This window comes from Rissa tridactyla, chromosome 5 (assembly GCF_028500815.1).
Source record: "Rissa tridactyla isolate bRisTri1 chromosome 5, bRisTri1.patW.cur.20221130, whole genome shotgun sequence".
Classification (NCBI taxonomy): domain Eukaryota; kingdom Metazoa; phylum Chordata; class Aves; order Charadriiformes; family Laridae; genus Rissa; species Rissa tridactyla.
The window spans coordinates 64,934,460-65,006,548 of record NC_071470.1 but is presented as its reverse complement, the minus strand read 5'-3'; the positions used below and the strand labels follow the sequence as shown (position 1 = coordinate 65,006,548).

The window sequence follows — 72,089 nt, the reverse complement described above, 5'->3', positions numbered from 1 at the left end:
TGAATTCTGCAGCTCCTGGTAGTGACTCTTTGGCTCTCATCTTGGAGTGTGCTGAAGGCAAATTCAAACCACATAAAGACAAATGTTGACAAGTACAAGATCAAATTATTGTTGATATCATTAGTCTTCTCACTCTAAAGTATCAAAGGAAAAGTTATGGCTTTGTTGATTATTTTTAAATGCAAGACTGAATAATGAGAAAAATAATCACAACTTACAAAATTCTGTTCATTTGTATTCTAAAGGACAAAAGCCTCTTTAGATGTTTTTTCCAAGGTCAGGCTGAAGGATTTGCTTTGTATGGAACAGAGAAATAGCAACCCAAGTTGTGCAGTCTCCAGTACTTGAATTAAATCAAGATTCCACTGGAGATCTTCCAATCTTCTGTCTGGAAAATATGTAGCTTTAAGATCTTTTTCATTCTGTGTGTGTTTTGTTTTGTTTTCCTTTGACTTGCATTTGCTAATGTAGAACAAAATCCTCTTACTGCTATAAATTGCTTTAAGAAGTAATGATCTATGGATGTCATGAACTGGGGAATCACGCTAAGAATTATTTAAAACCTTATGTAGGTATAATGCTTTGCTGGGTCTCGTAGAAAAGATCCGAGAGTCAGAGTTGAATGTTATCATTTGTTCATCTGAATAAACCATAAGACATGATAAAAGAATTTGAGAGATAAAATATCTGGATTGTGAATGCAGATGGTTGATTAGTACAAAGAGAAAAACATGCAGAAACTGTATTGCAAATATTGTTCTCTTTCAAGATGTTCCTAACACAAAACAGTATCAATGGGACATCACCAGGAACACTTTCTGAAAAAGAGCCATGGAAATTTGGAAATTAAAATATTTTGTGGGTTTTAAAGCCAAGTATTAAACCTGGAACTCATAAAATTTCGGGATGTTGTTTCTCTAAATAGTGGATGAACCCTTTCATGTAGTGGAGCTGACTCAGTGTTGTATACGTGTAAGGGATGTGTGATCAGAAAGAGCTTTGGAGCCTTGATAGCTATGCTGCATATTTACTGCTGCAGCCGTCCTGTTGCTGTATATTCTGCATTTTTTGAGATGTTACACCTACGTAACATCTAACTGTCTTTGAAATGTTTGTCCTGTTGAAAGTAGACAAATGGAAAGTAGCTGTCAGACATCAGGGACCTGTTGGAGCGGATCCAGAGGAGGCCATGAAGATGCTCAGAAGGCTGGAGCCCCTCTGCTGTGAGGACAGGCTGAGACAATTGGGGTTCTCTCAGCCTGTAGAAGAGAAGGCTCTGTGGAGACCTTAGAGCCCCTCCCAGTATCTAAACAGAGCCTACAGGAAAGTTGGGGAGGGACTCTTGATCAGGGACTGGAGTGATAGGATGGGGGGTAAGGGTTTTAGACTGAAAGAGGGGGAGATTTAGATTAGATATCAGGAAGAAATTATTTCCTGTGAGGGTGGTGAGATACTGGCCCAGGTTGCTCAGAGAAGCTGTGGCTGCCCCATCCCTGGAGGTGTTCAAGGCCAGGCTGGATGGGGCTTTGAGCAGCCTGGTCTAGTGGGAGGTGTCCCTGCCCAGGGCAGGGGGGTTGGAATTAGATGGTCTTTAAGGTCCCTTCCAACCCAAACCATTCTGTGATTCTATGAATCACGTCAGATGGACTAAAAGGTATATGGGGGATGCTCGATACCTACAACAGGATTTTGAAAGCTACTGTGTTCATTGCTGTAAATGGTAAAGCATGATGCCAAATGATTATTTATCATTGACCTGAATTTTCCAGTATGTGGAAGGGCAAAATAGTGCATTCCTGCCACAGCACTTTAATCATGGCTTGGCCCTTTCCTCATTCATTAGGAGGCTAACCAGTGGATGCCACTTTTATTCGCTTTCTTGTACACCCATACCTGTGGTAAATCATTGTATTTCAATAGACGGTAAAGCTACATGATAACATCTGTAATGAGCGTCTCCCTCTGCATTCCTCAGGGGAAAATATCTGAGCTTGTTTAGGTTGCGTGGCTCTAGGAAGCAAAGGCTGCCAAATAAAGTAAAAAGTGCTTGGACTGGAGAGTGCTGAGGTTTGAAACAGGCTTTAATTCTTCTGTAAATGAATTCCCTGCTCTTTGGACTACCTTCCAAGGAGACTGCAGCCTGAGATCAATGCCTTCAGCTGGCTGCAGTTCTGATGAAAGCCTGCAAGGAGTGGGAGGAATAGCCCATATTACTTCATTCCTCACATGTTTTGAATAGTACGATTGCACTTTGTCTTTGCCACTGGTCCTTCCCCTGGAAGATCTCGCTCCCTGCCTGGTATGCCAGCATATGGAAAGCTGCTCCTAATTTCAATTTGAGGTAACCGAATCAAAGGCAGCTGGAAGCCAGCAGAGCAGTGGCTGGTGACTCCTGTGATGTAGGCGCAGGTAAAGAGCCAGCCGTGCCTCCCACCAGCACCCAGCCACCCGAACGCTGCCACCCCTCTGCAGCAGGTCTGGAAAGGCACCAGCCATTCCATCACCAAAAAAAATGCTGCAAGGCAGCTGGCACAGGGGGAAGCCTCGGACTGGGGGAGGCTACAGCAAGGAGAGTGTGGAATAAACACCGAGATGCCTATCTCGGCTATCTGAACCTGGAGGACCTACCAGACCAGCCTGTCTTCAGCTAAATGTATCCCTCCCTGCCTAGAATATTTCTATTAGTAAAGAGATGACCTTGATGCTTTTGGTGACTGACAGGGATGGGCTGACTTTTATGCATACAGAGCTACAGAAACACAAGGACTCGTCCTTCCCACGATCTGAGTGCACACAAGAGGTTTAAGGGAGTGCTTTGCCTCCTGCTTGTGTACTCCCCTCCCTTCTGCTACAGCCCTGCAAGTAGAAGGAGCACATCATGCCTCCTGCCGTCCTCTGAAATGCAATTAAAGTAATTCTTGCTAATTTTCAGGCAGCCAAAGAATCAGAAGCAATGCCGCATGACACATAGCCCATCCTCTTTGACCTGCCAGATAGGACTTTTTCAAAAGTAATGTGATTGTTCTTCATGTGGTGGGTTTTTTGAGAATCAAAAGGTAGTAATTTCACAGTGAGTAATAACTCCTGCCTGAATACAGTAATCTTGCTAAAGAGCAAATGTTCACTTAAAAAGAGCCTAATCATAGAAATTTCAGCCAGGCATTTCTGACAATGAAAGACCACTTTGCAAGAGCACTTGGGAACCTAGAAGTATAAACAAGTGTCTAATGGGATTCACAGAAACTTCTGAGCAAGCAGGTAACTAACAAGCAAAAGAAATTTTACCAGTGGATTCACTTCTACCTTAAATTCTACATAATTTGGAAAACTTTAGATAGTACGAAAAACCCGGTTCTTTTGAAATAAGTCAGTAATACACCTGCATCTGGTTTACATCATGTACAGGATACGACTTTCATGAATTAACCCTTCTTGTGGTTATTTGAAAACAGATCGAGAATGTGATTTGTCATGCAGCTTCTCAATAGGGTGCAGAAATGCAAACCATTTAGATCTTTCTAGAAATGTTTTAATTTACATTTTGTAACTTGCCTTTCTACTGTTGTTTAAGAGGAAACATTCAGGTGTCTTCATTGCTTTTAATGTGCTTCTGCGAATTACCGTAGCGCTGCTTGAAACAGTTCATGGCTCTTAATCTATTACTCATGGCAAAATTCCAACTTGTAATGCAAGTACTTCTTTTTTAAAAATTCCAGGCTTAGAAACCTGAACAATATTTTGTTTGACGTATTGACTGACCGAAGATGAGAAGTATATTGTAAATAGATGTTTAATTTGGTCCTTTCACATGAGCCGCTCAGTATAATCTCTGAAGCTGGAAAGCATTCAGGAGGGTGCATCATCTGAAAATCTGTTATACTAATTACTTATTTATGCTGTTAGTGAAAAAGCCAAACTGATCAACTTCCATTCAGTTGTGACTCTTTAGCCTTCCTTTGAATAAATGTACTCATATTTAATATCCTCTCTCTGAAGTTACTCTAAATTTGACGTAGGGGGAAGGCCTAACAGCCTGTTCTCTTAGGACTAAGTATATAATATTCACTCCCCTTCAGTGGAACCATCTGTAGAATATAACGCAATTTATTGCCAGAAAGATTATTAAAATCAAACTTTAAGTGCCTTAATCATGGTCAAGACTTGCCTGGGTAGCTAGAGAACAAAAACCATTTGCTGATATGAGGGGGTGGGTTTTTTTTTTTTTAGATTCTCAAAAGACTTTCTTTTCTAGATTACTTTTCCAGGGGGCTTTTCCGTGTGCCCCAGGAAGATATAAAAGAGCTCAAGTACTGGAAATACATAATTGCTAAAGCATATATGAGCATGTAATCTTCATTCATTTCTTATGTGATCATAGCATAGGTATTCTCGGTTGTACTTTTGAAAAGTGAAACTTTATATTGCTGCAGGAACAAGACAGGACAAATAAAGAAGGAAGGGAATTTTCCTTTATTCCCTGGGGATTCTTTTCATCCTGGAAAAGGGACTTACACCATATAATGACATTAAATCACCTGTCCCTGCAAGTAAACTCAAAACCCAGGCTATTAGCAATGGAGATTGTAGACGTTAAAGTAAATGGAAATAAAAGATCTCTCTTTAAATTATTCAGTTAAATGTAACAAAATTGCAGTAAAATATTCGGTCTGAAATACTTTGCCCCATGTTATGCAAAGGGTCAAGGCAGAAAAGTGTAATTATTTCTATGAATTCCTGCTTATTTGGCTGTACTGGGCTTTTCCTTAGGAAGAAAAGGCTTTTCCTTGGCAGAAAGTAGTCTTTACCCATCCTTTGCCCCTTAAAACCACTGGTATAACTGTACTAGTAAAGCCTGACTTATGACAGCTAACATATTTGAAATGATTTAGCAAGCTCCATTTCACTATTGCACTTCACATAATGTCATTATATGATACACTTATTAGAATTAAAGTTTGGCTACTATTCCAAAAAAAAAAAAAGCTGGCATGTCTAATGATGGTGTTAGAAACCTAATAGTTATAATAGAGGATTAATTCACAAGCTACACAATAACAAGTGGATTCATTTCTTCAGGGGAAAAAGTAATCAAAAGATTTAAATATGATTTTCAGATCCTGGACGTGTAAAGATCTAAGGATATTTGTCTTAGGAACCCTTGACAAGCCAGTAAATCACATTAAAAAATTATTTCAGAGCAAATGAGTTATCTTACACGTTAATTTTAAAATGGAGAAAATGAAGCAATTCTTAAACTAACGTTCTTTTAAATGCTTCTGTCACTCTTCTCTCCATGGCTGTAGATTAGGTATCTCTGGATGGTTGTTTGATATTGTGTAATTATATGTTCCTTTAGCCTTATCTTTAGATACTTTATTTACATTGGAACTGGGAAGTATGTTTTGCTGCTTGCCTTGAAAAGAGGAGCTATATTTCTGAAGGTATGTACCTTCTTCCTAACGAGGCTTCCTAAGGCAAATGTCTCATGCAATCAGGCAGTCTTAATGTCTGTCTCCAATTCATTATTTGTGAGTCCATTTGCCACTTTGTATCAGATCTGATGGAAGATCAGTAGCCCTAGAAATGCAAAGTTTCTGCAGGTTCTGGGGAACTAGCAAAATGAGGTGTTAGTGTCTGCGCTGAAGGAAGGGCTAGAATGTAAACTGAACCCCAGATAGTCAACATGGGAGAAACAGGAACGTCTAGCTGTTGGGGAAACCTTTAATAGATTATTGCATTTTATTAGAAAGCAAAGCCATAGGAAACCATGTTTTCACCTTCCGTTGCTTTAATATATGTGCAGTTAGCTACTTGATTAAAGTATGAAACTCCATATTTCCTAAAGCATGTAGGTCTCTGCCACTTCAGAGTGATCCAGTGTATACTAGCTATCGCTCTGACCGGAGGGGATAGCTTTGCATTCCAGCTCTCTCCTCTACGGTGAAGAAAGGTTTGGAGGAAAGTACTTTTTCAAAGAGAATGGAAAATGTTTGTGGAAGATAGCAGGTACAAGAACATCCGTGCCACCAAATGCGTTGAAATAGAGATCTGAAAGATACACACCATTGTAATTGAGATGTGGCATAATATCTATGGTTATCTGTAGTGGTCAGTTGTGGGTGATTCCTCAGTGTGGCTTACTCTCACTGGTTGAGCAGACCAGCATGACTGGGACAAATTAAATGGATAAGTTTCTGATGACTGGAAGAGGGTAACTCATCCTCTGAGGTTTCATTTTTCTCTCCCGCCTTCCACTCTGACTATGTGTTTTGCTTCAAAGGCTGCAGGAATGTTGTGACTGATTTCCTTCCAGATGTTTGATTCAAAGCCTTTCCCCCCATAACTACTAATACCTAACAAGGCTTAACAGAAGACTTTAGCATGTCCTAGAAGTACTTGACTGGCTTCCCGATTACTTTTTTTTTTTCCTACAGTTAAATGGGTTACAGAATGCTTTCTTGGAAAATGTGGAGTCTTCTAACCCTAAATCTATGTCTAGTCAAATGACTCTTTCTTTACAAGAATTAACCATACACATCAACTCTGAGCAGCCAACCAGACATGAGAGTCAACAAAGGAAGTGTGAGTAAATATTGGCATACCACTATCTGATGCTAGATGCTACATATAAAACCTTAACTATAGAAGTTACCTTCTAACCGACAGCTATATAAATGGTGTGGGGTTTTTTCCTGGACACAACTACTTGCATGGGACAGGGCTCATGTCAGTGAGAAACAAAGGTTAATTTTACTACAGATGGTTGAATTTTTAAGAATGTGACTGAGCACTTTACATGCTTAAAATACTTCCTATTCATGAATGACCATAAATTTGTGCAGAGCTACTGAGCTTTTAAATGTACACATTTTTATAACCTTTCCAGACTGATGTGTGTGGGGGGGTAAATAATAGTTTTATTCCTCTGACCCCCTATAATCTACTCAAAGTGACAAACAATTTCCATTGCATCCTAGAGGTGCAAAGGCAACTGTCTGAGAACTGATGCTGGATGTGGTCAGAGGTGGAACTCTCCTTTCACAAGTATTTTTGTCACAACCAGGTGTGCCACTGACACCATACAAGGGTGGTTTAGCTCCAGAGCAGACCTAGAAAGAGGTATAAAGATTATGGTGTTCCAGTCACAGTGGACATGAGGAAATCTTGTGCATATTTTTGTCCCAGTTGAGTTGCATTCACTGATGGTCAGTGGTTTTTTTCTCCTTCCTACAGCCTTAACTATGCAACTCTGATAGATTTAGGATCCGTGTATCTCACAGCATCTGTCCAGTCTCCTGCTGTTCTCATCAGAACTATTTTGTCTTGTCTTAGTCTCATCTGCTTTCCCATCCAAAGTCTGTTCCTGTCACAGTTGGTGTCCTCAAGTCATGGACCACTGGCTACTTCTGACTGTTGTTGTCACATTATATTAGGACAAGGTTCGTGAAAAATACGCAGTAGAAATATTACTCCCAGAAACAGTGGGATGCAAAGGAATAAACCTTCACCATGTTCCCTTTCCTGCCATTTCAACCATAGGCATTTTCAATTGTCATCACCAAGAACCTGTTGTTTCATGGCTTTAAAAATAAATGCTTTTGTCAATTCTCCTGAAAAAGACTCAGTGACCGTTTATAACCGAGAAATCTGTTCAGATAGGATTTCGGAATGAAGATAGTGAGCAAATTTTCTGATCTTCTGCCAGGCTGCCGTTTCAGACCACTTACCACAGAAGGCAAGCGGACTAAGATCCTTGGCCAAAGGTAAGTAAGCATGTTCCTGTTCATGTTTATGGATGTAGAAACGTTTAAACTGCATGAAGAAGCCGGATCAATGCTTTAATCGTGATTATGTATGTAACAAGAGCAGAAAAATTAGTCTTTGCGTGGGAAGAAAACTGTCCTGAATTGCCAGAAGTAGTGTCTGAGTTTTATCTGAATCAGGCCATTAGACTGTTTTCCTTCCAATACATCACTCCAGACCTAGGGAAAAAATAAACTGAGCCTTACACATCAAGATTTCTTTTAGATTTTTCTTGGATACCATGAAGTAATTTTAATTTTTTTTTTTGTTGCCTTTGGGTTCAACATAAGGAGAAGTAGTCCCACTTGGCATCTGTCTAAGTGTTTTCCTCGGAGAAATCTGCAGGGCTGTTACCCAAAATTCTGTTCACACATTTGCACAGCTCTGCATTTGTCCTTGCTTCCTAGAAATAATGATTGATTTAGAGGGCCAGTTCCATGTTCTGTGTTTAATTAAAGCCCAAACTGTTCTCCTTTTCGCTCTCCTGTCTTCCATGTCCCAGAACTCTTTACAGAGTGTATAACTGGTGTTGTAATTAAATTTCCCCATTCCGGGATCTTGTTTCTTACTATTATTGACCTTGTTTTTTCACCTTTAGAACAAAGCTTTGCAAATCCAATCATGGTTTTTATAGGCTTCACATTTCCCTATCAAGACTTCCTAATTTTTCTCCCCTCTCAATTTTCCTTGGTACATCAACAGCCTTGGCACACTGCTCTTGCCAGACACCCTTGTAGCAGACCTGCTTGCCATTTTATGACCATAAAAACCACCTTTCCACATATTCCTGTGTTTGCCTTCTCTCTAACTCATCAAAATGCTTGCATAGACCCCTCACAGTAGTCACAGCATTTCTAGTCCCATGGTTTTTTAAAGATGTCCTTGCTCTTGGTGCTGCACTGCTGTATCACGCCTTACTGCAGTGCATACCCTTACTGTTTTCTGCTGGGATACACTTGTGCATCTACTGCATCAATAGCTGCAATATTTTGTTTTAAAGGGCTCCAAATTGCAATGAAGATTCATAGTATTTCACGTATGAATAGATTTAATGTGTACAAATCTGAATAGATGCATATTGCATCAACAGATGCAATACCAGCATCCATTTAAGAAATGTGTTGGTGTTCACTGAGTGCTGGCTCAGAAACATTTTTCAATTTCCCAGCGCTGACGTGGGTATGTTAAGGGGCACTCACTCTTAAGCAAAGATTTGCTGGTTAATAATCTTTTTTTTTTCTTGACCAAGCAGTCTGTAAAGTGTTCCTATTTGTATTGTTAATAGACCGTGACAGAACAAATTTGATATTTAGTGAAGTTTCAAAGGGCTCCAAATTTCCATGAAGATTCACAGTATCTTATGTATGAATATATTTAATATGTATAAATCTGAGCAGATGCATATACTAAATAAAAGAAAAACAGTTCAGCTTTAAGGATCTAATTTTTAATAAGTCATCCATTGTATCTTCAGTAGAGGTATCCTTTCATGAGTAACCTGGGTCCTCATAGGCAGACAGAGGTTTTTGTGTGGTAGATAAACACGCATCAAATGTCTAGCTGCATGTAGCTTCCTCTGACATAAACATATATATACACAAATGCCAGATATGACTCCACAGGCAAACAGGAACGGAGTTATTTAGGGTCCATGGCCAGATCCAAATCAGCTTTAAAGACACTGATAGTCCCACAGGACTCTGGGAGATGATGCGTTCATACAGTTAGACATGTGAGTAAGGGTTAAAGCAGAGATTTCACTTTAATTAGGATTAAAGTTTTAGATAGAGCCACTGAAACATGGCTCTATCTAAAACACATAAATGGAAGTTTGAAAGTTAGCTGAGGCTTACCTCAGGTGAACACTGCCATTCTTCAAAATTAACTCCACAAAGAGGTCTTAAAATGCTATTTTTAATGTGAAACCTTTGTAAGAAAAAATAGAATTTATGGTTATTTATATATTTTCAGACCACCACACTGAGTACAATTAGTGTAGCTTAATCCATTTTTCAACCACTTTTATCTTTGTCTTTGGTAATCTTGCTCATTACTTCAGTATGGGAAAAATACTTGGAGTTACACCACCCCCTCTGCTTCAACTTCTATTCTAAATACATCATCTGTTTAATGCACCAAAGAGGGGAAAAAAACCAAACCAATAATGGATGCAAATATTGACAAGTTTGAAAAGCATCAGAAACCCTTCTTCCTTTCAACCTGTAATCTCAAAAAACTAACTATAAAAAAATATACTGTGTGGTTGTCAATTTCAATTTTTCTTCTTCAACTTGCTAAAAAGGCATTTTTTTCTAATTGCAATAAGCACAGCTCAAATGATCTGAAACTGATTAAAATAAAAAAAATAGTTTTATTTCACTAATTTAAATGAAATATTTGAAGTACCAAAAGCTTGAATAGGAGACAGCATGTTTAAATTAGCATAGATTCTATTAGTAATAGAATATAATTTTGTAACTCACTGACAATGAGAATCATCCTAACTTATTAACTCGGAGGGATCTAGTACAATGCTTAACAATATTATTTGATGTGTACGTTCAATATATTGACACTTCAGGGTGTAATGTGAATAAACTGAATTGTCAGAACAATTTTAAAAAGAAATGTTATTTATAATTCTTTTACTTAATCCTGATGTAGAAGAATCTTCAGTGACTGTGGCAGAATTCCTATATTCCTGATTGTTTCTCAAAAATAATAGTGAAATGATTTTTTTGTTTTCTGGGTAAAGTAATCCAAAAGTACCTGGCAACTGTGAAGAATGATATGAGTGAGAGTCTAGCTTCCCTGGGATTTTGCTTCTGTAGCTACTGTAATTAATAATTATGCAGTCATTAGGATTAAATGAAAATGTCACATTGATGTTATTCTTAATGAGGTAGATTTTCATAAAGGTGACAATGTGCCTTGCTTGCAAACCAGTGTGATTACAGTCATTATATATATTTTATTTTTTTTCGCGGCGACTGGTGTGGCCCAAATTTTCTATGCTCCTAGGAATGGCAGCAACATGTGTTTGAGTCATCTGGCTACATAATCAGAACATGAATATAATTATATACACACACACTCTCCTCTCTCTCCATACCCACGAGGGCTGCTGCTGCTCTGCCTGCTCTGGCTCCAAGCTGCTTCCAGGGCAGGGGCTGCTTTTGTACTGGGGTCTCACCCCATTGTGGAACTGGAAACAGTTCCAGTTCAGACATGAGCTAAGGAAAATCTGGGTCTAGGTTCCGAAAATACTTGTGTTGTGTTGCCCTAACTCTGCCTGCGCTCATTATCGCTTCTCCCTCCCAGATACTGTGTATAAAAACAGGCATTGGCTTCAGTGTATTCAGGAATCCGATTTCCTGAGTTGATTGCAATTGTAATACAGTTAATAATGTTCCTCAGAAAGCTGAATTCTCCATCTAATTATTATACATTTATAATGTGATAATATTGAAAGTGTCAGTCAGCATCCAGTGATGCTGTATTGAAAATTTACACTGTTTTTGCACTCTTCAGCTTGGCTTAAAAAGGCGATTGCTTTAGTTTTGTTTTGTTTTAACTGCACAGCTTCTACTAATCTACTTCTCATCAAAAGCACCAATGCAAATCCTTCCTTTCTCATTTGGCTGGCAATTTCAGAATTGTCTGTACATACAGTGCAAACAGATTTTGCCTTTTCAATATCAACCGCCTACCTCCTGAGCATCTGATTAATCCATCTAATCTATGGCATTTGAAAAATACCTATTGCCATGGCATAATTAAATTTCCCGATTAAATATAATTTGATTTCACTTGGAGGGAATTACTCTTCATGGTGTGGGTGGATCTCCAGGAGTGTTTAGAAAAATGAAGCTAGCTACTTAACGTGCTAGTAGGGGATTTAGTGGTTGTAACCCTCTGTTGAGAATGCACGCGAAGCGCTAAAAAAACATGACCAGCCCATGCACACGGTTAGGGTGTGTGGCTTAAATGAGAAGAAAATGTAAGTATGAAATGACTGGAAAAAATATTTATAGTAAGTGAGAGCAAAGGGTCTTGCTGGATGACAAAGCTGGGACAACTGCTGTGGTCACCACTGCACTTGTACACTGGTCACATCTGACTTTAGTTTATGTCAATAGGATTGTAAAGCAGCTGATACACATAAATGCCGTTACCTCCGGTAATAATGCTCTGAATTAGAAGTAAAACATTTAATCCTCTTCCACTGAATTTAATGCTGTGAATATAGTGCAAGAGGAAACACGGATGAGTCTAAAACTCCTTGAGAACAGCCGCTTCATTTTTCACTTTCCCTAAAAGCTGTTGTTGCAAAGTGAGAAGTGTCTACTTGGCCTTCTATTGGTGATTCCTGAAAGGTGGAACACTTGTCAAAGGAGGGAAGCAATTATTGGTTTTCTATTATGGCAGTGATGCTAATTAGTGTCTTAATATGTGGAGTTAATACAGTGGCTTACTGTAGGGCCATAATTTATCATTCTTAATTAGAAAGTCATTGAATTTATTTTCTATTTTTCTGACAAAAACCTGACAGAACTTCTGATAAACCTGGCTTTAATCTGTTCATTTTGATTTACTGTAAGGGTGACAGTGATTACCCTCTTGATTAGCTGTCAAAGAGAAAGAAAATAAATACATGCTAAAAGCTGTAGCAAAACAGGGTAGATAGGATAATGGAGTCACAGCCACCAAACAGCTTCTTACCACTTGAGAAATACAGATCAGTCTGAAAATAGTTGCAAAAAGTATTTTAAAATGAGACTCTCGGCAATGATATTGAAAACCTGTTGGTGTCATGAATATCTAATTGATTTCTTCCAACATTTGCAGCATTTCTCTGCTGTACTGGCAGCTTCCTCAGTTTTTGCTGGACTGCTTTCAGTCCTCTCCATTATATTAAGATTGCCTTTGCCTTGGTGACTACTGAGTTTTTCCTATGCGTGTCAAGGTTGAAGTTTCTGCTGCCCTTCTGCTTCACTCCACTGAGCCCCTAGTGAGACGCTACAGGTTCCTCCTCTTCTCACACTGAGAATTATTCCCCAGTCTTTAGATAATATGCATATGGGTAGACACAGCTCCAAGCACTTCCACCGCTGTGACCGTGTCACAGGAATGGGAACTTATCTTACACCAGCAAATACAAAAATCCCTTTAGTCCCTGCACTTCCTCAGTAATTCACACCTGCCTCCCACCCAGATAATTTAATCTGTGGAGGCTTCAGGCCTCCATTTATCATCTCTCCCTCTTCTCACTTACCAGATAGCTAAAGTTATCTCCACCTCCTTCTGCTTGAGTCCCATCATCCACTTAATCCATTTAAATCCTTTTTTTTTTTTTTTCCTCCTGCTAAATCCTCAGCTTCAAGGCCCTATGTGCCACCCCTTGATGTGGCTAAGTATATCCAGCTTTAAGGTACTGGAGTGTTCGTGCTAAGACTTAGTAGAGCCAGCAAAAACAATTTATCTTTTGCCCTTTGCTGCTTATGACTATGCAAAAAAAAATGGATTTTGTGCTTTTTTCCCACTCTTCCTGCAGCTTCAGGATGGCAGGAATTCGCCTGTAAGGAGGTAAATAGGTCAGACTGGCAATCTGTTTAGTTTAATATGCTGTTTTCAATAGAGATTAGTACTAATATTTTTTTGTATCACCAAATTAATGCTTTTTTCTCTTTTAACCTCAACTCTGTATGTATTACCTTTAGACTTTTTTATGACACTTGCTTTCAAGAGAAAGCTTAAAATAAAACAATGAGTCTTGCTCCACATCGAAATATCCTTTAATGCTTTTGGGCAATGTAATCCATAGTCATAAACCATCATCATAAACCATCTGCTGCATAAGCCAGATCTTCATCTCTCCTCACAGGTTTCAATTTCAGCGTCCCCTTCATAAAAGTGTTAACAGGATTTTATGAAGATGAGGCACTCATGGAAACAACTTGCACCTAAACCCTTTGAGCTCCAAAGATGCAGCCTGGATTTTGACTTTGGAGTTTGGAATGTGTGTGTGCTAACACAATGTAGCAAAGACAGGGTATTTGGTAATGCAAGCTGAACAGCAGGACATAGTTAATAGAGAACAGTAGGAGATAGTAAATATTGAACAGTAAGATATTCAGTAATGTATCATCACACTCAGTGCTGCTGAAAAGCTCTTTCAAAGCCATCATTGTATTTGTTTTCCAGGTTCCTGGGACACTGGTCCAAAACAAACACCACTGAAATCGAAACTAGTTTGGAAAATCATAGAATCATAGAATGGTTTGGGTTGGAAGGGACCTTAAAGATCATCTAGTTCCAACCCCCCTGCCCTGGGCAGGGACACCTCCCACTAGACCAGGTTGCTCAAAGCCCCATCCAGCCTGGCCTTGAACACCTCCAGGAATGGGGCAGACACAGCTTCTCTGGGCAACCTGGGCCAGTGTCTCACCACCCGCAGAGTGAAAAATTTCTTCTTTCAGTTCGAAGCCATTATCCTTCATCCTACCACTACATGTCCTTGTAAAATGTCCCTCTCCAGCTTTCTTGTAGGCCTCTCTCAGATACTGGAAGACTGCTCTGAGGTCTCCCTCAAGCCTTTTCTTCTCCAGGCTGAACAACCCCAACTCTCTCAGCCTGTCCTCATAGCAGAGGTGCTCCAGCCCTCTGATCATCTTCATGGCCCTCCTCTGGACCTGCAAAAAAAGTCTGTCTGTCAGTTTAGGAGAACTTTTTCCAATTACTGTAAAAGGGTATTTGTAGAAGCTGTTGCTCTTATTACTACTATTTAGGTTGCAGTGGCTTTCTGCACACTTCACAGGCACAGAAAAGAATATTCTCCTCTGATTGCTGCTTCTGCGGAGGAAAGCTACCTGTATTTTCTATTTCATTTCTTTTTTTGCAGTGTTTAATGCAGCTCTATGTGCATCTTCACTGATGCTACCTACATATCTGCAGGCATTGCACTTTGGAGAGCAGTGTTTTTTGTGAATTTCTACAAATACCATTTAATATCCAAAGTTAGTATCTGCCCTGAATCAACTTTATGTACTTTCTGAATCTCTCTTGAGTTACCTTCACCTTGTAAAGTGTAAGTTAACTATGTGACTTCTGTAGTGCAGAAAAATCTCATTTTACTATTATGTACCAAACTAAATTTTAGCTCATAAAACACCAATTTTGTCGTGTTGGAAAAAAAGCAAGTGGAAAAGTTAGTTGCTTTGATAGGAGTCTTCTCTTCCAGTATGCATCTAAAGTTTTGAGTTATTGTACTGTGTTGTATAAGGAAACATAATTTGATTCTTTCTTTTTTATTCCCTTTATAAAAGGAATTATTTTGGATTTTTAAAACCCGTTAGAATAGACAGTCTGGAAGATGGAAAATAGAGCGATTTCTTTTTTTAGGGAAGTGAATAAAATTCTGCTTATCAAAGGACATTAACGATCAAACTAAATTAACTTCTACACAAAATGCAAATTTTTTTCAATCAGCATTAATTTGTCTCATTTTATTTTCAAAGCCTAACAGTACATTTCTAGGAATATATTTTAGCCTCCTCTTCTAGATTCAGAAGACCTGCAATTAATTCGAGCAAACTTACCCCAAATATGCTCTAAAATATTCATCATTTCACTGTGCATTTTCTCTGTGCGAAGAAATGTGTTAGAAAAGGACTAACCAAGTGATGTCATAGATGCAGTCAGATAAAAAAAATCTCTTGTATCTTTATCCCTGTTGATTGCAGTTTGTCGTGAATAATTTCATTTTCTGAGTGTCTGTAACATTGTAGTGGCCCCAGCCTGTAAAAAAATATATTTTATATTACAATTTTTTTAGAATTATGTTATTTGTATTTATAAGCATAAACATAATTCTAGAAGCAATGGATATGACTTTTCAAATAGAGCTGAGTGCAGTGATGGAAGATGCTGAAGTAGTTTTACCCTCCTCTTCCCTGCCTTAGCCTGGGCAAAGCGAAGGCCAGAGCTGTCCCATGACCCTACGAGCCATGTTGCCACCAAGGGCCACCAAGACAGCTCTGAGCCTGCTCCAGTGCTGTTGTATGTGCTTTGTGTTCCTTGAGTCTCCTTGTAAGAACGGAATGCCTGCATTTCCTATTTCAAGCATGCCTCACATCAAGGAATAAAGCCAGCATGATTGCATTGCATATTATTTTCCAAAACGCTGATAATTCTGGAAGCTTAGCTTACAGATAAAACCAAATTTGCATTTGATAGCTGCAGCAGTCTTGCAGCTAATGCAGCAAATGGTGGAATGCCTGCCCAGCTTCAGGTGGAGCAGGCTGCTCCCTGTCTGGGTGAAGGCTGTTCAAAAGGACAGGCAACATTAAATCCTGCGATTTTTCTCACTTCTAACATGACTTGCAGAGCACCCACAAATTCAGAAGAACAGCAGAGGTGCAACAGCAAGTGCTTACTGACCCTGGGGGGATTCTGTCAAATGGGCGACTTGCCAGCATAAGGATTGCAGAATAGCATTTAAAATGCATGAATTCACAAACAACAAGAAATGGTCTTGAGACAGGGTAAACCACGCAGAGAGAAAATGAGATAAATTGACTCTTTATTGTAAATCAGCACGGCTTCTCGCACAAAAGCCTGTGAGCTACCGTAGGCTTAGGGTAGAGGTTTGTAAGAGCACATACAGCAAAAACTATTTTGTTTATTATTTATGGTTTAGACTGGATAGTTTATGCTGAGTCAATGACACATCAGTCAAACTTCGCAGGTTAGAGCAAGTCTATGGCTACCTTGCGTTACTGAAGGGGTACAAAATACTTTGGCAGATCTTGCTTTAGCTTGCCGTGTGACCCAGCATAAGAAAGGAGATAGGAAAGATTTACCATTTGTATTGTACTGATGGGGAAATAGAAGCAGTTTAAGGTGACATGAGTTGCTCAAGCTCACAGAGCAGGTCAGGGCAAGCATTCAGACACTGCCTGTAACACAAACTCATGAAAACAGTGAGATTACACGAGGAATATATAGTATGTACTTAAGGTATCTATATACAAAATTGCCCAAAGTCTACAGCTTATTAATTTCTCACATAAATCAAAAATATTTTGTTAGAGTTCAACAAGTTTTTACAAAGTCTTGTGCCAGCATAAAGTCTTCTGTTACTGTAGTAACTCTGATTATTAATATAAGGATTATATTCTTAGGCAACTGGTTAGCTTTTTCATACCCAGTCTGAGAACGATACTGAATACATTCTTGATCCCACTCGCGTAAAAGATCAAAAAGAGTTAGTTTTCTCTTATGGCTTACTGCTGTGGATTTTCTTCATCCCACTCCATAGACATTTTCTTGCCATCATTTTAATGACATTTAAATTCATCCCAGTTCCTCAGACATCTTCATCCAATAGAACTAGTTATCAACTGCAGCACCTGTTGTCCAGAATATTATACCTTATAATTAATTTTGACTGGCTTCATGCATTGTCAACTGTTATTAAACAGAGTGGTAAGTTATACTGTAATTCATATTGCACAAATACTGGATAACATGTTACTCTCTGGTAGGAGGGACCCGAAGTATATTCGTGTTCTTATATGCAGAGCAATATTCCAGGTTAGAATGACACAAGCTTGGAGAGACTTATAGCACTCACTCCAGAGCACTACATCAACACTTATTTCTTCGCTGCTAAAAGCAGGTGTTTTGGAATTTATTTTTGTTTAGCTGCCTAAAAATTGCAATGCATTTTCCAGGCACCCAGCTAAACCCGTGCCCTACAAGTATCAGAGGTTGAGTATCAATTATTAAATGGATTCATCTCTTCCTAGTTCTGTGCAGATGCATGTTTTTGTATATATATATATTAAAAAAAAAAAAAAGATGCTGCAGCAAATCTTGAAAGCCAGTGCCTGGGGTTTTGCCCAAGAAGCCTAAATGTCTCCTAGGCCATTGGCTAAATTTAGTGTGCAATCCCAGTGCCCACACTGGGAGGATGGTGCTCTCATCTCAAAAGAGAGGAAGAAAAAGGCTACTCCAGAAGCAAATTTGAGCTTTTAAACTAGGCTCCCATTTTGACTAGCCATCTACAGAAGCTTCTTCTTGACAGTGTAGCGGTGATAAGCAATTGTACCTCTAGGATGATAGCATCACATAATAGTAGATACCATCACCATTATAACTCCATGTGATGTTCTTCCAGGCATGCACAGCAGGTCTTTTTGAGTTTGTCTCAATTCTGTTTTTAAGCTACAGAATGACCATCCACTATTGCACCTATGTATTTGCACTAAGGATGAGGACATGTGGATGCAAACCTCCTCCCTTCCCTTTTCTGCAGCTACAGGACAGATGAGATGCTGTATCTGAAAGAGGGCACAGATCCTGGCCCTTGTTTATCAAGGAGCAGTTAATTGCCTTTTCTAATCCAAAGCACAGTAGCCATTTTTCTACCAAAGTACAACTAGAATATGTTGTGATGGCAGCTCCTGTAATGACCTAGAAATGAATGCTGTCAGCCTGGAAATGGGAACAATTTCCTCTTCAGGGGGAACGAGAGAATACAGCTCCCTCCTCTCCTGGCCGAGTGTTCCAGCCACCGCATTATCCTATCCAGAATCTTTTGTTTAATTTTGTTTCAGCTCAATCATTCTTGTGTCCTTTGTTCACAGAGATCCAGTTTCAATAGATGGGATAGATAGTACTCCTACCAAATTACTGGGTAATGAGGAAGGCTTGAGGAAGGAGCTGAAAGGAACTATTATACTTCCTAGCTATATTCTTATGTAAAAGAACACTATTGCCTTCATCTATTGAAAATCAGGGCGATGAGGTGAAGTCCCTGATAACTACAAAAAAAAAAGGAGGGGGGGGGGCGCAAAAACCCCACAGTGTTATGTTCCTGTTTAAAAAAGGCAAGACGGATGATGCAGGGAACTAGATGGTCAGCCTCACCCTAGTTTCTGAGGAGCTCATGAAGCACATCCTCTTGGGAGTCCATTCCCAAGTAATGTGCCACAGTCATCAAGCAAGCTGTGCTTTACCAGCACAACTGGCCATGAGTAACCCCGTGGCTGGTGAATGTGAGCTCACCAGACCCTAGCAAAGCTTCTGACATCCCCTGTAGCATTTTCATTTTGGAGCTGAGGAATTATGGCCTGCAGGAATGCATGATCAGGTGGGCTGGAAACTGGCTGTGCCACTTGGTTCGGAGAATCATGACTGGTAGTGTAAGGTCCATGTGGCAAACGGTGACTAGCAGGGGCTCCAAGATCAATACTTGGGGCTGATATTTTCCAGCCTATTTATTGCTAGCCTGGATGATGACAGAGAGTGCAACTTGTGAAGAACTTTGCACTACGTGGGAGAAGTCACTGGCGTCGCAAACAGCAAGCTTCAGTACAGATGGAGCTTGCTGAATTTCAAAACTGGACCAGCAGCAACCTTGTGAAACCCAAGGAGAGGTGCAGAGCTCTGTGCGTGGGACAGAGCAACCCCAGGCATCTCTTCAGGCTGAGAAGCAACCAGTGGAGCAGCAACCACGCCGAAAGGGATGCCAGGCTGAACACGAGCCCCCCATGTACAGGGCTTCCAAGATTATTTTGCAGAGGCATCTTATACTGAGAGGCCCGAGATGAAAGCTCATCTCACCCTAGGTAGACTTTGGAACAGAGACCTGAAACATCAGTATTGGAGAAATGCCTTGCCATAAGACTTCACAGAATGGTTTAGCTTGGAAGGCACCTTAAAGATCACCTAGTTCCAACCCCCCTGCCCTGGGCAGGGACATCTCCCACTAGACCAGGTTGCTCAAAACCCCATCCAGCCTGGCCTTGAACACCTCCAGGGAAGGAGGCAGCCACAACTTCTCTGGGCAACCTGTTCCAGCGTCTCACCACCCTCATAGTGAAAAACTTCTTCCAAATATCTAATCTAAATCTATCCCCTTCCAGTTTGAAGCCATCACCCCTCATCCTATTGCTACATGCCCTTGTATAAAAAGCCCCTTTTCAGCTTTCTTGCAGGCCCCCTTCAGATACTGGAAAGCTGCTATAAGGTCTCCCTCGAGCCTTCTCTTCTCTAGGCTGAACAACCCCAACTTCCGCTATTTGCTTGGGAAATTATAAATTTTTTATGATAATGTTCTTATACTAAGTCTACACTATCTTGATTTAACATCAACTTCACTAATTTTACCTGTCAGAGAATGAAAGTATCTGAATTAATATGTAATTATGCATGAAAATCAGTAACTAACAGTTAGAAAAGCAGTCAAAATGACTACTGCATGTTTAAGTAGATAATCATGCCTCAGGCCCACCCTTGCAAAACACTTATTTTGGGATGTGAATCACTCCCTACCAAAAGCTTTATTGCATGGATCTGCAGCTCCGTTCCCTTGGCATGCAGAGCCGGCTCCGAACTGGCTGGATGGTGGGTGCAGCCCGGACCACAGGACCCACAGCGGCTCTGAGTCACGCATGCAAGACAAAAGAGACAAACTCATAGTAACGCTTCAAACTACCAAGTAAACAAAAGTTTACAAATGATAGCTTGGATTTTGATGGACTTTCAGTATCAGCTTTGTGCCGCCTTTCTCATTATAATAAATTATGTTCTCTTGCCCTTCAGGACTGACTGCTTTCGTATCCAAATAACATCATAATGAAACTGTTAAAATAATTGAAAAAACACATAATAGTCTTTCCTAATATTCTCAAAAAGATGCTGCAAGTCATTTAGAAAGCATAACAGCGCTCTGTTTTTCAGTGTCACCACAGACTTCAAAATGTTACAACTTTTTGTGCAGTCTTTTTACGAAAATTTTCTTCTCATTTTCTTAGCCTAAACTAGTATTTCATTAGCGTACATACAGAAAGTGTACCTAAAACCAGGCATGACAGAAACCTCCCATCGTATTTTAAAACCAGGTGCTGCAACATGGCTCGGGTTAAGCAGGGAGGTTGCTACAGCTTCAGACCACTGAAGCTAGAAAAAAAGACAGTGTTTTTTGGGGTTTTTTTTTGGATAGGATATTTTGATCTGTTTCACTGTGTCTCTTTTAGCTCTTATCTGTCAGTCTTGTAGCCTGCAAGGTTGCATCCAATTAGATCACGGATGGTTTGCTATCTATGTCAAACTAAGTTATACAAAACCACAAAATAAGGTTTGGTTCTTATCCTGATACCGTCTCATTAACTACAACATTGCACAATTGTATCAGTAATATCTGACTCTTAGCTATAATAATTCACTAGGATGATGTCATCTAAGCTGTCACGTTATATATAGGAGGTACTATGCAAATAGACTTGATAACAAAATGCCTTCCTTGCTTTTGAAGGTTGACTTCAGGGTCTTAGCTTTTTGTGTACAGATGAAAGATCCCAGCCTAAGCAGCTGTGCCTCTTGCTCCATGACAATCTCATTTTTTTTAACCCTTTGAACTTTTTTAGGGTTTTTTTGTGGTTTGGTTTTTTGGTTTTTTTTTAAAAAAAAGGATTTATCATTGAAAGTGCCTATATGCTTTTGCTTCCTAATAGTAATTCAGGGGGGCCAATGCAAGGCCACCCCCAACCTTCACCTTTAGATCACACATAGGTCCTTGCGGAAAGAAGCGTGCAGGTCATACTTTGGCTCTTGCAATATTTTGCCTTCTTTTGAAAGAAAGACTAAAAATCCTACCAGCGATAAGGGCATAATTATATTGTAAGCCTGTTGCATTTTTTTGCAACTTCTATTCCCCACTCCCTTCCGCTCTCCTCCTTCCCCTTGTCATTCCCACAACTCATTTTAGCTGTAGAAGTGATATCCTGAAGGGAAGCTTTGCTCAGGTGATGTACCCACAAGTTATTTTTTGGGGGGTAGTTATTTCGTGTCCCCTGTCCCATGCTAAACTCAAATTATTGTCATCTGTTCGGTTGTAGGATTTATACATTAGCATGGGAACGTTTGTGTTTTTACACTTACTGTCTAGAACTCTGTCGTGATTACATTTAAATATCTCTGATTTTAGCAAGCCATGCTATTATTCCTCCTGCTGCGGTATATTCCTATTGGATGTTGTGAAATGCGACAGCACCTTTTCATGTAAACTGGGTTTTCATTTGTGTCTTGGCTATCAGAAAGGCAGAAGCCACACTTTCCCCTAGGTCTCACTATTGTCCAATTTATCCTTTTTTTAATTTTTTTTTTCCCCCTGCATCATCTACCAGTCTAATGTTTATGCCTAAGATCTGTCTCTTAAGGTGTTGAATCTGCAATTGTTTCTTGCAGGTTTTTTACAATTTCTTTCCCTCTGTCAACCTCTGTTTTGTCTCTAGTCAACTCAGCTGACCAGACCTGCAATCCCATCACTCCAAATGTTATCTGTCTCTATTCCGTTACTGATAAAAGAAAAAAAAAAAAGAAAAAAACCTAAAAGATTTTACAGTTCAAAGTCTCGTGGAACTTGTATTAGCATCAGTTTTGGAAGTCTTTTGAGTTTCCACAACATTTCAAAATGGAAGGGTGGTGCAGCTGGGAGGAAAACCAAAAAGCCTAGAGAAGCCTATTTGCCTAAAGTGTATGGTTAAAAAAAAAACAACCTAGGAAGAAAGCTTAAAAAAAACCCCCTCAAAATAAAACAACCACACAACTTTTTCTTACTACTAATCTTATTTCTGCTTCTCCCCCACTCCCTCCCAATTGCTTTGCAAATTTGTAATTCACTGCTTCCAAAGGTTCTTCAAACTTGTTCTACTGGTTTTCAGAAGCAGGCAGACTTGTTTTTCTAAGCCCTTCAGTGTACCAACTGAATTTATTTAATTTTTCATTTCGCTCCCACAAAGAATCTCGGGACGCTCCTTGAAGGGCCCTAAATCACTCTGTTGTGTCATATGGATATATTCAGTGTGTACTCCACAATACTTTAATTACCTGGTATATGAAACCATACAGAGCTGTGCTAAAACGAAGGCACTATTTAGTAATCATAAAGACCTTGATCCAACGGCTAATGGGAAAAGTGCCTTATCATAAATAATGCAGGGGGCTCCGAGGGGAGCACGTTTTCATGAAAATCCTTCCCTTCCTTGCTTCTTGCGCTGCCAAAATGAAGCAGAACTTTCTCCTCCTTCTCATGGGTGGAACCAAAGGTGTGCGGGAGCAAATTCTACCCTATTTTCTTCCATGTTAAGGGCAATGTTTTCAATAGTTTGTGGTGATCCGCAAACTGTAAAGCTCCAGGGTCGCTATATTTAGGTGTTTTAAGATGCAGGTGCTGCTCCTCATCCCTCTGGTTGGGCCCTGGCTGTGGCAAAGCCACTCAGAAAAATGATTTTTGGCTTTGTATCACCAGAAACAAAGTGGAGGGGGAAAAAACACTTTAAAAATTGCTGCACGTATCCTGTGAGGCTGCGTGTCCACCGTCAGAGCGATGAAATTCTGTCTGAAACAGGCCAGTTGAGGGCAAAATGAGAAAAGGCAATAGTGCAGTAAAAAGGGGGGGAAAAAAAAAGCTATTAGGCCCTCGCTTGGTTAAAAAAAGAGTAACATCACGTCTCGCATTAGAGGGCCAGCGGACGCCGTTTTACACCAGGGTTGGACTCAGCAGTGAGGCATCGAGAGGCTGAAAGAACGTCTGGTCCGTCTCCAGCCAAAAACCCTTTTATTTCTCTAACTTTTGCTGCTCTCCAGCGGGGCTGTGGCTGGTTGGGTAACGCCGGGCCTGGGGGGACGGGTCTCAGGCACTGCGATTGGGCCGCCGCCCGCCCCGCCGGGCTCCCCACAGCCCCGTCCCGCCGCCTCGGGGTGGAGGGAGCCGCGCTGCCGCCCCCTGCGGGGCCGGGCCGGGAGAGCGGGGCCGAGAGGGCCCCGCCGCCGCCGCCGGCGCTGAGAGGGAAGAGGCGAGCGGGGGTGCGGCGGAGGAGTGCGTGTGAAGGGTACTCATCGCCCGTCTCCCTCCGCCTCAGCACTACTTCGGCCCCCCCGCGATGCCGGGCGGGAAGGAGGCGTGGCCGCGGAGGGGGGCGTGCCGGGGCGTGGCCGAGGGGCGTGGTCGGGCGGAGGGAGGTGGGAGGGGGGGTGAAGGAGGCGGTGAGGAGAGCGCTCCAGAGGGGCTGAGGCGGCGGAGTAGGGCAGCCGCGGCCCTGGAACGGCGGCGCTGGGCGACGAGAGCCTCAAGGGCCCGGAGGAGGAAAAAGAAGAAGGAGGAGGAAGAGGGACGCGCCGCTGCGGGGAGAGTCTGGAGGAGCAGCCGCGGAGGTGAGCGAGCGGCGGCGGGGAGGCCCCTCGCCCGGCGGCAGTTGGCGGCCGTTGGGGCGGTTGGTGGTGGGGCGGGCCGTTACCGGCCGTACCTGAGGCGGGCGGGCGTTGCGAGGGGACTGACAGGGGCTGTTGTCCGGCGCCGGGCCGGCAGCGGGAACCGGGGTGTGTGTGCGGTGCCCGGGATCTTTGTGTGTGTGCTGGGGGAGGGGAGTGGGGGACATGGCGGGGGTGCTCCGCGCCGGGGGGGTGTGAGGCAGATGAAGGGCGGGCGGGGAGGTGGCGGCGCGCCGGGGGGGGTAACTGCCCAGCTGCTCGCTACGCTCAGGGTGGGCTTTTATTTTTCTCCAGAGGGATCGGAGTGACTTTTGGAGCCGTGTGTGTCTCGGCTGAAAGAAACCGGAGCGTGGGGTTAAAGCCCAGCCCGGGATAAAAGGGTTTTGTTCGCGGTGGGGAAGGAGCGGTGACAAGGGCGGCGGCGGCGGGGGGGGGGGGGGCTGTGTTGTGTGGAACCGTGACCCGGGGGGCGGCCGGGCGCCCCGCCGCCGGCCAGCCGGGAACAAAGAAGTGTGCAGAGAGCCATCGGCAGCTCTCCCCTCTACAATAAACTTCAAAAACAAAACCACCAAAAAAAACCCACCCCAAAAAACCCTGTAGCCAGCAGTAGAAAAATGGGGTGTAGAGAGAATTGGATGATGGAGCCTTGTTAGGAAGAATGTTTCTCAGATAAAGGGGTGTATTCACTTCTCAGGAGAAAATGCAAGGCTTATTTCTCCTATGGTTTGAGGCCACTGTCATATCTGTTTATTGGCTTTTGTTATTTTTTTTTTTTACATGTGGCTAATCCTACCTTGTAACAACAACTTACTATTTTTTAAAACAGCTTTTTAGATTAATTTGGTTGAATAGTATAAGCAAAAATAAAGAATAAAAGCCATTGACTTTACTCTTTTGTTGTCTGCATTTGCAATTGACTGAATTATGACTTGCATGTAGGGTTAAAAGTGCTGTCTTCTTTATTTCAGAGCTCTAGGGGAAGATGTTGTCTCTTCTGACATCTTGCGATTAAGATACCTGAGAACAGGTTCAGTAAGAATCCAAGTTCCTGAAGAAGACACTTACAAATGTATTGAAATAAGAAGCTGTAAACATATTTTTTTTTTCCTGTCATCTGTACTGCATAAGAAACCATAATCTGAAGCACTTCTCAGACACTCGCCCAGATGTATGAAGTCTGCAAAGCTCGCTGTCCAAACTGCCCGTTTCTTAGTAAGTGGTACTTATCCACATCTGTGGTATGTATATAGGACTCTGAAGAAAAATCACTTTCTCTATAAAATTCCCAGAAGGAACATTTTATTATGGACAGCTTTTTCTGGATGTATATCCAGAGAGATTAATGCCTAGAGTTGAAAAGCATTTAGTATACACTGAAAAGTTGGCTTTCTCTCAGTTTTTCCAGATGTATTGTCTCCCCTGTATACTGGGAACACACACAACTGTGTAAACTACAGATGCAGCCATGGAGCTGTATGAACTTTTGAGCCAGATGAGAAGTATTGTTGAGCATTGGTATCAGACACCACTTCATGATGTCAGCTGAACTGTGATTGTGTTATGCAAATCGTAATAAAGCCCACAAATGGAGTGACGCCCTTCCTGAGAAAAGGCTGTGAAGTTCTACAAGAAAGGTTAACCGATTACCATAACCTCTGTCAAGTTCTGTGCAGAAGATTTTTCTGTGCAAGATGAATGTGTGTCTCCCTACCCTGAGATGTTGAAGGTGTACTGCTGCTTATGACAAATCCAAGAGAAGAAGCTTTATAAAATGGCTCAAACCAGCTTGCTGCAGGGAAAGCAGTTTTACTGTAGGGAGTGGGTTTTCCACAAGCTTCAGCACTGCCTCCAGGAGAAAGCTAACTGCAGCAGTAGTGCTGCCAACAAACCATCTCTTGTAGCGAATTCTGGGAATAATACCGGTGTTGTCTCTGGGAAAGGAGCTGCCTGGGGTGTATTGTTGGTAGGAGGGCCCGGTAGTGGGAAGACGGCCCTCTGTACTGAGTTACTGTGGCCAAGCTCACCTGCAAACCTACAAAGAGGCTTACATCATCAGGCTCTAGCCTTCCATTTCTGCAGGGCCCAAGACTCTGACACTCTGTGTGTTGGAGGGTTTATTAGAGGTTTAGTTACACAAATCTGCCGCAGTGGACTGATCCAGGGATATGAGGACAAACTAAGAGATCCTGCTATTCAAAGTCTCTTGCAACCCGGGGAATGTGAGAGGAACCCTGCTGAAGCATTTAAAAGGTAAAAACAAATTTAAAAAAAAATATCGAAAATAAACCCAAATAAAAAAAATGCTGGCTTCTATTTAGGTCTTCCTTCCAAAGAGTCTGACTGTTGAAAACATGTTTGTTTCATGGCTGTTATCTCTGTCAGAGCTTGCAGACCTACCATGGAAAAATCTAAGTTTGTCCTTATAGCTGACATAAATAAATATTTACTTTGTAAACAAAATTTATTATTAATAGTGAATTTATTTACATTTGTATATTAATACACCTCAGTTGTAACCAGTGTTTTGAAAAGACTTTAATTTACTTCAGAGTGGAGATGCCTAGTCAGTGGCTTTCATGTGCCATAAACGTAGGGCAGTTGTCCTCCATAGACCTGAAACAGACCTTACAGGACCCTTGCAAAATCTTCCAATATTGTGCTCTGTCTGAGAGGAAACTGGACTAATGGATCTCTGGGTCTGATCCAGCACATCGGTTTTATGTTTGTCTAAAAGTATGGTAGGAAAATGTCAATTAACTCCTTATGTTACTTCTCACAATGTGTACAGGTTATGTCAAATCTGTATTGCTACTTAAAAAATAAGTACTCCAAAGTGTTGAGTGGGTCAGAAATTTATCGAGAGGGCTCACTCAGCCCCTTAGAAGGTTTGTCAGCTGTCTAAGCTGAATGAAAATATAAATAATTTTTTTAACTTAGTGTTCCTTAACAAACCAAAGTCTCTTCAGTATGTCACTGAGAATTTTGTTTCTGTAAGGATACTAATGTTTATGTGAGAGTGTATATCCATAGATCATTTAGAACAACGTGCTGTCTTGAGCACAGCCTTCACAAGCATGTGTATATTGGTCTTTATGCCTTTGGGTCACAGTGAAGGAAAATCCAGAAAGGATAAGGCGTGTCTCTAGCAACAGATCTTCAGTGGATTGTGTTGCTAGTGTAAAAGTTTCCTGAAATATTAGTTAAACTGAAGTTCTTTAGTATAGTCTAGTGACATAACTTTGTGTGGTACTTAAGGGTTTATTGGATGATGTTTGCAGTATAAAAAAAAAAAATCCTGTCTCTTTTTTTCTTTGTTTTCCCTGCCAACTAAGAGTGGGTAAACAAGTACTGAGGTTGAACTGTAGTGCATGCTTATATTGTCATGGTCGTGTAAAAGAGCCTTCTGATGGCTGTTACGTCCTTGCCTGCTGAATAAACAGGATGCACATCTACATTGTTCTCAGTGTAGTGTCTTAAAACAAATAGTCTAAACCAATACTAATTCTGGATTTTTTTTGTTTGTTGCTAAGTGAAGATGCAACTTCTAGCAGCTGTTAAGGTCCTAATTTCAGACGTATTAAGTCCTCTCAAGTTCTAATGACTAGGAACTGGGTGAAATTAAGTGTCTATAAATGGAATAGCAGACTGGCCATCTCGCTTTGGGCAGTCTTTTAAAATCCTGGAAGTGGATTAATCTGGTAAGAGCCCGTTTATGTTTAAAAGTCTATTACAAGGAAATCATACTAATTTAGTACAGGCAAGCTATCTCCAAGAACTGGAATCCTTCCTCTGTTCTAACCACGATTGCCTTACTCAAAAGAACAGGAGTTAGGTAAACTTCTTTAGACAAAAATGCAATATAGGAATATAAAAGATACTCGTGAGTCAGACTTAGCTTTTTAAGTAAGACTTTTATGAATGCAGGGTTTAATGATGGGCTGTCTGAATATTTAGGTCAATATACAGGGTTCTTGGTTTTGTTCTGGAAAAATAAAATATGACACAACATCTGGTACTAGTCTTTCCCTTCTCAATTTTTGCAGTGGTGATGTGAACTCCTATTATTACGCTAAAAATACTTTTGTTGTAGTACAAGAGTTTCAGTCAAGGAGTTTTTTTTTTTTTTTTTTTTTTGGAGCCTTCATGTATTCCCTTGCTGCCCACCTACCTTGATCTGCTCTCAAAAGCAGCTGTGGTAGATAGTCTTCCTTCCCATATTTCAGATTTAAGGGAGATGAGGTGTTAGAGACAAGGTGCTGTACTGGGAATATAAGTTTTCAGCACTGTGGCAGGGGACCAGGAGATGGCTGTTGACAGCAGTGCTGTGAGCTTGTGCTGCTGCCTGTATGGTACAATCACTGTCCACAAACAAGAGGAACTTGACAATCAGTCCCCTTCCCACCATCAAATACTTTGATCATTTGTTAATTGAACTTTAGTTAATACATAAAGCATGCAAAAAATGTGTAACAAAAATATAAGTTAGTATCTTTCATGGTTTCTAAGACATCACTGAGCACCTCAGTATTCTGGTCTGGTGTGTTTATATATGCTTTTTGTTAAATGAATGTTGTAATGTGAAATGAGTTCTCGGAAGATTTAACAGTCAGCTGATCGCCTCTTGCATTGTGTAAAGGCACGGAAACAGCATAAAGCTCTCACTTAAATGCTCCACTGATTATTTTTTTTTACCTTATTTTAATTTTCTTTATTCAGTTGAAGAGGGGAAAGATCTTTCTTTAAAGACTGTCAAATTTTTGCTCTGCTTTGAACGGCTGCTCCAGCTGTGTACTCATGGCCTAAAATGGAAAGACTTCTCTTCATAAGTGCTAAAACAAGATTACACCATTCTATTTTTGTGCTAATTGTCCTAGAACTAGTAAGAAAAACTTTCTAATGCCTTGTAGTGTGCCAGTTTATAAACAATATAAAGTTCACTAGTTAAAATAGTTAATCTTTTTCTGAAGAAGGCTTTTTAAATAGGTTTTCAGCAACCCTGGTGGCCATAATGATACATGTGCAAGTGATGACCCAGAGACTTAAGACTTTTCTCCTCCTGTCTGAATGTCTTCTCTTAAAAATTGTTCCTATATTTATAATTTTAACATGCCCTAAAAATTCTTTCAGGGGCAGATCTTGCAGATTTGAAGAGCTGGAAGGGCTAATCTATACAAATATGCATTTGTTGCTGCACTGACAGCTGCTTACAGCATCACTTCTGAGGCACTTTTCTCCTCGTGCACGTAGTACTGGAGCAGAAGGCAGTCTTAAACGTAAGGGAGAGTGCTGAAGCCTCATATTCAAATTTTAGGTGAAAGTGAAGGAGAAAGTGTAAAGGAAATATCAGGAGTGTTACAGACTCTAAAAGTAAGAAGAAATGTTGTGTTAAACTGAAAGAATTTAATTGAAAAGGTCTATTAGGCTATTCTTCCCTATTTGAACAGAAAAGTCAAAATGAGAACAAACCAAATTCTGCAATGCTTTCTCTAGGGTTATGAATGGGGGTTGGTTTTGTTTTTGCTGTAGCAAGTTTATACCTCCAGCAATTGGTGGGAATACAGGTGGCTATCAGTTACCCAAGGCCATGAGGACATAGCGGACTATGATATAAACCGTGGATAATACTGAAATTTGTGCAAACTAGTCTGCGAAAAGACATTTACCCTTATGATTCTGATTTATGTTTTTCAGACAACGGAGATGACATGAAACACCTTCAGACAGTAGGGGAAGGCACATAATTCACATATGTTGTGCTACAGTTAGGATTGGTGGTGGTGGAAAGCAGAGCTTGATTAATTCACAGCCCAGAAAGTGGACATTACTAGAAGTGTAGCCCTAGTCTACCTGCAGAGTTGATTTCTTTTGCAGCCATTGCTCAGTTCGAAAGACGTCTGTGACCAGAGCTCCTGAGTCAATTTCAGAGAATTTAGATGGAATACGTCTGTTTAAATAACATGATGTTTTTAAGCTTGCACTAAACTCACCTTTAGTGTGTGTTAGTTGATTTTTGCTTGGGTGAATTGCTGAAATTAACAAAGCACAAAAGACTTGTGAATTTCCACATCTCCCAGCAGGTTGGTGCAGATGGAGCTATTTTGTTGTCATTCACAGATGAAGTTTCTTGCTGTCTTCTGCACGTCTTTTCAAGAAACTTCAAATCTTGTGACTTTTTTTCATGTACTGATTTCTCACATATTGGATTATGGTCAAGTGATTTTTACTTGTGAAGTGTCCTAAAACTTAATTACTAAAGTATTTCTAACACAATGACTTTAATGTAAGGTGGTCTGATCAAACAGATTTTTACTGGGGGGGAAATGAAGCTATGAATTCAGATTTCCACATATTTGCATTGCTGAAATTGCATTCGCATGCAAGTAGCTGTACCTCATCACTAGGGACCCAAGAAAAGAACAGTTTAAAAGGGGGAAGAAAAAAAAAAGCTGCTGAACAAATTTGTGATTGCTTAAGAACTTCATAGAAGTTTTCTCAAGCTGGTGTTACATCTTCTTTACCAAAAATGAACATAGTGGAAACTGTGCCCCAGAACTTAGGTATCCTTTTTTTTTTTTTTTTTTTTTAAGAAAGGACACCAGATTTATTTCTTATTCTATGCACGCTGGTGCTAAATTCAGTGTCATGGCTCCTTCTGCAGGTTCCCAGACAATCACAGCTTTTCTTCTGTTTCTAACTCCTGATCTCTGCTACTCATATTTGAAAAGGGAAACCTCATAGTTAACTAAGCTGAACAGGTAACAAGAGGCATCCACACCCGAAACTTTACAATAATGGCAACAAAAAATTGTTGGATGTTTATAGTTCTCTAGAATATGCAAATTCTGTAGAAAAATCTGTTGGCTTGATTGTAAGAAGTGTGAGAGGTCATGTAAGGTTTTTTGCTGACTGTAAGTTTGAAGCAGGGTTTTATGTTGATTAAAATTGAAAGCCGCCTCGCATGAGTCATTCATTTGGACAGCATTAAAGTACAACAAATCTTGTGCCAATAGCTGTTATCTATGTAAAGTTATTCTTACCTGTTTGGAGGAGAACTCCAAAGGATTGAGCCTCTGGTATTTGGCAATATGATGGAAATCTCATAAACAGCAGAATTCAGAGTAAAAAGACTATGATTTTCAAGCAATGCTAACAAGCATTTCCTCCCGCCTCCCCCGCTCCCCCACCCCCCCCCCCCCCACCCCGGCCCTTCACCTGTATTGGCTTTCCGTGGTTTTTTCTTTTTTTCTTCGCTGGTTCCCTTAAGAGTAGTGTATCATCAGAAAGCTCCAAATTGTAGGTGATTGAGAGCGCTTTTACCTTTATCTAAATGATAAGGGGAAATGAGTTTTATTTCACGTTCTGGATTGTTTATCTGACAATGTAGGAAAGTACAGGTTTGTTCAGCAAATGTTCTGTGATGGTTGTCTGGGGACTCGAAATCTGCAGCACCAAAATGCCATTTTTTTAGTATAGATGAAGGAACAGGTTTAGAATTCAAGTTGTATGCAATAACAGATGATGTGTGAAGAAGCTGTTCTTTTTAGAACTTCTTGTATGATCTTTGAAGCCAGTAATATAATTAAAATTATCATGGGTTGTGTAGGCTTTATTGAACAATTAATTAGTGAGCTTTCCACTATGTTGGAGTAGCTTATTCTTAACTGCAAAAACTTAAGTGGTTTTTGGAGTAAATCTGAGAAGTTGAAGGCCAGCTCCTCTTCAGTTCTTTACTTTTCTTTCTCTCTCTTTTTTGTTTTGTTGTTCCTGTTTTAACTGTTTACCTTCACATTGTCTTTAGCTAACAGAAAATTTCAAATCCACTTTAATGGCTGAGACCAGAGATTAATTAGAGTATCCTGACTTTCATGGGGTTAGTTTTTGGTACCTCACCGTACAAACTTTGAGTTTTCCTTGCTAGTGAATTAACCACATGCTTCTGCTGCTGTTTGCATCACCCAAAGTTCTGTGAAAACTGATGTGAAAATAAGCAGTATTAATTTTTGCTCTGGAGGGGATGAGGTGGTAGCATGTGATACTACTTTTGCTTCTATATATATATTTTTTTTTTAATGAAATGCATTTGGTAAAAGTTTGGTTTTACCATGAGCTTAGGAGTGATTGAAATAAAAGATACACTGAGAGGCAGCACGTTGGGGACAGTTATAGATGCCTGAGTTTGGGCTACTGGAAACTTGAAAGCTGCTGGGATTTCTATCCATTTATTCTATATAAAACATTAGTAATTCCGTACTAATCTTTCTATAGAAAAGAAATGCCTTGACTCTCCTCACTGAAGTCTCGAAAAGACTGTCTGGAAGTGATCTATATCTTTTTCTCTAATCTTCTCCTTTCTTCTGGAAAGGGCTGCTACACAGCCTTTCCCTCTGCTTCTGCAGCTCCAGTACAATCTTGGTAGCTGTAGCTTTGCAATGGTTACAAGGAGGGTGTGAACATAGATCTTTCAAGACTCTCTAATTTCGTAGAGCTATAAATGGTAGAAACAAAGCCAAGGACTAACTGTATCCTGCTTCATGTGAAGAAAGGTCTGAATGCACAATGAAATAATTTACGAGACCCTTTAAAGATGGTTGTTAAGTTTCCAGTGTATTTATTCATTTGCTACATGTAAAGTTCAAATGTGTGAGTGACTGATTTCAACCTCGAGAGAGAAGGTTGGAAGGGCACCTCAGAAAATCCAAGTCCACTATCTCCTTCCCCAGGCAGAAGAAACCAAGCCTGTTTCCCAGAGATGAGAACAGCTTCATCTGCTGTGACGCTTCACAATTCTTATCAGAAAAAAATTTCCCTGTGTCTAACCTGAGGTTTTTTTGTAGCTATAATTTAAGTTTGTTACTACTTACGTTGTTCTCCAGACACACGGAGAATAGATTCTTTCTTTCCTTTCTGGGACAGCCTTTTATGTATTTGAATACCACTTTCTTCTCTTTCATCTTGTCTTTAAATTAAATAAGTCCAACTTGTTAGTCTTTCCTCAGAGGTCACACCTAAGAATGTGACATTAAAAAAATCCCTTAGCTAAAGAAAGTTTTTAGTATCTAAAGAGAATTTTTCTTAGGAACATTTTAGATGTGTAAATATGTAACATTCTACTTCTGTACTTTCCCAGAATTTTGTCCATTCCTACATCTTTCACTTAGGCTTGACTAGAATCCTGAAGCTAGTTGGATTCTAGCCCAGACGAGCTTGCTCTGTTACAAGATTGAATTCTGCTTTTAGTAGGAGCCACAGCCATTTTCAGTTAAAAGCAAGCTCATTTCAGTTAAAAGCAAGTTGTTTTGAGTTAGGTACCTTTTTGTAGACTTCCTGTGGTGCATTGATGGGTTCTCCAATATCTACAGCATGCCAAAGGAGAAGTGTAAGTAGTGCTCTAGCAAGGGTTGTTCTCAGTGGTCTCTCCCGTGTAGTCTTATGCCTGTTTCTAGTCTCAGTTTGAGATTCCACTGAAGTTGGAGTGACAGGCTCTCAATTCTGTGTGATTTAAAGGTAGATTCATGAAAGGATTGAAGTCTCTGCTTTTTGAAAAACTTAAGGCTGTCAAACATAGTCACGCCAAAACATAAGGAGCACATACATGTCTCTCTCTCTCTCACTGACAGTACTATGTACTCAATAATAATGGAATAATTACAGTTTGCTTTTACTGTCTTCTTTGTGGTGAAGAAAGTTTGCGTCAAAAATATGTACCTTCAACATGAGGTGGCTGAGGTGCTTTTTAATTTGAAAAAGTTTACTCCTATAGATTTCATCAGAAAGGCTGGACAGTTTTACAGTCTTCAGCTCCCTAGGAGATTGATCTTCATACTGTGGAGGCTTACACTTAGTGATTGTGTAGGGAGAGACATAAAATATTAAAAATAGCAGACAGACTTCACAGCACAAAGCCTTTTATGACTCTTTATAGGAAGCAGCTACATGTAAGCTGATATCTTCAAGATCAAAAGATCTTTTGAGATCTAATGAAGAAAAATGGTGAACAAGACACTGTATGAAAGAAGTAAGGAACAGTACAAAAAATGTATCTCACTGAACCTTAATACCATCTCCTGTGTGGTGGTGCACCATGAAGATGTGAGCAACTACAGTGTATTAATGCTAAATGTGTGGTAAAATGCTACTAGTCTTCAATGTAGCTTACTAGTTACAACAGTTCAAGTAATTACGAATACAGTTTCTGTGCTGCCTTTCATTTTTGTGTGGTATGAGTCTGTTAGTTTATAAGTATTTACGTATTTGTCATGTGTATTATAGTGACTTCTAGTAAATACCACACTTGTCTACATTTTAATTATTCAGTAATGTCATTTATTTTATACTCAAAAATGATAGAGGCAGGACACTGACTGAAAATCATACCAATTCATGGGTGAGATGAGAAACTATTTTTGTAAGAGCTTAAAAAGAATCTACCAACTTAGTTTGTATTTCCAGCTCGGTGAAAGTGAAGTTGCAGAAGGTAAATTGGTATTTCATAAACTCACTGGTGTGAGAGCATCTTGACTCTGATGGAGCTTCTGATTCCTAGTATGTACCCGTAACATGGAACTGATGCTTTAGACTTTTAACTGACTCTAGGTTTCATAGAAGATGGTGTGTTCTGGGGCTCTGTAGACTATTAGAAAGTTGAGCATTGCCTGAAGCTTAAGTACTTTGTGGTATGTTTCTCTTTAGGCTTTTCCCTTAAATCTGTGGAGTTAACAGGTCACATAGCAACAGTTAGTGTTTCTGCAAGAGCAAGTTGTGTGTTCTTTTTTCATTGTATGGAAGCACTGCATACAGGCTGAACATAATACCATTTAAGGTTTTAACCTTTTCAGTTTAAATTACCATAAGAAAGTTTCCCTAAGGCATTTTAATAATGACAACTTACATAGACCTTTTTGTCTTCTACTTCTATAGGCATTAACATTTTGCCTTTAATCTATGTGGCTCAGTCTTAAACCTTACAGGTTTTCCTATAAGCTGTTTAGTTAGATGGACCTTCATAGCAATTCTCGCTTGTTAATTATTCCCTTTCCCTCCAGTTTTCTATGCACATGTTCATAGCTTGTGCAAGGTTTTAAGTTTCTTTTCTTTTCTTCCTTTTTAATGAAAAAATGAAAAGGATTTGGCGGATTGTGAAGTAGAAAGGACTTAGTGTGTCTAATATACTGGGAAAAGATAGTATTGAAATATCGCCTCCTGAAAGTGTTAGTGAAGCAATGTATTCAAGAGGTTTCAGTTTCTTCTGCGTGGTGATGTCTACAATACACTAGGAATGGTGAGAAATCTTCTGTCTTTGTCTAGGAGTAGGAATGTTTTGAATAGTTAATGCAGAAATACTTTGTGATTGAAGAATTACTGCTCAAAAAGAAATAACTAAGAAAAAAGGCAAGAGTGATGGAAAAAGTTTAAGAAAATAATTATGTTGAAAGAAGAGTTGAGTTGTATATAGGTGTTCCAAGGTATTGCAGAGGAGGTGCTGCAAAGAATGTAGGCGGGTAGGTTTCTGGTACACTTGATGATAGCGAAATGTGATGGGATAGCATGAAAGAAGAACTGAAAATGAGATCAAGAAAAGAAAGCAAACAGAGAAATTTACATAGCTGATGAAGTGAAAGGGGCAAAACAATTGCAATCAAAGTCCTCTCTATGTTGCATGTTTGGAGATACCTTCATGCAAAGCAAGGACCAAAAAGTCTTTGCTGTTAATAGAAGGTGATCAGACTTCTTGGCTGGGTGTTGGATGCTGTTGTTTAAATTGATGGGAGTAGGAGGAAGAATGGGAATAAAGGATCATACATGAGCGGACTTTCAGTCCACAGCCCATCAACAGTGTCTTTTCCTTGTTTTTTTTCTCTGCCGCATACTAATAAGGGTTGGTAATAGTGCTGCATGTGCGAAGACAGGGGGATGAGCATCTGACTGCACAGATGCAAGCTTGTGTGCTAAAGATTCATGATATTTTAGTAGGTGAGAGAGATTAAGAGGAAGGGGGCGTGGCAGCATCTTATTTAAGGTGGTTTGAAAATTCATGGAGTTGTCCTGGAAGAAACAGGAAACTGTTCAGAAGCTCTGAGTTGGTTAAGGAAAATACCAGCAGTATAGAGAAGCCAGTAACAGGCAGATATGAATGAACCTCATGAGGAAAAACTGTTGAGAATGGGATTACAGCATGACTTCCATCCTAAAGCAGTTAATTAACAAATCTTGGTTTAACTACATTAGCTCTCCTGCAGTGATGGTGAGCATGATACAATCACTATGCTGTCTATCCTCCTTCTACACTTTCATGAAATAGAGTTCAGCAGGACATTGGAAAAAAAAGCTCTGTTTGTAGGGAAACTGCAGTTGATTTGCAATAAGAGAAATTGTGTCCTATATGATTTTAAGTTACCCTAAATTAGCAAAGGAATATCAACTCTGCCTTCTCTAACAGATGGAAACTTAGTCAGCAATGCGAAGAGTTTAAGTAAGACAAATGTTATGAAGTCTTATGCTAGGTTGCCTTCCTGTTGCAGTGTTGAACATGATGGCAGTGGTACCAACACACATTAGTTTTGACTAGTCTAGAAACACTTTGGTAAACTTTCCAAACTTTCACTGCATTCCATTGACAACTGTATGCATCAGTTTGGTTTCAATTGCTTTATTTTGTATTGGAGAGTGTTGCCACTTCCTTTGCTTCAGTTTCACTCCACTGACTTTCTCTTAAAAAAATACAAAAAAATACTATTTTTTCCCCCAGAAGATTTGTAGCAGGTACTGCACATTCACATTAAGTTTGCTTTTTTTGATTTGAGGTATACTTTTTTCCGCAGCGCCTCCTTCTACTTCAAATCATGATAAAGTTGCCATCCACAGTAAACATTTTGTGTATAAACTGTTGGGGGAGGGGGGAAGAGGAGAATGTAGTTTCTGTCACTTGCTCTATTGTTGTTAAGGATAAAAATAGATCTTACTAAATATAAAGCTATGGAATCAGTTCCAAAGCTAAATGCATTACTGCTGTAAGATAATAGAATCAGGTTCACATGGTGCTAACCTAACAATGTTTTTTTAAAGTAAATTACAGAGAAGTTACAGAAAGGATCAATAGGAAACGTATAGTCAAATTAAGAGAAACTCTGTCTGCTTGGCGCTGGGGGAGGAAAAAAAAAACCCAAACCACAAAGTAACTAATGTGGATCCAGAGTGATGCACGAGGAACATATGCTGTGGATTCTACTTTGGGGAGTATGGGAGAATAATTTTGAATGGGACACGTGAAAGCTGCTCCATCTGTTGCCTCTTCAACTAAGACTGTGCAATTAAAGGTTAGGATAGTCCCTTTTACTTGAGAAAATAAGGTGGAAAAAGATACGTTGTAGTGCAAACATAGGAGAAAAGCTGTCTTAAGTGCTTGACTACTAAGGTAAAATCTTAACAGCTTTTCATCTGGTATTTGTGCAGAGGATTTTCTGAAAATGAGGTTGGGCAGTATAATCCTGCAATCAGTTCAACAGTTGAAGTGTGGGGTGCTTTGTGATGATGTGCAAGAAATGAGAAAGGCAGGTATACAGCAACTTGACGAGGGAATGATCAAGATTTCAAAATGTATATTGTTGTTTATCCTGGTTCCTCCAGGCAGGCAATTCAGGAACTCCCCGTTCTGAAGAAACAGCTTACTGCAGCACCTCTTCTGTGTGCTTCCCAATCAGTAATGTTTGTTTGTTTGTTTGTTTTCTGTTGGAATCAAATGCATAGGAAAAATCTAATCGATTTGGGGATTGTCAGACTGAACTGTGCTAATGACAGTGCCTGTTTTTGTACCATGTGCATTATGCTGTTGTCTTTTGTTAGGCTGTCATGGAATAATAGAATGTAGGGCTGGCTGAACAGTAAACTAGAATATAGCCTGACAAAAGCCACACAACTGAATGTATTCAGTGCAGTTTTCTACCTGTCTCATCTGGGTTGAGTTTTTTTGGTTTTTTTTGTGGCTAGCATTTCTCTCATGTCAACAAATACAATTATATACATGGAAAGCAATATCTGTGTCTTCAGTTGTGTTTATGCTCTGCATAAATTGAGACAGAAGAAAGAAAGGGATTTTGTCTCTCTCCAAAACGTAGAATAATACCAACAAATTCAAATGCCTGTAAAGCTACAAGAATTTTGATTCAGTGGTACGCTAATGTGTTCAGATAACACTGCTCATAGAAGATATATTTTTGTTTAACAAATAAATATTAATTTTTATATGACTAAGGAGTGAGGTAGTTAAGGAAAGCTGAAAAGACTATATATTTCACTTTTCTGTACCTTTGGTTTCATAAATGATTCAAAACAAAACTTTGTGATTTTAATGCATTCTGTTGCATATATATAAAAACTTGTTAGTTTTCTTGTGGTTCTCCACTCCTACATGTTGCATTTCAGCCACAGACTTCTGAATATTTACAAAGTAAGCTATTATACTAACTGTAAAGATATAGAAAATAAGGTGCAGTATAGGTAATTCTGTCATTTCAACTAGTAATAGTTTTCAGTTAGTCTGATTTGGTGCTTTCATCTCATGCATTTGATGTAAAGTGTACTTTCTTTGATGCCTCCTACCTTTTTTTTTTTTTTTTTAAAGAAAGATTGAATTGTGGAAACAAACAATGAGAATTTCATTGATGTTTAATACAAGGAAAAGTAGTGATTTTTTTTTTTAACCCTAGTAAGTAAGAGCTTTTAAACAACACCTGGTGGATGACAAATACCGGGGGTAAATATAAATAACAGCAACCTAGACAAGAGCTCGAAAACTGGGGGTGGAGGAAGAGAGGAAATAGGGTTATTCATATAGGGTCATGGGATGGACAAAGAGGAAGATAAGTGAGGTTGTAATCAAATGCCTTAGATGTCTTTCTACTAATGGAAAAAAGGTATGGGGTAAACAAGCAGAACTGGAAATATTAGTACTCAGTCAAGATTGATTTAAATGCTCTAAAAGATCTGTCAGGATAACTTGTATAACTGGTATGTTTAAGAAAAAAAAAAAGTAGCTTGTTTTGGAGTTGCTTTGTGTAACCTGTGCTTGCTTGTAGTTCTAGAATAAACTAAAGAAGTCAAAGCCACTGAAAAATCTGTAAGTTAAAGATACGCACTACACATGGTGATAGTTATACATGTGTGATATCTACTCAAAGATTTGTTCGTAAAAGTGTTATCTTTTATGGACTGTAAACAAAACTACCTACTAACTACCTTGTTAGACCATCATGTTTACCTGCTTTGGCAAAGTATAGTAATTTTCAGTAACTAAGAGAGACTCCCACACCTCTAAACCGTGTCTTTCCTAAAATACATATGTTTTGCTCTACCAAACCAGCAAGATCAAGTAAGCTAAGCTTCTTTAAGATACCAGATGGAATTATCCAAGGAATAGAATTTGGACGATAATGTCTACATAGTTGAAAAATTTGAATAACAAAACATGTAGGAGATGAACATCAGCTGTGAAAGCATGATGTTAGCAGGAGTCTGTCAGTGACCGTATTTCTACTGTCGAAGAGGAGAAAATAGCTAGTGGGATGACATAGATTTGCTTCAGTCAGATTGGAAAGAACCAGCTGAGAAAATGAAAGGCAACTTTTGGAGATAGTGACTATGAAATTATCTTAAATACATGATGTTTAGAAGAGGAGGAGAAAGAAGGACAAACTAAAAGCAGTGGACTTGGAGATATTGGTGACCTAAGATAATTTGTGGGTAAGATCTCATGAGGGCAAGTATAATGAAAAAAAGGAATTAGCTGGAAAGAACACTGAAGTCTCAAAGCAGTATATTAAATGTCCAGTTTTGCTAAACCGAGCTTCTCATCTTTCATGTGTTAAACGCAAGGAGGAGGACTGCAGAAAAAAACCCAAGTCAACTAGTAAATATGAAAGTAAGAGTAATGTGAAAATGAGGGCAAAACGGAAAGTTCAAGGTGTGTTGTTTGTTTCCTGCGATGTGCGTTTTGTTTGGTAATAAAAAATAATTCTATGGTAATAAGAAATAATTCTATTTGTACATTAGCAGAAGGAAGACAATATCCACCAAGTGGGGGGGGAGGAAAAACTCATAGCACTGGGAAAACTAAAATGTTCAATGCTTGCGTATATTGCCCTTTCTTAAAAACAGTCATTTTGCCGTCAGCTAACATAATTAAAACTAGCCACAAAGAAGTAAGATCACAGAAAAATATAGGGGCAAAACCCCTCAACATAGAATAGGTGAGAGATTTTCGAACTGTTACTGATTATCTTCAAAGGACGTGTTATCTTTATCAGGATGAATGAAAATTCAGACTTTAAAGAGAAAGGTGTATATTTAGTCCCTCTAAAAAGGGACAAAAGGTGTTGGGGAATTAGAAATGTGTCAATTGAAATAAAAAAAAAAAAAAAAGCTGGAACTATTTGCAAGCAGCTGGAACAAAGAGTTGAAAAACAGCTAACATGGTATGACATGGTTTGGTTTTGACAAATCTAATGTAAAGTCTTTTTGTAAGAGACAGAGTAATAGAACTTGTGGATAAGAGATAACCGTAAATGTCACTTTGATTCCAGGAAGGCTTTGATGCTTACATGAGACTCATGCAAACAGGCCCATGTGCAAGGTATTTGGCTAGGTGCAAAAAGAGCTGAGTAAGTGTACTTAGAGAGTGATTATCAGTAGTTCATTTTGAAACTGACACAGCACATCATGTTGGGTTTCACGGAGGTCTGTCCTGCATCTGTCTTTTTTCAGTGTGTCCCTTAATGATCTGGCTGAGTAGAGGGAAACGGATATAAATTTTGGATACTACTGGCTTCCTTGTAATGGCCCTTGTGTTATCCATGGGACACAAGTAATAGGGCAAGAAGTGCAAGGTTTAAATTGCAAGTTAAGGTTAGACATGTGGGGAGAAGGGGAAAACTTCCCAGTTATAAGAATATTGTATAGATTTGGAATAGATTGCTGGGGAGACAAAGTCAGTGGAAGTCTTCAGGAATGCCTTGACTAGTATCTCTCAGGGATGACAGATGTAGAGCTGATCAGGCTGTAGGCAGGGAACTGGACAAGATGACCTCTCTGTCACTAAAAAACAGAACTGGGAGAGTTGCTGTAAAATTACTATTTTATAGTATGTGCTCAGGAAAATGTTTGCATTGTTTCCTGTACTCTCCTCCTCTTTGCCTTTGGTAGGGACACAGATTTTTGTATGTCAGACTCGGAGTAGTTTAGAACATATTGTATATGTTAGCACATATGGCAAATATATTCCATTTAAAAATATACAGAGAGAGTCAACCTGCTCATGGTAGCAGGTGTAAGTGGTTTTCAGCTACAGTTGTCTGTCCTTTATAATAGCTGAGTTGTTTGCAAACTGTTCTAGGCAGTCCAACTATTACACCAAAATATTTGCTCTTAAGGTTTCTATTTTCTGAGATTTCAAGTAAATCCACCACTAGATCTGCTGGGAATGCTTTATAGACAAAAATCGCCTATATATTTGTATACAGTAGGAGGTCTCTAATCAATACACAGGGGTCCAAATTGCTCTGCTTATGCGTGACCTATGGCACTGGTTCTACGATAAACTACACTTTTGTCTGGCCTGATGCCCTGGAGCTAGCTTTTGTGCCCTCCTTGTGGGACTGCAAGTCTGCTTTACAATTACAGATAAAATTCAGGTTGCTACAAGACATTGCAAAACCAGGTAGTGAATTGCACAAGATTTGCCTGCTGTTTCTGATTCACCGCTTCAGAAAAGACCAGACCCTAGATTTACATCCATGTACTGAACCTAGAGCTTTCCCACCAGGTGATTCTTGGGGCATTTTTTTCTTTTCTGGTTTCTGCCTCTTCCTTCATAAGGCTATCTGTAGTTGGGTAGAACTGCTAGAGCCAGTTTGTCTTTCTGTGCAGCCTGTAAATAATTTACTAGACACAATAATCTATATTATGCTGTAGTCCATGCATATGCATAATTCCAGTATTGCACTTCATCAGAAAGTCATAATCACTTACAGTACACTTTATCATGTTGAAAAATGACAGAACGGGTACCTCAATAACCCCATCAAATCTGTTGGTGTGTACACAGGTGTGCACACATCAAACTTCACTTCGCCATACTTAGCCATAAGTTTTATTTTGCAGCTTTTTAAGTGTAGAAGTGCACTGTGCTTCGCAGCCCTTGTATTTCTCAAATATTTCCACTGTTAGTTAAGAGTCCTGTGTGTGTGTTTTTCAGGATGTTATAACCAGTATGAGCAGCTGGGCGATTACTAAGAAGCAAAGGCCTGTATTAGGCTTGTACATAGTGCCAAGAATTGGGGTGATGTTATACAGAAAGCAGCTGTATAATACTTTCGCTTTTAATCATTAGCCAGAATGCATTACGAGGCAGGTAAATAAACTGTTTACTGTCAGTCATCCCTAAGACGTAAATGCCTTGTCACAGGACAAAGTAAAACTCACTAATCTACAAACAGTACTGCAAGTAATTTGTAAAGATGCTTTTTTTTTCTTTCAGTGTGAATACAGCTGCTGCAAGTCGTCTTGGAAAGAGCTTAATATTTCACCAGCTGAGCAGCGGGAACAGTCAATTTTATTAGAAGTGAAATTTACCTTTTCTTCTTTTATTTTGACCTATGCCCCATATGCAGTATGGAAAACAAAAGAGGAAAATTCAGCTACTGGCATACATCTGTCTTTGCTGAAGCTTCTAACAGTCTTCAACAGCTTTATCTTCACTGGCTTCATTCTTTTAAATGCAAATTGGAAACTGGGAGGGGGTACAGCCTTAATAGATTATACTCTGCTAAACAACCCCTGTCTTATTGTAATATACAAATGAAGGTGTGTCTGCAAGCTCATGAGGCAGTGGGGAGTGAGGTGGGGTATTTGCTGTCACTTGTGAAAATCTTTTAAGTACAGATGATTAAAAAAATGTGGAGTTTTGCATTTTGTTTTCTATTCTTACACATTTTAAAGCTTTTATGTTTATTCCGTGAGCAGTGAAAGTAGCGAAAACCCTATTGTGCATTAGATTTGTGTCTTTAGGTATCTTGCAGTGGCTGGGGCTCCCTTCTGTAATGCCTGTATCACAGAATTCCTTCCCCTTTTGCTGTCCTGCAGCATCTCCAGCTCCTAACTGCCCTAGAGGGCCTTCTCCTTCCCTGCATGTCCCTCGGCGGCGGGCTGGGAAAGATGGAGCTTCTGCCATACCTGGTTCAGAGCTGGCAGAGACAGCATCAGGTTTCCACTCACTGGTTAGGATTTTTGCTAGGTCTCTGTGTGTGAGAGACAATTGCTCTCTGCAATTGTTTGCAATTTCTCTATATACTTCATTTTCTGATACAATATAAATGGAAATGAGTGTCTTAAAAACTACATGTTAAACTGTTGTGATGTGTCATGTTGTAAAACACGCATAAGAAGGAAGATGCTTGTTTGCTTTTCCAAAGATTGAGTATAGCATTTGAAGAGTTGTCTATTTTGTTATACGCTAGGTACTGTTAAACTCTTTATATAGAAATATATAAAGATATCCATCCAATGTATATATATAGAGAGGCATATTCCTTCATTACCTTAATCTTCAATAATTCTTTAGATCAAATGTGCAAATGAGCAATTCCCTTGTAAACTCTAAGAGGCATTCAGATCTCACACAGAGGACAGCACTGCCTTGTCACTCATGGAAAGTGAATGTTTTTTGAGGTTCTCTTGGCAAATTTTTGCTAATAGAATAATAAATTCAGGTAAAACTTGATGTAACCTCAGTTGCTGATATTGTTTGATCAGCTACACTGTGTTGCTAGTAATTGCCAAACCTATTCATCCATGGTATTATGAATACATTTTTCAGCATATTATTCTGTGTGATTGCCTATTGGCACAACCATTTCTTGTGACTCAGAATAGTGGCATTAATATTAACTTACTTTTCAATATCACATATGAACTGTCTTACTGACAATGAATATTGCTCTCCTTTTTGAAATGCGAATAGTCTTTAGGAAGGAAGGTGTTCAGGCAGGGAGGTGCTGGGGAACTCGAGCAGGAGACAGTCAATGTCCTAACATTTCAGAACTCCCACAAACGGTCGGGGAGACAGATGAGCTGAAGTAGAGTGTAAGGGCAACCCTACCTGACAGCAACAAACATCACTCGGAGCACTTAGCACTTTTTTTAAAAATCAGTTTGGCATGTTAGCCTTGTTTTTTTGTGCTCATGTCCTATAGTGGCGTTTTTTAACTTGCAGCACAGCCAGAGAGGTTGCTCTTTCCAACCTGACAAAATACAACAGTAAAAAACACAACCCAAACTGTGGATCCAGCTGTGTTCAGAGCGATAACGTTGCAGATGGTCCAGACCAGAACAAGCGCACAGCACAGTGCCGTTCTCTTGATACACAAGGAAAACTTAGGCAGAGCAGGAGAGGAGGACAACATGTGCAAAGTCTGGGCATAAATCAGCCGCAGTTGAAATGTACGGCCTGCGTGCTGGGGGTAATCCAGCTCCTGAAGCAGTTTGGGGGCAGAAGTATATCCCTGACCTGTTCCGTAGTGTTGCCTGGTGTACAAAAGAGTGTTCACCATGGCCTGGGGTCTGCTTCGAGGCCTGGGGCCTGTTGGGCTGTTGGGGGGGACTGCTCCGGGGCCTGAGGGGCTGCAGGGGGGCCTGCTCTGTAGGCTGAGGCCTGTCAGGCTGTGGCGGAGCTCTGATGGCATTTACACCATTTCGGAGGCTCACCACAGGCTTGGTGAAGGTAGCAGCAAAGCTTGAAAGAAAACAGTACGCTTCACTCCATAACAGTGGTGAAAACGCTATGGTTTTGGTCTGCGGGTGCAAAAACAGTTTTGCATTCCACCTTGCGAGAGGGCAGGGTGAGTGCACAGCTGGTTCTCTAGCTGTATCTTAACAGAGATTGTTTCCTCTGAGTAAAAATGTTTGGAGGCATCTAGTAGTTTAAAATGAGGAGGAAAAGTTAACTACTCAGTAATTAAGGAAGGAATAGAGAGGGAAGAGACTAATTTAATATGGAGGGATTAGCAATATGACAAATAGCTGGTGAATTTCCTCAAGGAATCTGGTGTGGAAGCTTTTGCAAAAAAGCAGGAGGAGAAAGCAAAGAAAGCTACGTGTGGGGTAATGATAGTGTCTGCTTTTTTACAAACTTCCTTTGAAAAAAGCAGAGTTTGTAAATTCCCAATGCAGACCTCTGGGATGATTCTTTTTGGCATCGTTGGCTGTAACTGAAATGCAAGTGTTAAACTATAACCATTTGGCGTGTAGGTGATTCAAAAGGCAGTTTGTTAAAGAATTGTCGTACTGGTGTAGAAAAAGAAACGTAAATGCTGTAGTAGTAGTAAAGCAGATTTTCAAAACAGCCATTTCTGTCGTGAAATTTGAAGTATTTTGTGTTTTGCTAAAAGTAGCAGCACTTGAACTCTAACAAAGTGTGTGTGGGGGGGCATCTTTTTTTCCTTGCTTCTTCTGGCTTGCTTAGGAGTTTTAGGTGTTTGTCAGTGGTGAATGCTAGCAGCTGGACAGAAAAGAGGGAGCCCTTTTAGGGATAAACTACTTTTATGCTGTAACAGACATCGAACATTTTAAGTGGGGACATAACTGAATTTCTTATACGCTAGAGACAATCAAATATGAGGAACACATTCATAAGAAACTAGGATTTATAACTGCTTTTACTTCTAGAACCACTCATTAATTGTTATTTGGCACATGCACATGTGTTTTGCCTTTTTTTTTTTTTAAGCAAGTATGCGCATTACACTGTGACTCTTTTCAGTCACTCTGGACAATACCACTATCTTTCTACTTTGTTCTGTTGTGTCTTGGTATTTTTGTGGATCCAATCTAAAAATCTCAAGGATAATCATAAGCAGAACTTCAGCATAGTCTGTATATATTCCTTCCATATGTGGAAAATCATGTTTGTGTGGGTTCAGTCAACTCAGTAGCAATCCTGAAGAATTCTGTGGGATGGTTCATTGTTCTGAGGACTTCTTATTTGCTAGAGAGCATGTAAAACATCTTTACTGTGCCTAAATAAGTAATTACATTACATTGCCATTAAAATGAATTCTGTAATTTAAAATACCTAATTGTGCTGTTTTCTCTAGAGATTTTGTATTTTTACTGAGTAATTAATTTAGTTGTTTTAAATCACGATTTCTGTTTCAGAAATTTTCTGTAATGATAACTGCTTTTATATCTGTATTGAATATAAAAGTTACAAAGATAAAGCTGTTATCCCTTCAGAAGGTAAAGAAAATCAACTTCTAATCTTTTGAGAGGCACTCTGCAAATTAAGCAATCTGTTACAACAATCTGTAGATGAATCAGCATTTACGGAAGTACTTTTAAGACATTGTTAATTTCATGTTGATTTATGTAAGTTTCCTATGCAGGCAAGGAATTTTAGGGGAGTGGAATTACTAAGTCACATTATGGAGGTAAACATGACGTGACTTCTGGCAAGTTAGCAAAGCACTTACTGTCTCTGAAAAGTTTCACTATTATGTTACTTGGCATGTACTCTGAACTTAAGCAACATAAAATGGCTAGGAGGAACAGAATTTTATCAAGTGGCTTCTAAGCACGCTTTAAGAGAAAGATTTATCAATGTCTTGTCAATGACACACCTTTAATAATATTAATTAATAATAGTATTAAAAGTAAGCTGGGAGAAGTCATTGTGCCTTATTTCTTATATGCATGTATATGTGTGTATACATGCGTATATTCACAAGTATTCTACTTGTGAATATTTTCTACTTCACAAGTATTGTGAAGTAGAAAAAGGCAGAGCACAGGGAGACAAAGGTCTGTGGAATAGCTTTTTATGAAGCACCATCAATATGCTAGGGCTCTTCTGTCTGGAAAGAAATGTCTCAGAGAGGCTGTGGTACAGGTCAGAAGATTATCCATGGCATGGAGAAGGTGCATATGGCATAATTGCTCATTTTCCGTTCCAGCACAGAAGCAAAAGGGTATCAAATCAAACCAAACCAGGATGTTTTGGATTTTAAACTACAAAAGGAAGTTATTTTTTTTCACGTAGTGTGTAACTAAGCTGCAGAAGACCTTCCATGGGATATTGTGGATGCCGGAGGCTTAAATGGGTTCATAGACTTGGATAGACCTGTGGAAGCGGAGTCAGTTAAGGGGTGTTAAATGTAAAGGCTGAATCTCTGGTTCAAAAAGTCCCTGGAAGCGCTGTTTGCTGTGGTCCCTGAGAGTTCTGGGAAAATATGGTTTAGTGCTTGCCCGGTATTTACATTATTCCTTAGACATCTGCTTTTACCCCTGTTTGGAGGCAGGGTGAACCTCTTGATTTGACCTACTACAGCCAACTGCTACTTACTGCAGGAATTAAGCAGAATGATTTGGGACTCTTTCCCAGACATGATGATTAGCTTTTCTTGGGGGTATTCCCAATAGGTAAACACTGACACAAGAACGTTGTTGGATGCTCCTCAGATATTTTGTAGGCATTTTGTTAGGGTCACAGAGATTTTAAGTTGAGATTTTAATTTGATACCATTAGCATTTCTTCATCTCTCATAGTAATATTCATACTGGAGAAGTAATTTCATATAGAGAACTATGTGAAAAGAAAATTAGTTTCGATAGAAAAAGAAATGTTGCAGGGGAAATGCCTTGACATAAATAGCTGAGGGGGCAAGGCAGCATTCTTGTGGGGGAAGGGGTGGAAAATGTGGTCATTTCCAACTGCCTCCTTTCATTGTGGGATTGGCATCACTCAGGAAAGTAATTTTAACCTTATGGCTACTTTAATTTCCTGTTCTGTAAATCGGTAGCTGCTTAACTTCCCAGCTTAGTGAACAGAGATTTTAGTTGTACTTCAGGCATCTTCTGAAAGAGTAACTAGCTGTGGAAGTACCAAAGAGTTTTCAGTAGTCTTGTGCATCTCAAAAAAATAATAAAAAAAAAAAAGCGGGGGGGGGGGGAGGGGGGCAATATTAGAGATTTAAAATCCATCTAATACTGAATACTTTCAAAACACAAGTATTTTGTACTTCCTTTTTATACTTTTGGGGAATTTCTCCAGGTGTAATAGCTCACCTGGTCTGCCGTGCTAGATTCTATTACTGCCGTCAGACATGAAAGGTACACCACTCTCTTTCCATTTTGCATTTTTCTCAGTCAGAAAACCAGAATATAACAAACCTTCCACTAACAGGGCTTAAAAATAATTTCTGAAGTGGGTTGCATTCTTCCATTAACAGGCAGGATTTGCCTATATTCCAGTTTGAATGCTTGATAGGTAATAACGTGTTGACCAAAGTCTTCTGAAAGCAAATTTGTCCTGTAAAACAAATGAAAAAAGATTATTATGGTCTTGAGTAAAACAAAAAATACTTAATGATATGCATGCCTTCTGGACATGTGCAAATAACATGTTAGATACATATTTTTCTCGCCTCGTTTCATTTTCTGAATCTTTCTTCTATAAAGTCAAAGTTTACTTGCCAAATATATTTAAAGATCATTTACTCAGTGAAACTCATTATGTAGTTTCCCAAAAACCAGTAGTGTAGCATAACGTAGCATGGAAATACTGGATATATATATGGCAGTTACGTAGTAGCTATTTAAAGACACTGTAAGTGCAGAGTTAAATATATTTTTAAGGAGTTTTAAGGAGTACCATTAAGGTTGGCAACAATACATGCAAATTTGAGATTTTTAACTGCACAATCAGATGCATTGGTATAGATGCTAGCATCCTGAGGACGCAGATAATCCTTTTCCCGTAATAGGAAGTTGGCAACTTCAGTATAAATAAAAACTAATACATCAAAGTCACTACCAAATGAATCAGTCAGCTACTAAATTAATTTGCATTTCATTTGTGAAGGTGTGTCAGAAATTCTGTTCTTTGTAAAACTGTTATTCATTCAGACTTAAACTCTTTGAGTGTTGATATTTCATGTGTCTTTTATTTAAACTTTTGTTTCACTACCAACTATTGCTCACTACTAGTTTCTGATAAGCAGTAATAACAGCTTTGGCAGAAACAACAGTAATGAAGTTCTTAAACTTTAGGCCAAATAGCTTCTTTCTTGGTGAAGCAACGTTATCCCAAGTCTTCTAATCAGCTTTGAACAACATTACATTGTTTTGAAGTATTGTTATAAATAAGTTCATTAAAAAGTAATACTGCCTAAGCAAGAATTACCTCACTGACTGTTCGAACTATCTCTATTTCTATTAGTTCAGTCTATGTCAGTATTTTCTGTGGTAACTATTTAAAAAAAATTCCTTAGACTGTTTTAAAAATAACTTTGCATTTTAAGTTGATTATAGCTTCAACTTGAACGACTATATGATAGTCAATGTATTGTTAAATGTATTTAAAATACTGATTTTGTTTCATGTTCCTTACAGGTGCATTCTGCTCCCTCTCTTGGGAATGAAGCCCCCTCAGCAGAGCCTCTTCCTGCTCGTAGATTCGGTTGACGAGGGCTGTAACGTTGCCGAGGGTGAACAGACTTCTACAAGTTTATCTGGAACAATAGCAGAGCTTTTAGCTGGCCACTTTGAGTTCTTCCCTCCCTGGCTGCTCCTTCTGTGTTCTGCCCGCAAGCAGAGTAAAGCTGTTACAAAAATGTTTACAGGTGAGTACAGAGCATAGAAGTGTCTGTTACCTGCGCCTGGAACTAGGTCGTAGTATTTATAAGACCCTTGGTGATGGTTGAAAGTGATGATACATGCTTAGTTCTAAAAAATCACAAAAATGGTAATTCTAAAAAACACACATTCCAGTTTACTGAGGACTATAGAAAGCTTAAATCAGCCAAGTATTTTGGAGGTAAATTGTGTCTTTGCAATACATCTGCAAAGAATATGGCTGTTCTGAGTTTGCCTCTCGCTTTACTAGTTTTAAAAAGTTTTGAAACAGTGTATGTGACATGTTAAGTACGTAAGTATGTCAACTGCATACACCCATTCCTTACAACCTCAGAAGATTATTTTTTTCATCTCCCGTTAAAATCTCTCCCCTTATTTTCAGAAAGCTGGCAATAATCCTTGAAGGTGCAATTTGAGAGGGGAACAATGTAGATGTGAATTCCTGGAGTATGCTTTTGGCAAAGGTTGCACAGTAAAAAAATTCTTTACAGCTTCTTCATCCAGGCTTTCTTGTGTCATGAGAACATTTCTTCACTATAATGACATTGTTACTGGAGGTTCTCTGAAATTTAATAAAGGGCAATATCTAGACTGGATTCCAGGCCTATGTATAAAGCCTGTGTGTATTAAGGACACAATTAGGACAAAAATGTGGTTACAGAACATAGACCCATAGGCTTGCTCGTTTCCACAGTGGCAAAAGGTCAATGGCATAATTGCATTTTGGAATGAAGTACTGTATTAATCAGCAGCAGACATGAAGATTGGTATTTGGGAGTATGTGAGAACTAAAGGAAACTTTGGGGTAGCTTCACAGGGCTCCTTTGGACATTCATATGGGAATACTTTTGTCAAAGCTTGGCTGATTAGGTACGTTGTCATTGCCAAAAAAACAGACAAAACTTTCTTCAGAGTGGTTTTATTTCGTTTCCATTGAATCATATAATGTTTCAGACTAGTCCTAAAAAATTGCTGTTGTCTTCTAAAGTATGTTTCCAGATGGAATTCCTGACAGGAAAAATCAGCAGAACTAATGGATATGCCTTTAAAATAAATTTAATTTGCATGAGTTAATTTCTCATTTCCACAGAGAATGACTTGATGAATAGCATAAAGGAAGTTGGCTTGTGATATTATAATCCCATCTTCACTGTGGAAAAGGTACAGCAAAGAAAGAATGAATCCCCAAAGTAATTGGACACAAATTGAGAAGAAATTTTAGGGTCTCTTTGGAGGAAGTTGTGTTTTGTTCCACTATGAAAGAAAATGTGATATTAGAGCCACTGTGGTGGTTACCTGCTTAATACACTGCCGGATGAGTTTCCTGTTTACAGCTAATATTCAAGTTTCTGAAAGGTATAGTGAGGATGTGAGAAGCACGGCTGAAGCTTCTGTTAACTTCAGATACATTGCAACTTTGTGTAATTAAACTTGAGATAACGGTCATTTCTTTTCTGGTTCTAGCCTGAAAAGGATAGAATGTCATTAACACTTCTGGGGCAAACCCTTCTCCTCCTTTGTGGTATTTGAACATTTACTTTTAGCCGAGCCAATTTATAGAGCTCTTTAATTGGTGGGCAGGCAGAATTCAAGATCAACGACAAGTATTTTTTGCACTCATGACTGAAGAAATAAATGGTGTATAATGTGCACTGCACGCTGAGAGACTGTTGTTCTGTATTTCTAATACTTCCCATTTCCTGGCAAATAAGTGTTTGCAGCCATAACGATAATATAATCACTGTACATTTTCTTCAAATGTGTTTCTTCAATGTGGAAAAAAAAAATCAGTTTCACTGTTACTTAGTAAGATAGATTGGAATCCTTTTAGGAATATTTTAGGAAAATGCGTCCCATGTCTGTGTCCCATGTCTATTTTTTTTTCTGCTAAAGATTTTAGAGTATGATATGAAATATATATTAACCAATATTAATTTGTTTACAATCAGTATGTATCTGTTTTCATTTAAAATTTTCATGAAGTGAAAATTTCCTCCAGATACCTGCTGAAATGAGAGCTAAACCTGTTTGTTATCAATGACTGGGAAAAGGATTCCTGCAGTGGCCTGGTCCTGACAGTGCTCTTTTCTGGGTATCCAGTACAGATGACAGTTCTGCAAACATCTCCCTAGCCAAAAATAGTGATGACGTGGAAGAGAGAGTCCAGTCTTTCTCATCCAATGTCATCTTGCCGCTGACAGTGGTGAATACATCATCCCTGCCACTCTTTAAGAATGAAAAAAGGAGGAGGGGTATTTATTCTGGTCCTCTTTGTTTCTTCACTTTTTTTGGTGACTTATGAAAGTTGAATAGTTGTGCCTGTATCTTCTGCAGCTGGTGTTCGGGGCCCTCCTGTATTCCCAGATTCTGTAGTAGCACAATGTGCTACAGATTTTTTGCCTTATTCAGAGTCTCAGCTTTCATTAATTTAAAAAAAAAAAAAAAAAAAAAAAAGATTTTGCCTCTTGTGGCTGCAGAGACAACCTCAAAAATATGAACCAAATGTAAAATGATGCCTGCATGAGTCTGCGGTCACCCTCCACAGTGAGCAAAAGCCAGCCAGTTGAGTGAAAAAGGAGAGGAACAGAAAATACATGTCCTCCTGCCTTCTCTTGCATGTGTGCTGTCACCAACTGCCACATCATGCCTGTTTTTTTTTTCTTACAGGCTTTTTCCTAAATGTAACAATTCTCCGTCTTGCACCCATAATTATCCAAATTTTTTTCCACATCGTTTGTTATCATTTGGCTACAAGTATGGACAGTTAAGCAGTTACATTATACACAGTCTTTCCAATCTTTGTATTAGAATGTTAGAAAAAGTTTCCTTGTATTTCTAAATAACTGAAAAAGCCCTCTAACCTGAAAGTGGCACAGAACATAATTTATTTATTCTTTTAACGCTTCAGCTGATTAGCTAATAAAAATGCTTCTTCTAAAATGAGGCTAAATCTTGAAAGCATAGCAGTTGTTCTTACAAAACTAAATTCATTTTTTAAAGATCCATCATATTAATTGAAAAACTTTAGGTATTTTAAAAACAGGCAATTTTATTTTGGTCAGTTTGAGTGAAAAGCAGATAATTTCTCATTAACAGCATAAAGGTAAGTAGACAAAACTACATATGCACAAATACTTTATTTATCGGTTTAAAGAGGCTTTTTTTAATAGGCATTTACTTAATTTCTTCTTTTTTGCTGCACACAGAAATCAAGTATCTGTGACACGGTGCTTGATTATACCCCTCAATTAAACACTGACATTCTTCATCCAAAGAATTCCTTCTCATGCGTGAGGCATGAGTTGCACCAGTGTGGTGCAACCCATGCAGATATCACACCTCAGGGAGCTGCATTTTCCATAAAGTTAGTGTTAGATACCGGAAAGATACTGGAAACTATAATAAAAAGAATCAAGTGGATGTGAAAGGGTTCACTTTATCCTCAGAGGCAGTTAAGCTCCATTCACCCACTTATCCATAGGCAAAAGCAAACAGTCATAGAATCATAGAATCGTATCTGTTGTACATTTTTCACTCTTCCTTTTATCTATCATTCAGTTCCAGACAGCCAGATATTTTTTAAAGTTGATATTTATCCAAACTTATTCTGGATGAGAAATCTTGGAAGCATACGTCTTTCTCATATTTCTGCTATTTGCTGGTTCTGGTCTGAATAGATGTGGAGGGTTGGTTTTCTTGTAGCCTTGCCTAAAATTAAAAAATAAGCAAAAATGTGAAAACTTTAGAGAAATATAGTAAAAATCACAACCCAACTTCTCTCCATCCAGAAAACTCATACTGTTTGGTAATTGAAGCTACTCAGGTAGTCATATTGCTGAATCCCCAAATCAAATCAGTTGCCTCTTTTGGGACTGAACCTTTATTCGTTATCTGTCATTCCAGAAGATAAATGTCCTGAGAGCAGTGCAGGAGAAATCACTTAAAAATAGAAAATCTAAGTTGTCCTCTTAAGTTTTCATTATAGGTTGGAATTTATTTGGGTGGTTTCATGTTACTTTAAAGTCTTTATGGGAGTTGTATTTTTACTATAAAAGATAATTCTTATATATTTATGTAGTTGTAAACTTTACTTCTATAATATTCAAGCTTTGAAAAAGTTTATTTGTGTTTTGGTTTGGTTTGGTTTTTGAAAAAAAAATATATTTAGCAGGCTCGGGAAATAAACTGGGAGCTCTTAATGACTCTTTCCTTTCTTCTCATTACCACTTTCTTCTGATTACCGCTTTGAAAACATGATACTGGGGAATTTCATATTTCCTAATAAAAAGTTGTGGGTGAATTTTGAACGTATTTGCTTTGTAATTAAAGAGGGAAGACTAAATTGTTTTAAATGGACTGTTACCTGTAAATATAACTAAAACTTCTGTGCAGTGACACGGCCCAGTGAGAGCTGCAGATTTCAACCTCAGTGTCTCTTAGCATCTGGTAGATGCAATGAAATTTGTAATGCACAGTATACTGCAAATGCACCAAAAGCCAAGTGTGCTGCTTGAATTTTCAGGTGCATTTCACTCTGCTGGGTATGTTAATTCTTTTTGAGCAGGTGTGCATAAATGGCCGTAGAAATACTTCATTAATATATGCTTAGATCGGCACTGTAAATTAATGCCTAAACACTGCCATGTTTTTAATCATTTAGATTACTTTAAAGTTAACAATTCAGTTAAATGAAATATATTAAAATGTATTTTAAACTTTTGTAATTTACTTATGCAAATGTAGCTAAAGATATGAAAGTAAAAGGATGTTTTTGAGTATTTACTGGAACCTGCTAGTTAATAGCTTATTTTTTATTATTAAAGTTTGAAAAGGTTGACATACTGTAAAAGGATTTATATAGCCAAGATACTTTTTTCCTTTTTTTTTTTTTCCTTTGAATGACCCTAGATCTTGCCAAGAAATACATTTGGAACTGATTTGTTTACAGAACTGCCAGAAATTTAATAAGTCAGGAGAATCCATATTGGAGCTCCCATTGGGTTGAAAGTGATGTGTTGTAGGAAAAATTTTAACAATGCAAAAAGCAGGGTCGTGGGACTGCAAGTTCTGTCTACTGCACTAAGTAGTTCATGGGAATGCATCTGAAACAAAATGAGCTTTCTCTTAATGTTTTGGTGCTTCTTGTCCATGAAAGTGACTTATTGTAGCTGGTAGGGTTGAAAAGCAAGTTTGCAGGATCTTTCTTTGGAAATGTAAAATGACTTCATTTAGACAGATGTTTGGGCAAAAAAACCATGCCTTTGTTTTCCTCCTTCAAGCTAGCAACAAGAATTTGATTAAAAAAAAAAATTCTATCTGCAAGGCATTCTTTTAATTGTTTGCTTATTATAGTATGGCATGGTGCAGTGGTTAAAATGGACAGCCTATTTCTGTTCAAAAGTCTGTTACAATGGCAGTTTGTTAATCTCAGCCCTTAAAGAGTGTATCATCCCTGGGATGTGTGAAGATCTGTACGAGTGCAGTGTGCTTCTTGAAATACAACCTTGTCTTCAGATATTGTATGTAGGATCTCATTAACAAGGAACATTTAGAAATATTGCAAAAGAAACTATTTTTCGCTTCCGTGAACATACAGCCAATCAAATTGTTTAAATTACTGATTTCTGGACTAGTCAGTGCACTGAAGTCTTCTGAAATTTATTTGGCAGGCTGAAGTGCTTAGGCATTTGTTGTGTCTCAGACAAGTACAGAGTAGGGCAATATTTTTAACCCAAATATGGAACAAAGTAATGATACAGCCTCATTTAATATGGGGGCGGGGACCCAAATACACAAACCCTTCCTTTTTTACTTTTTTTGGAGGGCTTGGGGTTTTTTTTATGACATCCAAAATGTTTTTTTTTACTTTGCCACTCATTTTGGGAAGCAAAATCAAAATTAGTATTCAAATGATGTTGCAAGATAAGCAAGTCTTTTGCTGTTGAAGCACACATAGAGGAACTGAGGTGCTTAAACTGTTCTCACTCTGCAAATTTTCACGTGAAGGCTGGGAGTTGAGGGAGGTGAAGTGTCGTCATTAGTCAGTCAACACTGAACATTAGCTGAAATCTCAGGATTGCTGTCATCTGAGTCAATCAGGGGAATTCTCATTGGGGGGAAATGAAATCAACTACTGTAAAAACTGAAAAAACACTTGAGTAATTTAAAAATGAAAATAACTTATGTATACAGAAGGAAGGATGGAAGGAAGGATGTGGGCATGGGATTAATGTGAGATGCGAGCAGTCACTTCTGTCTGAACACATTGATGAGGAGTTTGCAGAGCTCTGTACGTATTCTTGTTCATCCAAGCGACAGGTACAAATCTGACTAGGAGAAGCAGAGAGGTTCAAAGAACTGGAAGGTGAGTGAATGCTCTGATTTGAGCAAAACGTAGCTGTTCCCTGCACATGTGAGATAACCAAAGGGATGCTTGTGTCTGATTACAGCTCTGTATATGCGTACAACTCTGAACGCCCTGGTTTTAATGCCTTTGTTTTCACTTATGCATCTTCTGAAGGATCGTAACCTAGGAACAGCTTTCTGCTCGAAGTGGAAGTTTGGGATCTGCAGAATCACAGGGCACTAGCAGTCTTTACTCAGTGACGTTTCTTACTCGGCTTATGTACATGAATTATGAGCTTTGCAAAGTTACATACAATATTTTAATCAAATACATAGTAAATCAATGAATTATGCCATTCTGCAGGTCATGTTAGTACATTACTTGAAGTTGTGCCAGATTATGGTGGATAAAGATGGTTCTGTGTTGCTTTCGAGAAAGAAAAAAAAAAAAGCCTCTGTGGAGTGGAGAAGGATCCCCCCAAAATAATTGTTTTCTGCCTCCTGGCCTTCCCATTCAAAAATCTTGAATTAGACAATCTTATTAGTGTAGTCTTAGCCTGAGAAGTGACGGTGCAAAAGCATCCTATCCAGGGATCTTACTTCTGGGAGAAGCATGGTTATGGTTTAGGTATTGTGTTGGTTTAGTGCTGTTACATTTGTAATGCTACCATAATTAGTAAGGGAAGCAGAAGTATTTTAGTTAACATTGCCTTAGTTTGCCTCTTAGTTCTAATCTGTTGTGTTTGTACAATACTTGTGTAGACTAAACAATTAACAGAGTGAGCTTAATGTGACATTCAGAACCTCTGCTGAAGACACTTGGGAACAAAAAAACCATCTCTGTTATCAGCCTGAATTTTTTTCAGTCAGAACAATGTCACAGACTGAGCAGTTTGATCCACAGAATGTTTAAATACAATAAAAATACAGATCTGAAAGTAACATTCTTCAGAGTCTCACTTAAAATTATTTGTGCCATGGAGATGGGGCCAAAATTGCATTGAATGCGTTGCTCTGTAGTTGCTTTTCCTTAAAATATAATTTGGAGGTTAGTAACTGCTTTGTTTTGAATACCAAAGTTGGGGGTTTTTATGACTAGCTGATCGGACTGTAAAGAAATGTGTGCAATCTGCTGTACTGGAGGAAGAAATTACAACCTGTCCCTGGAGAAGTGAGGTACAATTCTGGCCCAAAACACAGTAGTTTTAAGTTGCTGTGTCTGTGACCTCTGCGGTTTTCCCATAGCTTCCGGAAAAGTAGTGTTCAAACAATGTAATGTGTCATTAATCAAAGACCGGTAGATCTTCCTCAAATGCTTAACTTGGCACTACCAAAGCAAACGTTTTAAATGACAGAGGTAGCCCTGTAGTCTGTACAGCTACATCTTCATTCTGCCTCATTCTTGAGAGCCTTTGGCCACTGAGCTTGCCCTAGGGACTTCTTTGCTCGTGCTGCTAAGAATAACCTTCGTTGCTTTGGGCAGTGGGGAATGTACATGCGTAGGGAGGAGATGTACACAGTATGCATGTATGAAATAATTTCCCTTTTTCCTCTAAAGAGTAAACAGGTTGGAAAAACAATGAGATCATACAACTGTGAGAAAACCTGTTTCCTTATACAGCGAGTCAACTACCAAAGAACCGGGGCGTTTATCTAAAACTCAGTCCTTACTTGAAAAAGTTGGTAATTTTTCAGTGCACAGAGGTGTGAAGATATTTAAACTATTTTTGAGTGTCTCTCTCTTCTATATGATAAAAGCTTTTCAAAGAAACTAAGGTGCTCAAATTAAAGTGATTTATGCACATTTTGTCATGCATATGCACCAGGTGTGAATAACCTCTTCTATAATTACATTAATATAATAGTTGTCTTAATCTAAATAGCTGAAAATTATTTGGAATTCCATTGTCGACCACATTGGAGAAGGGATTATTCCTTTAATAATATAATAATACTTAATAATCTTATTTGATTGCAGTTCTGGTGGTTTTGCTTAGGTGTTCACTGTTGTCCAAGGTAGACATACAATGCCTGATTCAGAGTGATTTTTAAAATTTTCTTCGTTAGTAGCATGTATTTCTTCTTATAGCAGATTATGATAAAAATGTGTCTATTACCAAAGTTCTCTGCTTTTATTATTAATTTACATTCACCATGTGTACACACAAAATATATTATTGTGGGTGTTCCCTGCCCAAAAATATGTGTCTCTTTTTTAACATTCAGTACAGTGAAACCAGATCAGAAATAATAATAACTTTCTTCCCTTTTAATAGGTTTTCGAAAAATAAGTCTGGATGATCTACGAAAGGCTTATATTGTGAAAGATGTGCAACAATATATTCTGCATCGTTTAGATCAGGAAGAAGCACTGAGACAACATCTCACAAAAGAAACTGCAGAAATGCTGAATCAGCTTCACATCAAAAGCAGTGGTTGCTTTTTGTACCTGGAACGTGTCCTAGATGGAGTTGTGGAGAATTTTATTATGTTACGAGAGATCCGTGATATTCCAGGAACATTAAATGGCCTATACCTTTGGCTCTGTCAGAGACTTTTTGTGAGAAAACAATTTGCAAAAGTCCAGCCTATTCTTAATGTCATTCTTGCAGCCTGTAGGCCATTAACCACAACGGAATTGTATCATGCAGTGTGGACCAAAAATATGATGTTGACGATGGAGGACTTTCAACGCAAATTGGATGTCCTGTCAAAAGTCCTTATTGATGGACTTGGAAATACAAAAATCTTGTTTCATTACAGTTTTGCAGAATGGTTGTTAGATGTAAAGCACTGTACACAGAAATACTTGTGTAATGCAGCAGAGGGACACAGAATGCTGGCAATGAGTTACACTTGCCGAGCAAAGGATTTAACACCATTAGAAGCTCAAGAGTTTGCATTGCATCTAATTAATTCAAACTTACAGTTAGAGACTTCCGAGCTGGCTTTATGGATGATATGGAATGGCACACCTGTGAAAGATTCCCTGTCAACCTTAATTCCTAAAGAACAAGAAGTATTACAGCTGCTGGTAAAAGCTGGTGCTCATGTCAACAGTGAAGATGACCGCACATCTTGCATTGTTCGTCAGGCTCTGGAGAGAGAAGATTCCATTCGCACCTTGTTAGACAATGGAGCATCGGTAAACCAGTGTGATTCCAATGGGAGAACGCTTTTGGCCAATGCAGCGTACAGTGGCAATCTCGATGTCGTTAACTTACTGGTTTCAAGGGGAGCAGATTTGGAGATAGAAGATACTCATGGGCAAACAGCACTTACTTTAGCTGCTCGACAGGGACATACCAAGGTTGTCAACTGCTTGATCGGATGTGGGGCTAACGTTAATCACACCGATCATGATGGCTGGACAGCATTGCGATCTGCAGCATGGGGTGGGCACACGGAGGTGGTTTCTGCGCTCCTTTATGCTGGAGTCAAAGTGGACTGTGCAGATGCTGATAGTCGAACGGCACTGAGAGCAGCAGCTTGGGGAGGACATGAAGATATTGTGCTGAATCTGCTTCAACATGGTGCTGAAGTTAATAAAGCTGATAATGAGGGCAGAACAGCTTTAATTGCAGCTGCCTACATGGGGCATAAAGAGATCGTGGAGCACCTGCTGGATCATGGTGCGGAGGTAAACCATGAGGATGTGGATGGAAGGACTGCGCTGTCTGTCGCAGCGCTTTGTGTACCAGCCAGTAAGGGACATGCCTCCGTGGTTAGTCTTCTAATTGACCGTGGTGCTGAAGTTGACCATTGCGATAAAGACGGCATGACTCCGCTGCTGGTAGCTGCTTATGAAGGACATGTAGATGTTGTTGATCTACTTCTAGAAGGAGGAGCTGATGTTGATCACACAGACAACAATGGTCGTACACCACTTCTGGCAGCAGCCTCAATGGGCCACGCTTCAGTTGTAAATACTCTCTTGTTTTGGGGTGCAGCTGTTGATAGCATTGATAGCGAAGGGAGAACAGTTCTGAGCATAGCCTCTGCACAAGGCAATGTTGAAGTGGTACGGACTCTGCTGGACAGGGGGCTAGATGAAAATCATAGAGATGATGCAGGCTGGACACCTTTGCACATGGCAGCTTTTGAAGGCCACAGGTTGATATGTGAAGCTCTTATAGAACAAGGTGCTAGAACAAATGAAATTGATAATGATGGACGTATACCTTTTATATTAGCTGCACAAGAAGGTCACTATGATTGTGTGCAGATATTACTGGAAAATAAATCAAACATTGATCAGAGAGGCTATGATGGGAGAAATGCTCTCCGGGTTGCTGCTTTAGAAGGTCACAGAGATATAGTTGAACTACTGCTCAGCCATGGAGCAGATGTAAACTACAAAGATGCTGATGGCCGGCCAACACTTTATATCTTAGCATTAGAAAACCAGCTTACGATGGCGGAGTATTTTTTAGAAAATGGTGCAAACGTAGAAGCAAGTGATGCTGAAGGAAGAACAGCACTCCATGTTTCCTGCTGGCAGGGCCATTTGGAGATGGTACAGGTGCTGATAACGTACCATGCTGATGTGAATGCTGCAGATAATGAGAAGAGATCTGCTTTGCAGTCTGCTGCATGGCAAGGTCATGTGAAGGTAGTGCAGCTTCTCATTGAGCATGGAGCTCTCGTTGACCATACATGTAATCAAGGTGCTACTGGACTCTGCATTGCAGCCCAAGAAGGGCACATTGACGTTGTCCAGATATTATTGGAGCATGGTGCTGATCCAAATCATGCCGACCAGTTTGGGCGCACTGCTATGCGTGTTGCAGCTAAAAATGGACACTCTCAGATTATTAAATTACTGGAAAAATATGGTGCATCTACTCTGAATGGTTGCACTCCGTCTCCAGTCCACACAATGGAGCAAAAACCCTTACAGTCGGTCTCCTCTAAAATGCAGTCTTTAACAATGAAGTCAAATAGTTCAGGGAGTACTGGTGGAGATATGCAGCCTAGTATGCGTGGCTTATCTAATGGGCCTGCTCATGCCTTCAGTTCCCCTTCAGAGTCGCCTGATTCTACGGTTGACCGTCAGAAGTCATCTTTATCAAATAATTCCCTGAAAAGTTCCAAAAATTCTTCTCTCCGCACCACATCATCGACTGCGACTGCTCAGACAGTGCCCATTGATAGTTTCCACAGCCTGTCATTCACAGAGCAAATTCAGCAGCATTCCCTGCCACGCAGCAGAAGTAGGCAGTCTATTGTTTCTCCTTCTTCCACAACTCATTCCCTAAGTCAAAATCATAATTCACCAAGTAGTGAATTTGAATGGAGCCAAGTAAAACCTAGTTTGAAATCAACTAAAGCTAACAAGGGGGGGAAAACGGACAACTCCAGCAAATCTGGATCGGCTGGAAAAAAAATAAAACAAAGTAGTTCCTCCCAACCCAAAGTGTTAGAGTATGAAATGACTCAGTTTGATAAACGAGTACCTATTGCCAAATCTGGCACAAGTGTGCCACTTAAATCAATGCCGCCAGAGCCACAGTGCAAAATTTTGGTCCCGCCAGCCCAGCAAGAAGTTGGTCGATCTCAGCAACAGTTCCTGATTCACCAACAGAGTGGAGAGCAGAAGAAGAGAAATGGAATTATGACGAATCCAAATTACCATCTTCAGAGCAATCAGGTTTTTCTTGGTAGGGTTTCTGTGCCACGAACAGTGCAGGATAGAGGGCATCAGGAAGTACTGGAAGGCTATCCTCCTGCAGAGACAGAACTCAGCCTTAAGCAAGCCTTAAAACTTCAGATTGAAGGTAGCGACCCAAGTTTCAACTACAAGAAGGAAACACCATTATAAAAGGTAACTTATCCAGTCACAAAGGAAGCAAATGTGTGTATTTCATCATGTGCATTTTAAATATGCTAAAATTAGGGTTCGTTGTCATTTATCATCATAATCGCTTTCTTAATGAAAACCATTAATGTTAAAATCTTAACCTGGCAAGTACTTGTTTTGCTGTTGTTTAACAGCATCAGCCATAGAGGAATTGGTTCATCTACATATTTTCTGTTGATTTCTGGTTGCTCAAATATTACCCCACTGTCTTTGATATGTGACTGAATAATACAGCAAGTTTCATGTAGCATTGATTTGGAATTTTCTTTTCAAACATAAGGATAGCTGGGAATTTTAATACGTGATATTTTTAGATGCAGTAATTATTTCATTATTTAGAAAAGTGCTTTTCAGGAAGCTTCTGAAGATTCTTGTAAATTACAGGCAACCACTTTTGTGAATTTGGATTTTAAATGTAAAACCTCAGTAGAATATTATCTACAAATACTATACTAAAGCTTTGATTTTATATTTCTGTTACTGTGAAGGTAACCCTCCTGTAAGAGAGATGGCATTCCTCAGAGCAAGATTAGAAGCCATGTTATGGTACCAATTTTCTGACCATCCTGTAGTTCTTAATCAGTGGAGTTCATTTAGATTTCTCGCTTTCCCTCTCATACTGAATTTTAAGCTGAAAAAGGAATTTTATCTAGCTTTTTCAGACCTGAATTGACAGTGAGTCAGCTAAAATAGGACTGGTTTTCTCCCTATTTCTGATGAGGTTTATCTTTTTTAGGGTATTGAGAATGTGTTAATAATTAATATATTTTTTAATTTGAATTTCAAATAAGCAGCATCTTTCTGAAATGTATGCACATCTCTTACTGCTTATTTGCTTATTTTTTAAAACATATTTTTTTGTTTGTGTAAATGCTGCATTTTTGACAGACCAGGCTGCTGCTCCTTAGAACAACAATGTTCTTGCTAGCTGACTCGGTTCTGCTGCAAGTCATCAAAGCCTGCAGGTTTCTAGGACAATTGCAGGTGGTGCAGAATCCACAAATGGGTTGCTTTCAGCTGTCAAAAACACAGACAGGGTTTTTCCTGAAATGTCCTGGAAATGGATTTCACTTTAATGGAGTGCATCTGTCTGGATGTAGCCAGGTCTCTTGTGAATTGCAGAGCGTTAAAATACTGTGCAGGTCTCCAAGATGGTTTCTTGGGGTTGGCATTCTGGTTAAATTAAAATATTGAAACGATACAGTGTTTCAAAAAGCTATATACTAGCGCCTGCACGTTTGTTAAAATTATTGTAAAATTATATTAGCAAAGGGTAAGATGAGCTGTGGGGCAGACAAAAGTGAAGAGGCAGGACAACAGGGATCAGGCATGGAGAGGAATAAGCAGGTAAGAGAGAATGGGCCCTAAATTTTCATAAAAGTCAAAAGGACTTTAGATTCCCACACTTCTACATCAAGTCCAAACAGGATTTAAATCGGTTTGTCTTTTTTTTCCTGCCTCCGTAAAACATATTAAAGTGTATAATTAAGAACTGTATTTCCTAACTCTCTTGTAGTGCCTCTGATGTTCAGTGCTTGCTTTCATGTTACACTTTACGGTAAATAAATTGTATGGCTCTGACGTAGGATGTATTGATTTGACCTGACCTGTCATCAAAAGACTAGCGTTGATGAATTTTCCATCTTTCTTGATTTTAAAATGTAAACAAGGTATATAAAAAAATCGGAACATTCCACATATAATTTTGAAGCTCAAATTGGGCTTTTCTTTATCTGGAACAAATAGTGCTTTACTGAAAATTCAGGAGGTTTCTCTTTGAAGTACTTATTTATGCAAGTGGCTAAGCGTATGAGGTGATGGATAACTAAATAGTTCCTTTTGCTTTTTCTCTAACCATTTTTCATAGCTTCATTTTAAATATGGACGTTTAAAACAATTTTATGTGGATTATGAATTGCTTGGCGCAGGCTATAATTTACCTCCTCTTTTGCCAAGTCTCGAGCACAAAAACAGTAATTTCCCTGACCAGTGAATAAATTAGTCACCTGTGGAGAATCACATCAGAAATACTCTACTGGAGCACCTGAGGAATTGCTTTTCTTCCCTGACTGCTGCTTCCAGGCTCCATTCAGGAAGCTCTCCTGCTGTGGCGACCTTGTAGCTGCTTTGGATGGTAGAGAGCACAGGGAATCAATCACAGGATCTGAGTTAGACAGGAAATACATTTCATCATTGGTATGTTGTTGTGTGCTTTTAACTTTAATTAGAAATGATATAGCTCTCGCTCTGACAAACTGTGTGTATTACAGAGTGTTGCAAAACTTAATGTTTCTATTTTCTACTTTTAGGCCAATTCCATGATGCTATGAACAGAAGCGCTTCTGCTCCGAATGATTTATCAGCTGGCTGGGATGAAAGCATACGATGCTTGTTTAGTCCACCTAGAAATTCAAGAATGTGATTACTGCAGTACAGTTACCTTAATTACTGTAACATGCCTACATTTTCAGGCTGCCTTCTCAGTATAACCCTCTGTGCTTCAAAATTTTATTTTGTGTACTTTGTATTTAATACACAGAATGAGCACTTTTTTTAATTGCAGAAAGATATATGCTGTATTTCCCTGACAACAGCTGAAAATGGTAAGAACAAGGAATTCTGGTTTCCTATTCCAGAATGCTTGGTAGAGGTGCATGTGCCACAGCGAACTGTGTATGGAAAGGCAGTGCTTTTTGTATTTGTTTTCCTGTGGCTAAAGAAAATAAGCAAACAGTATGTCACATTTGCATTGTTGTAATGTATGGTCAGTTCCCTGTGTACTTCAAAAGTTCTCTCCAGAAATACAAGTCTTGTAACGGTATTTTATAAATACTGTACTTGTGTGTTCTGTCTGCGTAATAGCCATTCAGTGGTAGTAAAGGAGTCGGACTGCAACCATCTGCAGTCTCTTTGGGCTTTTTAAAAGGCAAAATCCACTATCTGGTACTACAGCACCAAATCTGGATGCCAGACTGTGACCACTGAAAGCAATAGGCAAATTTGGTCTTGGACATCTGATCTTAAATAGCCTCCATTATTTTTATGGTAATGAGGTAACTGAATATGGGTATGTTTTAGGTGCTAAAGTAAAAGGTCTGATCCTGCTTTCATGTATATCTTTATATGTTAGAAACAGCTCTTTGTTTTTTCCAAGGTAAAGGACTGTATTGAGAATGTCAGTAAAACAAACCATGGAAAATACAGGTGCTTTGTTGATGAGGCTGAGAGAATAGACAGTGAGAGTACAGTGGAAAAGCAAACGGTTACTAATACCGTTGTCTGGGGAGTACAGAGATTACTGAGTTAGTCCTGAGACAATAACTCTTTAAAGCACAAACTTGTATGAATGTGGTTACTGCTTCGGGTGGATTAGGTAGGGCCAGCGTGAGTACCTCTGTACCTGGAGCATGGTTAATCAGCAGCCTGGATAGTCCATCTATGGATAATGGAAAGCTGGTTCCCCACTCTTACGGCAGGAGAATTTTATTTATATGAAAGAGAGCAAAATCAAGGCCATTGTTGTGAAAGTGAACAGTGTGAATTTTTCCTTTGAATGTGCACATCTTGCACAGCTCTGTGGGTGATAAAATGAAACAAGTGGGTTGTTTTCTCCTAAAAATGCAAGCTATATTCTACTATTCACCATTACACAGCCTTGCTCTTTAGAAAATAAGCCTATTTTTGTATGTGAGTATTTCTTCTAAAGGCTTAGGATTCATCTTTTTCATACTCTAATTCTGATGATTCCACAAATAATGTGATAGAAAGCTGAGGTTATTTTTCATAGAGGATTAATTAGATGTGCGGCTATCCTTAAACTTTGATAAATGGCCCCTGGATGTATACGTAGTGCATATTCTGAGGCACTAAAGGGCTCTGTGTCTTGTTATTATGATTAACAATCATCAGAACTTTTTTTTTTTTTTAAATATCTTGCACCTCCGTTCTTATTTGCTTGTTACTAAATGTAAAAAGAATCTTTTATAGTCAGGCATTCAGCATATAGTAAAATTAGATGTTAAAAGTTGACACACGGCAATAGTGATTATTCTGAATGTTTCATGTGTTGAATTTCTTGTCCCTGTGGGACAATTATAAAATAAACATAACAGGAGTCTGGCAGAATGGCCTTAAAGAGGGTTAGTGGCTCAGCAAAGAGAAAGTACCAAAATGTTCTCAGCAAACTTGTTCCAAACCTCAAGTACAGTACATTTGCAATACTGTGCAAGAATACAACTTTTCTTAGTTATTAGATGTGTTTTGTTCTGTAGAAAGGGGTCCCTGAATGCCGTCATTTTTCTACTGACCTTGACTGTCATTGGGATTATATTTATTTAATTTTATTGTGTTGTTATTAATTGCACCTTGTGGACAGAGGACATAAAAATATGGCCAGTTTCACAAGGGGCCACAACTTCTAGATAGCCTGATGGTTTTTGTGTGAATAATATTTACATTTGAAACAGTTGGTGGGGAAAGCTCATACCCAAATCACCAGAAAGTAGACCTGTTGAAAATGCTTTCAGAATGACAATTCTTACAGATTTTGAATATCACTTGGGAACAGAGCATGAATTGCTTTAAAACATCTCCTTTCTTAGAAGGTCTGTGTAATTCCACGTTGCTATTGCGTGTGATTTTTAATATCATCATTTGTGAGGGTTTTGCGTACAAAGAAAGGTTGCTGTTCCCCCTGTTGTTTGCTCTGTTCTGCTCTGCTCTTTCACATCTGCACAATCAAGTGGAGGTGAATGGAGTTGCATTGCTGTGACTCAGCACAGTTTTTTCTGGCTATGTAACAGTTCTCACGACCTAAAAAACCCAAATAAAACATGAATCCTGTGTCTCTTCATCCCATTTCACTGGTCCTTCCAAGGTCATCTCCACAAGACGTCTAAAATTCTTGACGGGAGCGCTAGGGGAAAGACTGTTTTGTGGACACTGATATCAATACTGTATGCATGTGGAAAAACTCTTCAAAAGAGAAATGCATTAAGAGATACAGAGGCACAATTGATGCATTTTTGTCTTCTCTGTGATCAGTATTGAAAACATTACCATTTATTTAAAAATAAAAAGGTATTTTCCCTCATCAGTTACTCTGCTATGCAAATGTCTGTTATGCTTAATATTCCCCATCTGAACTCCTCAGTTAGCTTGGTTTGCAGATGGACTGTTTTTCCTGGAGTGGGTTGTAAATAGCCTTTAATGTACATTGAATGAATTTCACATTGTAAAATTTTTATTTTATTCCTTGTATTATATTAAGCGAAAATCCCTGTGTATATGAAAGTGCATAATAAATATATTTGCTTTTCAGCAGACATCTAACTCTTTTAATTTTACTACCTCATTTCCTGGGACATCTCGGGAAAAGGTTTTTAAACTTAACACTTGTGTGGTATTTAATGAAACATGATGTATGTGTCCAGTAGGCAGTGAGGGCTAGCAGAAGTCAGACCCTGATGTTAATTCCTGTGAACTCCCTTATTACTCAGCTGGCCTTTTTCATATTAATCTGAGTCAACCGTGAGCATTTGCAGGAGAAAATTCACTGCGTGTTCTTTTGTTTAAAATGACTATTATAAACCATATATACCAGGAGGGCCAAAACATGCAATATTTCAGTTGCTGTAAGTTCTTTGCTACTTCAAATGATATTTGTTAATTATCTCTTTGATCAGTGCTTCTTTGTAGTATTTTCAGTTTAAGCAAAAGCTCACTTGCTGATGGTGGCTACTCATTTGTCTTGAACTTGTTATTAAAAAAAGTAGGAGAGAGACGTTTTCCAATCATTGCGATAATCCCGTTTGTCCCTTGTCTCACGTCTGCTTTAGATTATATGCCCATCATGATTTCACTGCGGAGAGTTGTTGAGTGTGAAGGAAGAGTTTGGCTGTGCCTTCTGCAAATGGTGGGTCAGGTTTATCTCCATGTATTCAGGTGCACACTGCTGCCAGCGGTCGGTGCTCAAGGGTCGACTGATTTCTAAGATTTAGGAGAATGACAAACAAAATTGTCAGTAACTGTTGACTTGTCGTCTGTATATTTGGTTTCTCACAATAATTATTGGCCCTCTGGTTAAATTCTTTATGTCTGAAGTAACGAAGTATGAGATGCATTAGTTCAGTGGCTATTTTTCATTGAGGCAAAGAATCATTTTCACTGAATTAATCTTTGAGTAAGTTATATTACATTCCAAAGATACACATTTTCTTCAGATAATCACTGTAATAATATTTAAATAAAATTATTCAACACCTGGTTTTAATCTCTTATTCTATGGAATATAAACAATCATACTGTATAATGCATCCCATCTTCTGTGGGATCTTTGCAACAATTTGGCTTGTGTATTACCTGTATTTTCCAAAAGAAAGCTGGGACTAGTTGGCACAGCGAACTAAAGCTTGTTCAGTTGGAGGCCCTTTGAGAGACAGCAATGAGAATTTGGTATTGATCTAAATCCTAATCATTTTATGCTACGAAGAGTCACAGAAATAGGGTATGGGACTGAAAAATCTCCTTGGTAAATCATTTTGTTAAAGAAGTCTCCAAATTTATATGTAGGTAATATAAACAAATTGACCTTTAGAACGAAAATCTAATTTGCTGGTGTCCCAGAAAGACCTACTGTTCTCACTTTTACTCTTGTAAGTTTGTATTAGACCAGCCAAGTTATAGAACTGCTATTACAGGTAGATTTTAAGCTAGAGAAAAATAACTTCTAATGGACTCCTGTGATAAAATCTTGCATCTTCAGGAATTTAGTTTGCGTCCTGTAACCGTTCTGATGGATTAAGAAGACAGTACAGGTTTTTGTGGTTTGTTTTGTGACCTTTTTTTTCAGCTCCATGCCTCGTTATTTCATTTTGGACTCCCCAGTCTGTTCTGTAGTTGCCTTTTGGGGCTTGCTTCTGCGTTTGCGTAGGGGACTGCCCAAGCTACTGTAGCTTCCACCGTTGTTCTTGCACATCCTTGAAAAACCGGGAGATGGGGAGGGATGATGCAGGGAACAGCTATGCCAGATACAGCTAATGAGAAAAATAATTGCTAGTTCTTCAAATCTGGAAGGTGTCAAGCAGCTATCTCTGGTTTAACGGTTTCTTTTATTTAATTGAAGGACTAATTCAGGCTTTACGTCTGAATCCCTGACGGCCCGCTGGCAGCAGCGTGTTGGATCTCTAGCCAGAGGGCAGGCAACCCAGGGCCACTGGGAATATCAGGTAGATGCACATTGCCAGTAAGAGTCGATCTCTGCTGAAGGACTATATTTATTCAGAACACGGTCTGCTGTTTTGGGGTGCGGAAGGAGAATAAATTCTTCCCGAGAATCTTCTTGAAGAAAGTGGTTTTACAAAGGAGCAGTATTCAACTCGGTTGACTAGCTGGTTTGGGAGGGCTACAGTCTTTAGCTTCCAAGTCTGTAACTGTGTTCAGCATTGTTCTTATTGCCTGTTAGTCTGCTGCAGAGGTTCTTCTGGTTTACTTGTGGTTGGTCTGTGTTAAATAGCCCAGGTTCCAGAAACCCTCATCTCAGTCTGTTCTGTTTACTATTCCTAAATTTTATTATTATTTTGTTTTTTAAATGATGATAGGTCACAGAGTTAAGATGAGTGTTCTGGCTCGCATGATATGGGCAAGCTGCTGCCCCCCAAACAGTGGTTTTCCAGCTGTGGTCTGCAAAACCCTCATGATTCATGAATGAATTTTGAGGGCTTCATAAAAAAGTAACAAAAAAAAAAAGCAAACCTATTATCAGTCGACTTGAATTCATAAAGGGGCCTTAGGCATTTGCAAATCAAAAAGCCTCAAAACCACAACTCTAAAGTTTCAGCTAAATAAGTTAGTGGGTTTAAGGCCAGAAATTTTTGATTCACAAGTTGGTTTGGGAGCGAATAAAAATGCAAAAAGTTTGAAAGCTGTCCCAGGCACCTATAGCAGTTTCCCCTGTCAAAGCCTGGCAGTAGGGTTATGATTTGATTTAAAGATATGGTTGTATTTCTAATTAAATTTTATTCATTACAGACCTAGGACAAATCATAAACACTTCCTGCTGGGGAACAGCACCTGTACGTAGGCTGTTACATTTATTTTTTTTCTGCGTGCAAAGCTAGTATTCCCAAAAGAGAAGCACAGAGAAAAGCGTTGGTCAAATTAGCAGGCGAGGGGTGTAATGGAAAGGACAAACCAGAGAAAGTTAAAGTGAGTATTTATAATAGTCATAGTATTTCATTTGACCATGTTAAAGACTTTCCTTTTTTTTTTACTGCTAGAATGGTGATGATAATGTACGTTGCCAGATCTGTATTGAGAAAGGCGGTCTATTTTATTTGGAGCTGCTGGAGAGGGCAGGAAGTTTTTAAAGAATCCTTTGCAAGATGCGTGGTGCCTTTATTAAAGGAGGTTGTCAGCAAAGGAACCTCCTGGTTCCCGATTACACTACAGATTTTTTGGTGAAGTTGATAGTCTGAAAATATCAAGATTCCAGAGAGGAGAGTTCGGGGGACAAAACAGAATAAGCTTGTTAGGATTTCATTTTGTGTTTTTTTTCCCTTTGACTTCTTTGATGTAACTTGTCTTCAGTCTGTATCTCCAGGGGGAAAGAAATTTAAAAAAATAAATCATGTGAGTAATAAAATTCTCTTCTTTCCATTATGAGTTAAGGCTGTGAGCACAGCTGTTGTGTACTTGCTATGTCTTGGTGAATATTAAGCAACCTCATAGGGAGACTGTTTAAAATTCAAAGCTTTATTCATAGATGACAAAGACAGAGTGGACCTTTATTATGATTTATTCTGTCTTCTTCCTTTATTTTGGCTATTCAGTTTACTGTTGTATTTTCCCAAAGTACAAAACAGTCCAGTCTTATTCAGCAGTATATCTGGACTAAATGCAATGCTACAATGCTCGAGATTGCTTTAATAATAATAATGTAATAATTAGATTGCTGTTTTTCCGTATCGCTCTTTATAAGGTGTTACTTTTTACTAGTAAATCCCAAAACACTTTCCAGAAAAGACAAGAGGAATATTGAGATAAAGAAATGCTAGTCGTGTCAGTGACTTAAGAGGCCAAAAACCAAATCAGGAAAAGCCCCTAGGTTTCTCCCAGCACTAGGCAATTCTGCCGCCTTGAATAACCTGTTGTCTGGCGCTAACTCATCTCCTGCTTTTTTTTTTTAGTTGCTTTTTCTGCACTTGCAGTCTGGCTCGCTGGAGGCTGTCCACACAGCTGGGTGCCGCCGGCTCCAGCTCTTTGGCCAGCTGCTGGAGCTGTGTCGGAGCTGAGTCAGCTCCGAGTTGGAGGCCTCTCAGCTCCCAGATCTGTGTAAGGTTGGGCAGAGGACAACCTCACTGCGTCTGGGCTTGAGGAGCATGGCATGGGGGAAGAGCTCACTAAGCTCTGTGCATCATCATGTTCATTTTTGCTACTGCGATCAGATCTTCCAAAAACCCCTGTTGGAAAAAAAAATTAGACTCATCAAGGAACGTGATTGACAGATATGGAAAGACCGCAGAGTTTTTCAGACTTTGTGAGAAGCAGTGTTGAGCATGCGTGCCAGCTTTCGCGTTCTCCTAATGTAATACTCTGAATTGATTGAAAGATAAAGCAAGGGGAATGTTACTATCTCTGGTAACATTTCCTGTCTCCCTTGTGCCTTGCTTAGCTGTCAGTCTTTTGACAAACTAATGGGGCTGTCTGTTTCTGAAGGCTGTCGTTTGGTGGTATTCATGGTACTGAGAGACAAGATCTTTTTACAGGCACAATGTTCAAAGCATAGGCATTTTTCAGAAGCTGGATAGGACCAAGCTGCCTACTTATCTTTCCAGTTACGCTTTTCTGAAAGGCAGGAGCAAAGAGCGTAAGGAGCGTTGATGTACAGGATTTGATTGCATGAGAGAAAACGTGGCGGGGGGACAGGTTCTTGTCATCTCAGAAGTCTTCAAAGCACAGTTCACTAATTGCCACATCTAAAAAACTTAGAACAAACTTAGAATTACTAGAACAAACCTGGAGATTATTAATGGGTGCATAATTGAGAGCAGGATTCCTCATTTGTCTGCAGGAGGTGTTTGTTGCAGACCAGGGACAAGGCAGAAGTGCCTTTGCTCTGGCTCTGTTGCCA

At 39.2% G+C, this 72,089-nt stretch overlaps 1 protein-coding gene across 1 annotated transcript; it reads left to right on the top strand.

The window, feature by feature from the left end:
• The first annotated feature begins 23,845 nt into the window (after positions 1 to 23,845).
• ANKRD50 (ankyrin repeat domain containing 50) lies at positions 23,846 to 67,279 on the top strand. Its single transcript, XM_054203258.1, has 5 exons — positions 23,846 to 24,024; positions 25,050 to 26,331; positions 49,513 to 49,742; positions 58,377 to 61,924; positions 64,270 to 67,279. The coding sequence occupies exons 2-4, from the start codon at positions 25,853 to 25,855 to the stop codon at positions 61,919 to 61,921; spliced, it is 4,254 nt and encodes a 1,417-aa protein (XP_054059233.1). The 5' UTR covers positions 23,846 to 24,024; positions 25,050 to 25,852; the 3' UTR covers positions 61,922 to 61,924; positions 64,270 to 67,279.
• Positions 67,280 to 72,089: the final 4,810 nt, after the last annotated feature.

Coding starts and splice junctions, on each gene's coding strand:
- ANKRD50 (XM_054203258.1), top strand. CDS start 25,853: ATGGCTCAAACCAGCTTGCTGCAGGGAAAGCAGTTTTACTGTAGGGAG. Junction 26,332..49,512: donor CCTGCTGAAGCATTTAAAAG/GTAAAAACAAAT, acceptor TGTTCCTTACAG/GTGCATTCTGCTCCCTCTCT. Junction 49,743..58,376: donor TGTTACAAAAATGTTTACAG/GTGAGTACAGAG, acceptor CCCTTTTAATAG/GTTTTCGAAAAATAAGTCTG.